General features: G+C 43.2%; 2 protein-coding genes across 8 annotated transcripts; both read right to left on the minus strand.

The window, feature by feature from the left end:
• Positions 1-36760: 36760 nt before the first annotated feature.
• On the minus strand, positions 36761-39031 carry LOC136500752 (uncharacterized). Of its 7 annotated transcripts, none has more exons than XM_066496182.1 (5): positions 38642-39031; positions 38427-38545; positions 37574-37626; positions 37397-37436; positions 36761-36942 (listed from the first exon to the last, which is right to left on the minus strand). In XM_066496182.1, coding segments are annotated over exons 1-4 (300 nt in total). In that variant the 5' UTR covers positions 38769-39031; the 3' UTR covers positions 36761-36942; positions 37397-37435. The 7 variants fall into 7 exon arrangements, 4 of the variants coding, with proteins under 4 accessions (XP_066352279.1, XP_066352280.1, XP_066352278.1 ...); XM_066496183.1 differs by having other exon boundaries at positions 36761-37213; XR_010770102.1 differs by having other exon boundaries at positions 37397-37626.
• A 10786-nt stretch (positions 39032-49817) lies between these two features.
• LOC136501282 (uncharacterized) lies at positions 49818-54347 on the minus strand. The gene is made up of 16 exons (XM_066496785.1): positions 53823-54347; positions 53557-53665; positions 53309-53430; positions 52999-53052; positions 52762-52881; positions 52546-52665; positions 52322-52463; positions 52050-52220; positions 51778-51933; positions 51441-51547; positions 51232-51322; positions 50984-51125; positions 50745-50904; positions 50530-50646; positions 50312-50438; positions 49818-50203 (listed from the first exon to the last, which is right to left on the minus strand). The coding sequence occupies exons 1-16, from the start codon at positions 53834-53836 to the stop codon at positions 49964-49966; spliced, it is 1992 nt and encodes a 663-aa protein (XP_066352882.1). The 5' UTR covers positions 53837-54347; the 3' UTR covers positions 49818-49963.
• Between the last annotated feature and the right edge of the window lie 13407 nt (positions 54348-67754).

Genomic DNA, 67754 nt, shown 5'->3' on the forward strand with positions numbered 1-67754 from the left:
AATAGCGGAAGTCTTATAATAATTTAATTTACAAAACAGTTGTTTCACAAACTAAGTACGATTATTATTACAAACCATAGTAGTGGAGTGGCATAATTAACATAAGCATAACACACAAAGAAAGTGCCCTGCCCAAGGGCCACACATTTACTTATCATCCTCGACCTGAACAACAGTCATGCAGCATGGTCCAAGATAGACCTGCTCATGAGGCTCACCTGCAACAAGGGTTAACAAACCCTAAGTACAAAAGTACTCAACAAGACTTAACCAAAATAAAACTAAGAAGACTCAGGAATGCAGGCTCAGGGATTCAAGGTATGGCTTTAGCAATAAACAAAGTTCTTTTGCGTAAAAGCTCTCTAACAAGATTCTTTATATCAACATTTTTATCATTTAAAAAAGATCATATACAAAGCTGACATGATCTGTGATGAGATCATGAAACTTCATATCCAACACTTTCTCAAACCTTACTCAAGTTCCAGTTATTAAACTACAATGATGAACAGTGAGTTGAGTCTCCATGTCTTGTGGCTCACATACACCGAGTCCGCCTGGTCTAGATTTATTATTCCACATGCTCATATCTCATGATAACATAAGTAACCGAACGTAACCAAAGATCCATTTAAAACTCGCAGGTGACAGGTAATCACCCGACTTTTATCTGTCTAAGCATGGCTAAGCATAACTAGGCATTTACGAAGTAAAACTGGTAACAAGGTAGAAATGGAAAAACAAGGTTGGTAATGCACCAATTAGGTTTTCACTCACTCCTAATCACTTAATGCAGTATTGAAAAGCAAAAGTGATATAAATTTGTAAAACACAAGGTAGGTTTAAATGCATCCGGGGCTTGCCTTGATTGGCGAAAAAGTCAGGTTCCGGAGTCGTCCCACTGATATCAAATCCGACCTCAGCAGACGGATTAACCTCCTCCTCAACTTGATTAACTACCATGTGCTCACTTTCATTCACTACACATAGTAACAATGCCATGTTTTAACATGATGCAAGATACAAAACGTGATGCTTGATAATGGATGCGAAAGTTAAAAACTTGAATACAACTTTCCTTCGTGGTACAGTTACAAGTCAAAACTAACTAAACCTTTTTTGTAACACTTATTTCGATTGCCAAGGATCATTACCAACTAATGACCCAAGTTCATCACTCAATCTAAAAATTCAAACAAAACCTAAATCATTAAAGGTTACTATTTGCTTTTATGAATTAATTCTTTAATTCAAAATTATGAAATAAATCAACTTGTTCCAATTGAGCTCAAAATTTTTTTAAAGGTTCATCACATGATAACTAAGTGGCAAAACAACTTTCATAATTTTTGGATAATTATTTAAGCCTAGAAAAATCATGGAAACTCATTTATTAATTAATGGAGCAATTTTTATCACATTCAAAAAGTACTAAAAACAACATTTCATATTTTTCCTAAATATTATACATCACAGAGAGGTCACACAAAAAATTTCATAATTTTTGGAGCTCTAAATAATTCTACACAAAAAATAACAAAAACATACACTATTCATCCAATTCTAAAAAAGAAAAATTCCATTTCAACTAACGGTCACTGACAGGGTGACCCCACCTGTCATCCCTGACCTCCCGCGCTAACCACGGGGACTACACAAGCTAACTGGCAATTTCTCACCAACGGCGAGATCACCGGCGACGGCCAAAGTACCACCACGTCCCCTCCATCCCTACACGTCGATTGGTGGCACAAGCGATACCTAAAACGGCCTAGACCAAGCATGACACCAGCCATGGTGGCCACAATGGCGTGGCTATGCTACGCCGGTGACGTGAGACCGATAGAGCTTAAACAAATCACAATAGAAGGTTCAGCAGCTCACCCCGAACACGATTGAGCAAAGAACAGGACCGGAAGAGCAACGGAGAGGTGGGTCGACGTGCACAGCAGCCACGGCAGAGCAACGGTCGTCGATGGTGGTGTTCCGGCGACTGCGGTGGACAAAATGGTCAATCAACCAGGCACAAAGCACCACAGCATCATGGCGAAGCTGAAGCAAGACTTCGCAAGGTCAGAGGCTCACCGTAGAGCTACGGCCACGGTGAAGCGCATGCGACGGCGACGCTGCCGGCCGCGAGGAAGACAAGCAATGAACGGTGGTTCCCAACGAAGTCAAGCTATAAGGGCTAGTTGGCTGGGTGCGCAAGGAATAAGCGGAGCTATGAAGGGCTTCGCTGCGACTAGAACGGCGCTACGGCGTCGGTGCGAGCTCGTCGGAGTTAGGCGATGGCGACGGGAAAAGTAGAGGAAGGAGAAAGAACGGCGACGACGGCGTTCTAGCCTTTATAGTGCGGCAAAGAAGCAAGGAGACGACATGCAGTAGCCTGCTCGTGCCAGCGCGAAGCCGGAGAAAGCCACGGGTGCGCTTGGAAGCCAGAGGAAGCTCGCCGGCGGTGACAGCTTCCCGATGGCACTATTTCAACTAATTACCGAATTGCCACTCATTTTAAATTCTTAAATTACTCCCAAATTTGTATGGCAACTCAAAAATCTCCAAAAATACAAGTTGTTCCAAATTCAAAGTTCTACAACTTTGCTTTTGTAACCATACCCAAATTCGGTATACATTTTGAAATGCAAGTTTAAATTCAAAAAGGGGACATTTCAAGAATTTACGCCTTTTCAAATTACTTCAAATTTTACTTAACAACTTTGAAAACTCCAAAAACAAACTTTGTATAACTTGACAAGCTCTACACTTTTGCTTTTAGGCTCAACCCCAAAATGTGCTTAGATTTTGAAATGGTTTTTTCTAGGGTAAAATTAAATGTTGAAATCGGGGTTTTCAGAAATTCAAATCAATACAAAGATTTTTAACTCAATTCAAGCCATACAAGTCAACACATATAACATAAAGGTAAACTTGTTTTAGTGTATGCATATCAAAATTTTCACTAACACATGAATGATGTGCTATGCATATGATGACATGGCATGTTTTAGTATTTAAACACCCGAGGTGTTACACAACAATGCGAAAAAGTTGGGCTTTAGGTCCACGGATGGGTAGAATATAATTTAATTGGACCAGAATTGGTGCAAATTTATCCATCATAAATGGCTCGGCCCATACCAAACTAGACCTATAATTAGATTTATTCCACTAATAGCCTGCCTAGTACATGGGACTTAATAGGTACCAATACATTTAGTGACTTTTTTAGATTAGATAGTGACAAAAATAAAATGTCATAAATTTATGATGAAACAATGATTATCATAACATCTATGACGAAAAATATGTTTTTGTCATAAAGTATTGTTTAACACGCATGATCTATGAACCAATTTTTGTGACACAAGCGACATAGAATTCCCTATTGTGACAAATTTTCTAGGATTTATCATGTAAACATATGCCCATAGATCCACACATGTGTTGTAGCGTAGGAAATGTGGTGGGTTACTCGCTAGAAAAAAAAATACTACATGAAATAGGATCGCTCGCTTGTGGGGATGATCATAAATTATACCTTCTCGATGCACGACACAATAAAGACTCGACGAAATATGCTCATAGTTAATGTTGAGTACAATAAATAATAAAGAGTCAATTTCAAGTACAGATAATAACTAGCCAAAATTAGTGTTAAAGATAAAAGGTATTCATATTCACTACTACATAACGGGTAATCACCCCGCCACTTTCACCGTTGGTTTGCTAAAAACCGGCGGTGATACTCATCACCGCCAGTTCGTATTACGAACCGTTAGAGAAATGATTTTCACCGCTGGTTCGTGTTATGAATCGTTGTTGAAAATTTAGGCGGTTATCACTACCGGCTAGTAACACGAACCGGTGGTGATAAGTTTTCATCACCGTCGGTTTCATAACCGACAGTAATGACAATGGGCGTCACCGCCGACTTACACTGCCGAGGGCCAAAATCGGCAGTGATGGGGGGTCTAGAGCCGGTGGTGAATACCTGTTCTGTAGTAGTGATTCCATTTCTATTACAAAGCAAAAACTAATAAAACCTATTAAAATAATTTTAATTAATGGTTAAAATATTATGTGCCATTGGTTGTGCGGGACAAATGCTAATGGTCTAGATATGATAGGAGCGATGAAAAATAAGCTAAATTGGAATAATACATCAAATTAGTAAAGATGAGATCACAAGCAAATTGATTACAACTCAACGCACTCCCAAGATTATTGATTAAAAGAATTAAAGAAATTAGATCATTATTAGTTGAAGAGTTCGTAAGGGCATAGAAATTATGAGAGTAATAAAAAAAGAGTGTGCATCGTTAGATTTTATGATGATCCAACGATCTATATTTATTGAAAAAATATACCACATACAATCTATATTCAAATATTTTCCTCGTATATGACATATGTTCCAATTAAACAGGGCAAGTCCTATTCTATAAGGCCCACCCAACAAATAAAGAAGGGAAACAAGTTTGATTCCATCCCATTTTGTCGGTTTTATATAGCGCTAAGTACACTACTACAGAGATCTTATTGAAGATGGGCAAAAAGGATTAATGGAGGCGGGCATTGCAACCGCCTCCAATCAAAGGTCATAGTTAATTAGTGACCTATGGAGGCGGTTGCTTTTGCCCACCTCCATAAATTGAATTAGAATAATAAAAAAAATAGCCGAGCCCAAACGTGAGCCCATCTAGGCCTAGCTTCGAGGCCATCCGCCACTGCTCCCACTGTGCCCACACCGTCGCCATGGCACGGCTCTACCACCCCGCACGTAAGGAAGGGCGTCGGATCTGTTGTGGTAGGTGCTCTGGCTGCACCGGTGCCGGATCCACCGCTAGCCAACGAGATCCACACGAAGGAAGAGGCAGAGAGGGTGTTGCTCCTGTAGGGTCACCGAATCCACCTCGTGCCATTGGGATCCAGCTCGCAGCCGCCCAGAGGACCTCGGTCAAGCCAGATCTAAGGGAGAAGAGTGTTGCCGCCGCTGCTTGGGTGAGTGAGGAGCTAGATCTGAGGGAGGAGCGCTACCGCGGCCTTGCTTCAGGCAAATCCGATGCACCACCACCGTCGTGAGGCCACCCCTATACCTACACCTGCCGAGGATGTGCCGCCGCCGCCGGGAGCGCCCCCACACACGTTCATTGCAGGATCCACCGCCGAGAGGATTCCCGTGCATGCCCCCACCATCATAGCCACCGCCACCAATGGAGGAGCTCAGTGGAGGTGGGAGAGGGCGCTAGCTATGGGGAGGGGCACCATCAAGAGGGGGAGGGAGGGGACGCTATTGGGATGGAGCGAGAGGGGCGGCGTCGTAGTGAAGGGGGCATGACGTGCCATCAGGAGGGAGGGACTTGATCGGGAGGGAGAGAGAGAAGTAAAGTGAAGTGAGAAACCCTAAGTCTGCTTTATATAGGAGCCTAGTAGGAGATACATATGGGCTTTGCATGTTGGGCCAGTATTTTCGAAGGCGGGCCTTATAGTGTGCCTGCCTCCAAAAATGGATTTATGGACACGGTCGTCGAAAATAGACCATTTTTTGAGGCGGTTGTCATAAAATGACTGCCTCTAAATTAATTATTGGATGTGGGTATTTTTCAACCACCTCGGTAAATAAAATTGACTACCTCCGTTAATCATCAGCATTTTACAAAGCGGTTGGATTTTGTGACCACCTTCATTAATAAAAGGGCACCGCCTCGCAAAATTATTTGTGTAGTTGTGGTAGTAGTCAAGAGTCATGCTTTGGGTCCGGATAGGTTAGCATTCAGAGACTCAGGGGAATACACTGGTTCGTGCAACTTGCCCTATGTCCAGTGGTGATCAATTTGTGTTCCTACTAAGCACAAGTGCTCTAACTTTGTTGTAGGGATTACAACAAATAGGGACAAAAGGAGATTAAGGATTTGAGGGAAAAGACCACCTAAAGATCATGACTTGACACAACAGAAATGGCATCACCATCAGTTCAGAACCCCATCACCTTCGATATTAGCCTTCGATAATGAAATATTGGTGGTAAAAGCCATGGTTATGAGCGATGATTTTATACCGATGGTGGAATTCGGTTGTCACACTACAACATAAATGATTTTACCAACGTGGGATTTTTTTGTAGGGATAGCTCCATCACCAACCGCCCCTACAGTGGGTGAGCAAGGGTTCCACGATTCTACCCACCCCTACAAATCAAATAGTAGGGGCGACTGGTGAGTGAGCCGCCCCTACAAAGACGGCTCGTATCACCAACCGCCCCTACTGTTCGATTTGTTGGGATGGCTCAATCACCAGCCACCCTACAAATGTTCATTGTATAAATGGCTGTAGCCCCCTTCTTCCTTCTTGGGTCACTCACACCTACATGAAAAAAGGCTTGGGAGGCCTTGATCACCTCCCAAAAATTGCTCTACTAAGGAGGGGAGGTTTTGGTCTCAAATCCTTTGGTGGAGAGGTTGTAGAAGGTAAAAAAATGTTATTCCACACTTTTTTTTTGAAGTTTTAATGGTTGGTTAGTGAGTAATTATAGTTTTGCTTTTCTCTCTCTTCTATGGTGCTTGAGCTACTTATGAAGCAAATTTGACCTTAGTTTTGAAGGTTCTAGGGTAAATTAGTTAGCGGAGTAAGATTATGTCTTTATTTAGTGGATCTTGCTTGGTTTTATTGGACTATATTAGGTAGTTTATGGATGTTTCAAGTAGATCTAGATCTAGAGCTAGGGTTTAGTTTTTTATTATTAATTACATTTTTGCATGAAGGATAGTATGGAAAATATTAATTGTTGCTAATTGTTATCTTTGAAATTGTACATTGTAATTAAGAAATTAAAGTGGAGAATTAAATAATATTTTAATTAGTTTTGGCTAAATAGGTCATTAATTATTCTCTAGAATGGTTTTCCATAAAATTGCTAGTTATATTGTATTCTTGTATATATATATGAATAATTAGTCCTTTAATTTTTTATTTGATTGTTGGCCTAAAAGATGGAGTACAAGAACTCTTGGATGTATGGTTCATTGATGTTTAAGCTAGATTTCTGTGATAAAGTGGATAAATTCATTGAAGCTGCACAGAAGCATGCAATGACCATCACACAGAATAAAGATTTAATTATTTGTCTATGTAGCGATCGCAAGAACCATCTCACATGGAATGATATGACTATCATCAGATCACACCTAATTATGCAAGGATTAGTTAAGGACTACACAATATGGATTCATCATGGTGAAATGGTTGTGGACGTCGATCAACAAGAAGATGCTGAAGCCATAGATTACCTAGATCAATGTGTAGCATAGCTTGATGTAGAAATGGATGATGGTGATATGGGTAACGATGAAGGTGGTGCCAATAATGATGGCAGGGGATGTGTCGGGGATGAAGTTGATGATGATTATATGGGGGAAATGCTTCAGGCTATTGGACCAGAGATTTTACTAAAGAGACTGAAAGGTTTAGAAATTTTGGAAAAGGAGACAAAAGCATCAAAGGATACTATGTATGGTGTTGAAAAGGGTTGTCCGACACACTGGACAGTGCTATGTTTTGTGCTTGAGCTACTCATCCTGAAGCTAAGTACGGCTGGTCAGACTATAGTTTAAATGATCTATTATGTCTCCTGTCATGGTTGCTACCACAGCCAAACTTAGTTCCCACCAACACATACCAAGCAAAGAAGGTTATAAGCCCATTGATAATGGGGGTTAAAAATCCATGCATGCCCTAATCACTGTATCCTTTTTCGTGGTAATACATTCAAGTCACTAGATAAATGTCCCAGGTGTGGGGCTTGTTGGTACAAGAACAATGACTGTTACAACAAGAAAGAAGCCTCCATGGGGAACAAGAGGAAGAAGGGTGGGAAAAGGGTGGTACAAGATTCTCAACCCCTAGATGATGACACTCCATTAGGCAACGATGAAAAGCAGAGAAGAATTCATGCCTTGGTAATGTGGTACCTACCAGTGGTCGACCGCTTGTGGCGTATGTTCCTAAACCCTAAGGAAGCCACACTCATGACATGGTGGGATGATGAGCCCAAGGTGGGTGATGATGAGATTGCACACCCGGCCAATGGCACTCAGTGGCAATGCTTCGATGATAAGCACAAAGAATTCAATATTGATCCAAGGAATGTACGGTTTGGCTTAAGCACCAATGTAATGAATCCGTTAAATGAGAGGATGAGCGACCACAACACATGGCCAATGATCTTGACCATGTACAACATCCCAACATGGTTGTGTTAGAAGAGAAAGTACCTTCTCCTCACTATTCTCATTCAAGGTCTAAAACAACCAGGTATTGACATAGATGTGTTCCTCGAGCCTTTGATTCAAGAAATGGAGAGGCTATGGAGGCATAGGGAGCCGATGTACGATGCATTCAGAAAGGAGGACTTCATATGTAGAGCCATGATCTTTGTTACTACAATGATTACCCTATGTTGTTTGCTTTGTCTGGGCAGATCAAAGGGAAGACATGATGCTTAGTATGCTTGGATGCTACTACTGGGTGTACCTGGATGCATCCAAAAAGCCAGTTTACCTAAGGTACTGACGCTTCTTAAAGACAACTCACAAATACCATAGCAAGATATACTTTAGATTTTAGGACAATATCCCAGAGAAAGAACCCCCTCCGGAGAGACGTCAAAACGGGCAACACGAGTTCGAAATGGTGAAAAACATACGTGTCGTCCTTGGAAAGAAGAATCTAGATGGAACAAAGAAAGATAGAAGCACTCCTCCTATCATCGGTGTACCTTTCAAGAAACAGTCAATCTTCTTTAAGTATCTACCTTATTGGCTAGACTTGGAGGTCCCCCATGGCATTGATGCTATGCATGTGCAGAAGAATGTCTTTGAGAGTCTCATTGTGACCTTGATGGACACAGGCAAGACAAAGGATGGTCTGAAATCATGGGAAGACATGGTGTAGCTAAAGGTGAAGGCAGAACTTCACCCAGTACCTGAGGGTAATGAAAAATACACTCTGCCTGTGGCAAGCTTTAACCCTACCCCGAAAGAGAGGAGGGCGATGTGCACTTTCTTAAGATACTTTTCCCTATGTGCCATTATAAAAGATCGCAATCCTCTATGTGCCCCTAGAAAAATTCAGCGGTCTTCAGCGCCACTACTCCAACTTTTTCATATCCTTCATGCCACTTTCGTCAGTTTGGGCTCTAACGCCGTCAAACTATAGGTGTGAAAAGACGAAAATACCCTTAAGTCTAAATATGTTATTAATTTTTTTAGCATCTTAACGACTTCAAATGAAAAACTCAAAACTAGAAAGTTGTAGATCTCGTCGAGATCTATAATTTTCATATAAAAATCATTTTTATTTAGTTCTACAAAAAAATTATGATTTGATATGATTAATATATCTTAGAAAAATCATATTATTTTTTTGTGAAATTAAATGAAAATAATTTTTATATGAAAAATATAGATCTCGACGAGATCTACAACTTTCTAGTTTTGAGTTTTTTCATTTGAAGTCGTTAAGATGCTCAAAAAAATTAATAACATATTTAGACTTAAGGATATTTTTCGTCTTTTCACACCTGCAGTTTGACGGCGTTAGAGCCCAAACTGACGGAAGTGGCATGGAGGACACAAAAAAGTTGGAGTAGTGGCGCTGAAGATCGCTGAATTTTTCTAGGGGCACATAAGGAATTACGATCTTTTATAATGGCGCACAGGGAAAAGTCTCCTTTCTTAAGGGGGGCAAAGTTTCGACTAGATTTTCAGCAAACTTGAAGAGGCTAGTGTCGATCAAGGACCTATCAATAACATGCTTCAAGGCTCATGATTGTCATGTCATGCTAACATTGTTCCTACCTATTACAATCAGGGTTATAAAGCCAGAGTTTTTAAAAATGGCCATCACCCACATCTGCTACTTCTTTTCGAAGATTTCACAGAAGACGATTGGTAAAAAAGAGCTGAGTGACCTACATTAATTTTATGGTGGAGACCCAAAGCTAGCTTGTGATGTGTTTACCTCCCATTTTTTCGATATAATGCCACATCTCATCATTCACATGGTTCATCAGATAGAGGCATTGGGACCTTGCTACTTGCATGAAATGTGGTCCTACGAGCGGTTCATGTCGGTTCTTAACCGATATGTGCATAATCGAGCATGCCCAGAGGGCTCCATGATAGAGGACTATAGAGTGATGTCAAGAGTACCTAAAAGGGCAGAAAGGGATTAGTAATCCTGATTCTCATCATAAGGATAGGCTGGCTGGCAAGGGCGCTAGGGGGGAAACTGTTCATCAACGAGGATTACAAAGAAGTGAGTCAGGCGCATTACAGTGTCATATAGAGTATAGAACTAATGGAATCATACATTGATGAACACTTGGCTATCATTATGGAGGAGAGTAATGGTCGCACAGATGACTAGGTCATGAAACAGCACAAGAAAAATTTCACTACATGGTTGAAGGACCAAAACCTACCGAATGGAGAAACCATAGATGATATTACCATAAGTAGGTTGGCGAGGGGGCCATCGAGATAAGTCATATCTTGGCAAGCTTACGAGATCAATGGGTACACGTAGTATACCACGCAAAGGATAGTACATGTGTGAACCAAAACAGCGACGTTTGAATAGAAGCTCTCGACGGATTGGGGTGAAAGATCCCATTCTTTGGCATCATTGATGACATATGGGAACTTGACTATGGAAGGGGTATACGAATGGCCCAGTTTCAATGCCGCTAGATCAAACAACACCAAGTCAATGAGATTGGGTTGATAGTCATGGACCTTGACAATCTAGGCTACCAAGATGACCTTTGGGTGCTCACTTCATGTGTCGCACAAGTTTTCTATTTACCTAACCCGCAAACTAACCTCCCCCCAAAGAAGACAAAGCACGTGGTTACCTTTGGGAAACAACATATTATTAGAGTTGATGGCATGGACGATGTTGAAGAGTACAATAACTATGCTAAAATGTAGCTATTCACAGACATTCCTAAGAAGATCATTGCTGTGGAAAAGAACCTGCCTAGAGACATATTGCCATGGGAACGAAAAGTTGTCAAGGGGAAAGTTGTTACGGGCTAAGATGGAGTGGACAATGATTGTGTAAGTGCGCGACTACATTTATTTATGTGTGTGAGACTACATTTATGTATGTGTGTGAGACTATATTTATGTATGTGTTTGAGACTACATTTATGTATATGTGTGAGACTATATTTATGTATGTGTGTGAGACTATATTTATGAATTGTCCAAATTTAGTCACATGAAAAGATAACCAGAATAAAAGTTGTAAATCTCGATAAGTTCTACAACTTTTATGTTCACAACTTTTTGAGTTGAAATCATATGCTCTTTCAATATGTTGTTTCAAGTTTCCACATTTTTCAAATTCAAAATTTAAATATTTGAAAAAAAAGTCACATGAGAAGATGACCTAACTAAAATGATATAGCATGATTTTAGAAAATTGTAGGGAAAAATTCATCACATTTGGAGTTAGTATGAGGGAGAAAGAATAGTTTTAAGTTTTAGCAACAGATTAAAAAACACACTTGTTCATGACACATGTGATGAACAAGTGTGATTTCTCTTTTTAATCTATGGCCAAAACTTGTAACTAGTCTTTCTCCCTCGTACTAACTCCAAATGTGATGATTTTTTTTCAAAAATTTTCTAAAAACATTCTCTATGAAGGTATTGTGTTCTTGCTGCTATTGTTTTGGCTATATTTTCATGTGACTTCGTTTGAACAATTCAAAATTTGAATTTCATAAAATGACAACATCAATCATGATTTTCAAACACTAAAAGAATTCAACTAAAAAGTTATGAATATAAAAATTGTAGAACTCACCAATATCTACAACTTTTATTTTGGTCATTCCTTCATCCGATAAAGTGGTAGTATACATTGGTCACAAATTCATAAATCTCTCACATAGTTTATGAAACTATATGAGAGATATGTTGATTTATGAACAATGTGTACTAACACTTTATCAGATGAAGAAATGACCAAAATAAAAGTTGTAGATCTTGATGAGTATTATAACTTTTATATTCATGACTTTTTCAGTTCAAATCATTTGGTTTCTCAAAATTTTGTTTGAATTTGTCATTTTTTGAAATTCAAAATTTGATTTGTCCAAATTTAGTCACATGAAAAGATGACCAAAATAAAAGTTATACATCTTGATGAGTTCTACAACTTTAATGTTTACAAAATTTTCATTTGAGGTCATTTAGTGTCCGAAAATTCTATTAGTTCTTTTGAAATTTAAATTTTCAATTTTTAAAAAATTGTTTTTGTTAAGAAGAAATTATAGAATTATATCTATATGTATATCTTGAAATTGTTTATATATATATATTTATACATATATAGAATAATCAAAAAACTATTATATAAATTTGCATTATGTTCTTTATATATAAATTATAGAATTATTAATTAAAATAAATTGAAAAATATTTGTAGGGGCGACTTACTCAGGAATCGCTCCTACAAATCAATTTGTACGGCCGGCTGGTGTTTTAAGTTGCCCCTATAAATGTCTCTAGGTACTAATATAGGAGGGCGCGGGTGACGAAAATTTTTCTAAGTCTGTGTGCTATTCTTCCTCTACGACGACGATAAGCTACCAAAATTTTCTTCAACGCCGTTGGTTCCCCCTCCTCCCTGACCTCTCCGCCCCTAACGTAGTCCATGAAGCAGCCGCACCAATGCTGCCGCCCCATCTCCATGCCCCTAGGCCCCATCCTCGGTAATCCTAGGGCTGCCACACGACTAGGGTTTGAGAGCGAAGACCGGCCGACCGACCTGCCACCGCCCCATCTCCGACCTCGACCTCCCCAGCCTACTTTGACTGTTCGCTCGTCGATCTATGACCTCGAGCTCCCCCACCCCCCTACGGCTATGGTTAGAGGGCCCTAGCCCACTGTGCCACCACCGCCATCCCTTGGTGGCCGTGTGCTCCAGCGTCAGTGCGCACTCCCCATCTCCGACCTCTGCTTCCGACATGGGGGTCTTCTCTGACCTCGACATCCCTGCCCTATGCCCGCTGCCGCCACCATCCCTTTCTTATCCGGGTCTTCTATAGGTATGCGCCCCCCAACACCGCCTTCTCCTCCATTCCTGTTGCATTGAGTTGATGCCGTGCTCATGCTACCCATTGGAATATTCAGTTAGATCAAGCCTGTGACCACTGCGATTTTTCTAAATGTGCTATTTTTTGAATGTGTGCAGTGTGAATTGAGTTACATACTGCTCCCCTTCTGGCTAATGTTCTGTTTTGAATGTGTGAATAGAGTATTAACTGTTGTTGCCCTTGGATTATATTGAAAATTTGATTAATTTGACATTTCTAAATTAGCTTGAGTAATTAGATTGCAACATTGGTCTACCCATTTGTAAACTACTACAGGAAACATTGGTCTACTCATTTACCTTGAGTACTAACTGATGCTGCCCTTGGATGCAACATTGGTCTATTTTGAACAACTACACATTGTTTTAGTTATGGTTCAGTTATCCTATAGTTATGTTCAACTGTATAGTTTCAGCTTAGGTTCTATCCATGTATGTGTAGCAATGCTTCCTTATGCTTTTGGGCCCTGTGAACTTAGATATATTTAAATAACTATAATGCTATTGTCTAGTGTTTGTCCAGAACATGATTTTTGGATGTTTAAGTATTGTATTTAAATATCCTAACTATTATTTCCTAAGTATCTAAAGCAGTGTGCTAACCATTGCTTTTCTCTCCTCTCCTCTCCTCTCTTATCTATTGCTGACCATAGTAGCAGTGTGCTCTCCTCTCTTATCTGTTGCTGACCATATATGCAATTCCCTCTCTATTTTTTCGGCAAGCAGCAGCTGACCATAGATGATGTTGATGACTTGCATATGTATAACTAAGCACAAGCCTTTTGTCGATGATGATTTTCTTACTAAGTTGAGAGCACCTCCCAAAAATGCTTCTACTACTACTTCTACTTTGGCCAATGTGTTGTGTTTTAATTTGTTTTAGTTTGGGGGAGGACCTAGTAGTTCTGGGCCAACTGAGATTTTTCTCCTGTCTTTTAATTTGCTATATGAGTTTTTTCTAGAACCTTCCTCCCTCTCTCTCATCTCTATCTTTCTTTCTGCTCATGAGATGAATAATGTGACTTGAAAACTGAGGTAAAGGGCTTTTGTGCAATGATGATTTGTTGAATGTCATGAATTTGTTGTTGCTTTTGTTGTTGCTATATTGGTGCTACTGCTCTATTCTCTCTTCTAGTGCTACTCCTACTACTTGTTGGTGCTCTCTTCTCTCTTCTCTCTTCTCTATTTCTGCTGCTGCTACTACTACAACAACAACTATGATTGATGGCTATTTTCTTCACTTCCACTAGGAAATGGGCCCTTGCTATTTTGGTTTCTATGAGAAGAAACCTAGGATTTACATGTCTTGGCATGAGGCTAGTGAACATGTGCTTGGGTTCAAAAATGTTATACGCAAGAAGTACAACAACTATGACCATGCACTTAGAGATTTTAATGCCTATGTTGGAGCAGCAACTACCTCCCCTAAACTAGTCCTAGCTGATTATGGTGAAAGCATCCCCCCTTGGGGTGGTAAGAGTGGTTCTTAGAAGAATGTGATGATTATCAGTCTGTTGGTGATGGTGTTTGGACTTTGGATGAGGCTTTCCATGAGCTGCCAATGCAACTACAATACTTAGGCCTATGATGACACAATTAGATGGTCAATGAGCAGCCAATGCAACTGCAATATTCTATTGATGTTGTTGTTCTTCCTTGCTTCATTGTTAGCTAGTTAATTGGGGACAACTCTTATTGTATGATGATTTAATTATGGTGTCTGAGACAATGTGGCTTCCTTTCTTTGTCCTATCTACTCTTGAAATGAATAATGTGGCTTCAAAACTGATGCAAAGGGCTTTCGTGCAATGATGATTTCCTAGTTTTGTCCTACTACTTCTACTACTATTCCTACTACTCTCTTCTCTCTTCCCTACTTCTACTTCTACTACTACTACTGTCCTACTACTACTACTACCACCATTCTCACTACTACTACTGTTGTTGTCCTACTACTACTATTGTTGTCCTACTACTACCACTAATGTCCTAATTCTACTACTCTCCTCTCCTCTCCTACTAATTCTACTTCTCATACTCCTCTCCTCTACTACTACTCTACTACTACTACAGTCCTACTACTACTACTACTACTACTGCTGCTTTTTTTGGGCAAGCAGCAGCTGCTTTGTTTAGCCTCCTACTACTTCTACTACTACTTTTTTGGCAAGCACCAGTTGCTTTTTTTCCAACTCTCCTCTCCTCTCCTCTATTTTTGCCTATGATGAAATTGTCCAACTCGATACATTATCTAGAATATGAGCGGATGATCAAGAACTCGTGAGGAACATGACATCATTACTAGCCACCCCTATAGTACCTTCTCTCACTTCTCTATTATGATACCTTTATGCTACAAGTTCTTGATCAAATGATGATTAACATGTTTCTGAGGCCTCTACTATTACTCGTTTTGTGATCAAATGATGATTTGAGTGGCTATATGCTGTTGTCCATGGGCTTTTTTGTTTATCTTGCTTACCATGGTGTTTTTGTTTACATGTGGATAGTGCTATTTTTGACTGTGTGCTCACTAGTCTATTTGTTACTAGTGTAAAAAATGGACCCTAGGCCCATTTACTTTGGATTTTGGAGTTTGATGACCAACACAACCAAATTGGACTAATGAATTTGCAAGTGTTTGTTTTATAGTTCAATAGGGTGCAAGACGTGACTTGGACAAAGGAGACAAGATGATCCAATGATCAACACCTTAAGCTAGACCCTAGGAGCACAAGAGAAGACCCAAGATATCAAGCATAGTCCAAGCATGAAGATGGGAACCAAGCTGGACGCAAGATCACGAAGAAACAAGCTTGGCAGAGGTGACCGAACGCGGCCCTTATAGTGACCGAACGCGTCTGATCGGTAGTCCAAGACTACAGCAAGCATTAGTAGACGACCGGACGCTGAAGAAAACATGTGACCGGACGCACTGATGGCACTATTCATCATCACGACAATGTTTTCAGCATGACCGGATGCAATGGCACTGGATGACCAAACACAGGAACTATAGCATCTGATCGAGTCCAGAGAGGTTCTAGAGCGGTGCCAGCACGACCGGATGCGTTCGATCAACACTGACTAGACTCAGCGCATAGTCCGATCAACATGCACGCTCCAACGGTCAGGATGACTGGCACATTCGGTCAGGACGAAAGCAGCATCCGGTCAGTAGCAAAAAGCTGGGTTTTGCCCCCAATGGCTACTTTCTTAGTAGGGCTTATAAATAGACCCCCCAACTGGCCATTTGAGATGAGGAGAGCTGAGGAAACATATCAAGGGTGTTGATACACCATTTTAGTGATCTCCACTTGCATAGTGCTTAGTGATTCATTAGGTGATTAGCGTAGGTGCTTTGCAAAGTGCTTAGGTTGATTAGGCCACCGCTTATGCGCTTACTCTAGGTTTAGGCCTAGTGTTTAGTGAGGTTTGCACACCTCTTATCACTTGGTGCTTGCGCGCACCATTGTTGTACATCGGAGAGGCTTGTAGTCTTGTGAGATCACACCAACCGCGTTTATGGTGTGGCCACCACCGTGTATCGAAGGGAACAAGGCCCACGGTGGTTCGGCCGAAAGCTTGATAGTGAAGACGACAGGGAGCGATCTGAGAGAGGCTTGCTGGAAGGCACACCAGAGACCCACTTGCGCATGGGGAAGGCCCAGAGCTATCCATAGAGTTACTCGATAGGGAGCTTGGCCCTTGCGAGGGATTCCTTACGAGGGGCTCCAACGAGGACTAGGGGGAAGCTTGTGTGCTTCTCGATACCTTGGTAAAAATACTAGAGTCATCGACGGGAGTTTGCATATCTCTACCTTACTCTTTAGCTTCCGCATTTACATTGCTTGCATAACTCCTTTTGTGGTAGAGATAGCAACACACTAGCAAAACTGTAGTTGCACATTTAGATAGTTTATCTTTTCCATAGGTTTTGCTAAGGTTAGAAAAAGATGTCATAATTTAAAGTTAGAGTTTTAAGTTGCCTAATTCACCCTGCCCCCTCTTAGACGTCATGGTCCCCTACAACTAGTACTACTACTCCTACTTGCTAATGCTACTGCACATATCTCCTCTCCTCTCCTCTACTCTTCTCCCCTCTACTACTACTACTGCTGCTATACATATCTCCTCTCCTCTCATCTACTACTTCTACTACTAATATCCTACTACTACTTCTCCTACTCCTCTCCTCTTGTCCTACTACTACTTCTCCTACTCATCTCCTCTCCTCTCCTCTACTACTACTACTGCTATTGTACATATCTCCTCTCCTCTACTACTACTACTGCTATTGTACATATCTCCTCTCCTCTCCTCTACTACTCCTCTCCTCTCCTCTACTTCTACTACTGTTGTCCAACTCGCCTCTCCTATCCTCTACTACTTCTACTACTTCTACTACTCGTCTTCTAGCCTACTACTACTATTGTCCAACTCTCCTTGGTGCTCTAAGTTCATGAGCAAATGATGATTTACATGTTTCTAGTGCCTCTACTTTAATTTATGGCTCGATGATAAAAAAAGGGTGTAGTGAGACTGCATGACAGTCAAGTATTTTTTCGAAATTTGAATTGACCCTATGCTTCTCCTAGGCCAAAAGCTTCTAGAGGAAGCTCGTGTCGAATGGAGTACCATTGGATACTAGTCGCCTCCAGGAGTTTTTGGTCCAGTTGTGCCATTGGGTTTTCTTTTGTTTCCACCTCTCCTATTAATGGTTGTCATATTAGTCTATGATCCGTGATCACCAACGGGCGATGGATGGTTGTATATTGCAGCAACCTGCTAAATTGAGAGCTATATATGAATATCTATATGCTTTCGTAGCCTTTCTCACATCTCTAAAGTCAATTTTTTGCATGTATTAGAACATAACACAAAATGACACAGACAATGGGTGATGCAACCTAAAGTCCTAGGCATGGGCCCACCTTTGAAGAGGCAAAACTAGACATGTTTACTTAGGAGCAATTCAATGAGGAGCAAGACAATGATCTAGCAGTGATGCTTACTCAGGAGCCGTGCGATGAGGAGGCTGATGAGAGGCAAAGAGAGGAAGGGGGAGCAGAGAGAAGAGTAGGAAAGGCTACTAAAGGCGATGAAGAAGATGATGATAACAAAGATGACGATGATGAGGATGAAGAAGAGGGATATGAAAGACCCGAGGATCCTTTTCCATGTGAACCCAGATGGAGGCTAACAAAGGAGGAGTTGGACAAGGACTTTGACCCAAACAAGGAGATAGGGATTTATCCTTAGTTTGTAAATTGTGCTAACACTTTGATCATGTTAGAATTACTAACACTTTGACCTCCCGAATTGGCCCCTCCTCAAACCCAAAGAAGACATCGGCAACATCTCACTAGACAAGACAGAATAGAGGAAGGGGGTGCAAATGCAAGAACCATAGAGTTGGACACTAATGACTCTGCTCCACAACCCAAAGCCACAGACTTAGGTAGCAAGCCAAAGAGGAAATGGGGGGATAGAAACACCAACTGATATCTAGAAAAGGCACTCTATGTGATAACAGAGGTTGGGACAGCAAGGGAGATCCTCGAGCTAATAGAAATGAGAGCAAGATGGCATAATGCAATCAGGGCGTTAGTAAGAGATGAGCTAAACCTAGCAGTCAAAACTTGGAAACTGGTATAAAAAGAAACAAAGATATTCTTAGTCGATAAGTTGTTCACCAATTTCAGGTTCCCAGAGGGAACCCATGCAAAGGTACGACATCAAGCTCTTTAACAACTTGGGGAGTCATTCCAACATTAGAAGTTGAAACTCAACATTAAATACATCCAAAAGGGGTTAACTCCCTTCTATGAGTACGGCAAGATAATTCCTGGAATGTGGGTAGATCTTGTGGCTCAGAAGACTTCACCAGAAGCATTGGCCATCAGTGCTCATAACAGGGAGCTAGCAAAGAGGAACATGCACCACCATCATCTAGGTCCCGGTGGTTACTATAGGAAGGAAGCTGAGTTTAGGAAGATGGAGGAAGAGGCCACCGAATCCAGGGCATACAACTTGAAGGGGGTTTCAAAGCGTGCAAAGCACTGGATCCTAGGAAGGAATCTAGAAGCATCCAACGCGCTTAAGTTTGATAACCCAGAGACCGAAGAGGCTGTATTGAAGATACTAAAATATGGTGAAGAGAAACTATAGGGCTCATTCAAGCCTTCTAGAGAGAGGGACGAGCTTAGCCATGCCTTGGGAAACCCCAAGCACATAGGTCGCGTCAGGGGGATAGGGAAAAGAATGACATGGAAGTATGGATTTGAAGAGGACAGAGACATGTACAAGAAACATGGCAGAGACCGAGAGTCTAATCTGGAGCTCCAAGTGAAGGCTCTAGTTGCGAAGGTGCTAGAAGAGCAAGGACTGTCTATGGAGCCATGAACAGTAATGGCGCCACCAGGACAACTAGCAATAGTTGGTAGCCCTCTAGAAGTTCCCAGCAGCCAATGTTCCACTACAGCCACAGCCCTCGTCGATCGCATATGGGAACCAACTAGTTGCACCTTGGCGGTTCTCATTGGCAGGCAAAACACTATGATGGAGGTGGCAATGGGTGTGGCACATCCTCCTAGTAGCTTGCATCACAATAATAGGACCCTGCTAGACTACACTAGGATCGAGGTAAATACCGTGAAGCCTAAATTCATGTAGTGGAAGATAGACCACGCAACTCCTGAGGGACTAGAGTTACTTAGAGAAGTAATGAATCAGTTCATCCTCTAGCACAAATGGGACATCATATTGACTGCTTGTACGCCGCCTGTGTAAACATAGGTACATTTTGAGGGAGTTGTTGAGGAGGGGGAGATACATGACCACCACTTGCCTAAGATGCCATGGTCTTCACCGCCTCATAGCGAGCATGTGTATGAGATGCCATAGTCCTCACCGCCTCGTAGCGAGCATGTGCATGACATGCCACAATCCTCACCACCTTGTTGCGAGCACATGCATGATGAGGTGGCACAGTCTTCACTACAAACAGAAACGACACATGCACAACAAAAGGCCACACAACAACAAAAAGTGCCTACAGAAGTTCATGCACAAGAAGGTGCCCGCAAGGAGCCAGAAATTCAAAAATTGCATCCAATGTACATAAGGTGACCCTATGTGCCAATCCTAGACGTCACGAGTGTGGCCAAGTGGTTTGCCCATGACTAGTTCAAGCCTGAGAACCAAATCACTCAAGTCACAGGATCTGAGAAGGCCATCACCAGCAAACGGCAACTAATCCAAGCCAAGGCACCAAGCAAAGTCAAGTATGTAAATGTTGATTGCATCAAATGGTCAAAGGATTGCTCAAAACAATATGAAAGAGGCAAACATTTCCTACCCAACCGGTTGATCATGTACCTACCACTTGGAATGAGAAGGTTTCATGATTGGTACTTACATGCTCTCTCGACGGACATAGAAGTCATTGAAGCAAGGTACCCTAGCAAGACATTTGGAGGCCCAAAACAAAAAAAATGCCTTTACATTTGATGACGTCCAGACAATGTTTCACCTCAAAGAAATGGAAACCAATCTCATCAAAACATGGTGCCTGTAAGTCCTTGTCATCTTGATTTGATTTGTAGAATGCAAGTCCTTGTTATCTTTATAACTAACCCACAACTTGATTCATAGAATGCAAGTGCAGATTTCAAATCAAATGCCAAGTGCGCAATCAGGGTACTTAGACCCTCAATTAATAGCCCAGACATTGTTTACTTACCCCGACAAGTGGAAACTAGATGACAAAAACCTAGCCGCTGGAGAGACCATTGAGGAGAAAGAGAAAATCTAGCAAAAAAAGAATAAGGGACGAGTCCTATAAGGTGGTGGCATACATTTCAAGAGCTTTGTCCAGAATGCAAGACAAAAGTCCTATATATCTTCCCTACAACTTTGAGTAAGTTCCACTATATCCTTTAAATTAAAAAATACACATTATTTTGATAGATGCAAAAGAGCTTATCTATTTCTATGATTAAATATGTCCAGCAACCATTAGATTTGTATAGGCGTCAATCTCAAGCTAGGCATGGCATGGGTCATGGATCCATTGGATGTCGATGAGGCAAGATATAAAGATTTCATAAGCATTCTCTAGACATACACATTCAACCATCCTCTTTACCTTATATATTTGTATATATAATTGTAATGTTGACCTTTGGATACTAACAACTTGCATCTATTAAATTCATTCGAATAGGGCATACAAGTACTACGTTAACACTCTCGGAGGCATGCATCATCCAGATAGGAAGAGTAACCTATACATCAAAATAAAGTGGTCGATAAGTGTAACTTTAGTATTTCCATTACGTTGCTAACACAAGCATTACTTAACAATTTCATATGCTAACAGTGCCACAAGCAGGAGTTTGGGAGTGTACGCTATGGATATTACGTGTGCACTACCATGAGTAACACCGGTGCGTACAGGAGACACCCCTATAAGGTAAGTTAGAACTACTTCACTCGCAGTGTCCTAACATATGTTATGAAATTCAAAACGTAACATAGTTTTCTTATAGTGGCTTGAAGAAAAAGGAATTAGAGCGACACCACTTGACCCTGATAACCTCCTAGAGCTCATTGGGGACCTTTGTAGCTTCATAATGGACCAAATTGTACATGTCAAAGGTTTGTACCATGAACTAGAGTATCTATTTGGATGACAACCTTGGTACCAGGCTCTTCATGAGTGGGAAAGACTAAGCAAAGGTCAATGAAAACAATGTGTATGTAATGTTATTGGACTTTGTGGACTAGACTTGTGAATCATGTGTATGTAATGTCATTATTGGACTCTCCGAACCAGACCAGACCAGACTGCACTCATGATTAATTATTTGTTTTGAATTGTCGTTTGTGGACTTTGAATATATGCATTATGTCATTTGTGGACATTATGGATCTGAATATATGCATTATGTTGTTTGTGACTTATGAATATAATGTTTTCAACTATATGAATTATGTGGTCAAATTTGAAATTGTGAATTTGAATTTGAATTTGAATTTTTTGGTGGGAAAATGGGTTATAGGGGCAGCTGGTAACTCAAGCCGCCCTTACAAAAAACTTAATAGGGGCAGCTGGTAATACAAGCCACCCCTACAAATCCTATTTGTAGAGGCGGCTTGTATTACCAGACGCCCTTACAAAAACATTTGTAGGGGCGGCTTAGGAACCGCCCCTACAAATCCATGATTTATAGAGTCGGTAGCATAGGGGCGGCTGGCCGAGACACCCCTATAGAGGCTCACCAGCTGCCCCTATAGTGCTTTTCTATAGTAGTGTCACAGCCGGTTCAAAGGATCTAGATGGCTAGAGGCCGGAGGTGAATAGCCTATATATAAAAATTGCTCTATAAATTGTATAGCACTGTAGCTAAGTAGTTGGCACTACTATGATCACGGTTTTCTAGGATGACCAAAAAAGATTTCTGAAGGCGAACATCCTCCAACCTATTCACTATTTGGGATCAACCCATGATAGTTTGTTGAGGGATCAACTCATTCTTATCATTCTTAACGAATATCATACTTCCTTTCTTTGGAACTACTTGCACGGGACTAACCCATTCACTATTTGAGACATGATAGATTATGCCCACGTGTAAGAGGTTCAAGACTTCTTTCTTAACAAAATCTCTCGTCACATTGTTTATCCTCCTTTGAGAATGCGATGTGTACAGAGGGAAAGACATACTAATTCACTTGGGATCTTATAGAGAGTATCCAAGAATAGATCGATGTCTTTCTAAGATGGTGGTGAGTCAAAAAGACTCCTAGGAAAGTTTGCCACTAACGATCACGAGGAATTCTTGACCCACCATTTGGAAAAGCATATTTGAGAAGAGGCTTAAGCTCAATGGGAGGTCAAGATGGCTTTAGTGTTTCATCTAGCCTGAGGGGTCATTCTTGTGGTTCCTCTGCTTCCACTTTGAGTGGATAGATTGAGTTAGCGAAATAGAAAGATTGATACTTTTTTGAGCTTCAAAATTAGGCTCCCTTGTTTTTGTCTTTGAAGAAGTCTTTCTAAGGGTTGTCCTATCAAGAGATCAAACTCTCAGATTTCAAAGATGAAGAAATTTAAGAGAATCTTGATTCCCTCAATCTCAAGGGGAATTGGTCGAACAATCCTAGAACATTGAAGGACTTTTTGGAAGGACTTTTCAATAATTTATCAGTTGGGGGTAGAGGGTATGTCGCCAAAGAATTTATCAGTTGGGTTGATTCTTCCTCCTCCTTATGAAACTCATCATGAATGCTAGTATGGGGAGTGTTTTCAAGAATTTTGTCAAGAACGATCCTCCCTTAAATGGCAGAAACGTGTAAAAACTCATCCTAGGGCTATATCAAGGAATTTTGTAGAACCTTTGCTAAGACCCATATCAAAATGTTGCAAAAGTGTAAAATCAAGTATAGCAAGATCGGGGCCAGATATAGATAAATATGTAATATGGGCCCACACTACACCTAAAGGTTCTTTGGGTTTTTGTTCAAAGTTGAGCACCTCCTTACAAAGATGGTTTGCAACTCTTCCCACTCTCCTTGTACACTACCTATAGATCTAGTGTACCCGTGTTTAGCTACTCCCATCAAAGAGAACAGAAATAGCTTCCACTTCAAGGTTTCTTGTTACATGCTATCCATTTGAAGGCATGAACACATTTGCTCGAGTGCCCAATGAGTATACATGTTCTTGTCCTCTTCCCATCAAAGGATTGTGTCGGGTACCATAAAACAGGGTCCCCTAAGCAAAAACTAAAAAAATCACTTAGACCTCGTCAAAATCAAAGCCAAGAGACAAACTATTGGCTAACCCCTGGCTTTGTCCAAGGCCACCGACTCTCCGCCTCGCTCGAGGCCTCGCACGAAAGGCCTTGGATGGCCTACTGAACCTCTGCCTCACTCGAGGCCTCGCACAAAAGGCCTTGGACATGGTATCAATTCTCCATCTCGCTTGAGGCTGGCTCGGCAACGGCCTCGTCGCCTCTGCCTCGACCGATCTCCCTGATAGAATGTCATGCCCAATTAATGCGACCAACCACTCTTGTGACATTAGCCAGATGACGGCTCGACACAGCAGAGCGGCCAACAAGACGGGAAGTCACATCAACATTATACCATCTGGGGCAGGATGGGGCAGGGGTTACCAGCCGCTATGCTCGGTACTATGCCCATGACCGATGCCCACACTGCACTGTGCTACCTAACCCCTGCTTCAGGAACAACATGGCATGGGGAGTCAAGTCTAGGTCACTATAGCCTTGGAATCAGTGTACAAGACTAACTGCTCCCACCGAGCCTCGGCAATCCACTTCAGGGTCTCAGCAGCCTCGGGATTCACACCCACCAAGCCCCCCATGATGGCTCAGCCTTGGCACCCATCGAGCCTCAACTCTTTACACCGTCGACACATAGCAACCGGCATGTCGTCCGCCATACCCTACGTCAAGCTATCACTAGAGCTCCCACGTCGCACAGGATTAGGTGTGACCGGTGCGTTGCTCCAGCACCTCAAGGATAGGACCACTCTGTCGACCATGCCGCCACAGTGATAAGCTACAGGGCTCAGAAATGTCACCTTCGCTCATAGGACGCTGCGTAGCAAACACATGTACCACCCCTGTCCCCCTTCAACTATAAAAGGGGGAAACAGGGGCCGATTCTAGGGACGGGCTCACGAGATAGACAAACACAAACATAGATAGACTGACTCACTCACTCGCGCAAGCGACACTCTATAACACGCATGCTTCCTCGCTGCCCAAGGTCAACATCTCAAGCCATTCACACCACTCCACGCAGAGACCTAGGACTCGCTCCCTCTCTCGCCTTGCTTGTAACCCCCTACTACAAGCACTTCGGTGCAAGGAATACAAGTTCGATCTCTTAGACTGGACATAGGGCACCTATTGCCTAAACCAGTATAAACCTTGTGTCTCTTTGCATCACCATCTAGGATTAGGGGCATGCAGTACATTTTCACTAGTTGGTTGCGGGCCCACCGATCCAAAACACCGATAGATTGTTCCCAAACCATGTTTATGAAGCAAGTCCAAAGCTCATAGCCAAGTGTAAGAATAAGTTTTGAAGATTTAGGAGGCTCCAAACATGTGCTCTTTGGAGCAGCGATTTGATATAAAGGAATTGGGCCCATGGTATAAAAAGGAAAAGATAAAAAGATGCAAGGGTGAACTTGGTTCGAAGATAAAAACAATTATCGTTCCCTAGTGATAGCGCCAGAAAGCTTGGCAACTTTATGTGGCAAATAGGTAAAACTACAAGCGCACAGTTATCAATGTAGCTTTCACCTGTGAGTATTCCAAGGTATCAATTTTCATGAGGAAAGTGAGTGTTCTACTAATAAGGATCAAGTAGACCTATGATGACAAAGGTGTTTAGGATATTTTAGGTAGAGAGGAGCTTTATGGTATTGGTACTAGATCAAAGAAGAGATTACTAATAAGATTGTTCACTTCAGAGCTATGTATCAATTAAGCGCCACAAAAGAAAACTTTCCATTACACCTTCGGGCTATATGGTTTAAGGACTTGGCCAAACACATAGTGGACTATAGACTAGATGAGGCTATCACCACCCACTAGCTAACATACATCCAAGGAGGAAGCTACAAACATTGGCAAACGATAGTCTAAGCACCATGCTTACACTAACAAAAACTACTCTAATCTAGGCACCAAAGGTTGACTAAAGCATTTAAAGAGAAAGAATAGTCTACTAGTGAACAATAAAGTAAGCACTTACATGATCAAGTACCTCACACCAATAAGAATAATAGATGTAGCTCATAAGAAGCAAATCCCCATCTGCTAAGATACAAGTGGGAGATGGTGCCAATAGGCCTGCACTCCTCTAGACTCTCTCCCTATTTTCTACACTTCTATAGAGGTAGGGCTTCACCTTGAGCTTCACTTGTGTATCCACCTTTTGTGTCTCAAGGGTAATCTAAGAACCACTATTTATAGCCATAGGATATCAGGGGGTGTGATGGTGTCGGTGTTTTGAGAACCAATGAGTAAATTTAGCGCTGCGCTACTCAAGGGAGTCGATGGCTAGCACTTGAGACACAAAGGAATTATACTAGTTCACAATGAATCCCTACATCTAGTGCTAGAGACTACGATATGTGTTCCTCGGTTCAAGTGCTCCAAACGGCTTATAATAAGGGGATGCAAGCTAGGATTCTACGAATAGAAAGCTAGAGGTAGGGAAATCGATCTTCCTAAGAAGAAGGCCTGACTCCCCTTATATAGCCATGGGGGTCGGGATACATGCAGAAGTGAAGGGTTCTCCCAACTCGAGGGATCGAGAGCCCGAGGGAGGGAGAAGCTAGTAAGCTTGGTCAGCAATCCATCTGTCTTGTCCTCACTTCTGTACGCAAGTACGGGTATGGTCATCGAGGTCTTTCTCCCACGCCAAGGCATGGCATGCCATGGTGGCACTGTGCTAGTCGTGGTAGTACTGTGGGAATGGTGGTTGCACCTGCTCCCTTGTATAGCATGGGCTCATTGTTGACATCGTGGCCTTTGTCCTGGTGCCCATTTCTTCATGGAGAAGTCATGGTGCCACTATATGGAGGAGTGGCTATCCACCATGGGCTACCTGCTCCCTAGGTCATGGCCCTATTGTCCTGACCTCTCATGGTTAGGTCAGGAGCATCGAATTTGGTCGGTTCATGGAGAATTGACTCCTAGTCATGTGCCCCACTCCACAGTGGGTATGATCGTACGCCTATCTATCGAGTTAGGTGAGATTTGGACAGCGCCGAGCCACCTGTGATGACATAGCTAAGCCCTAGTGTTGTCATGTCTGTCAGTGGAGTGCTGCCCAAGATGACGCTCTGCCCTAGGCTAGACCTAACGGTCAGCGGGGTGGTCATCCTTCTCGTACCCGATGGAGTGCACTAGCGTCCTATCCAGGTAGGCACATTGAATGCGTCCACCCACCTCCTATCCTTCTCTAGTGGCTAAGGCTGGAGGTGGTCGAGGGCACCACGCGGTGCATGATCGGGAGAAGGGAAAGGTCAAGACGGGCCTCGTACGGCTCGGGTGGTGAGAGGTCAAGGCAGGCCATGGTCTGGCTCGGTCATGGCCAACTGGGCTATTCCTGAGTATCTATCTAACCATATCTTAGGGTTACCCTAGTTATGTAACCATGACAGATGGCTATTTAGGCCACCTGTCCTTGCCTAGCATAGGCCCGACAAAAGCATAGCCCACCATGCTCGGTCTAGGCATGGCACACCAGGCCACGGGGCCGTGTCGAGCTGGGCACCGTGCCTCACTGATGGCTTAGGCACAACATGTCAAGCCACCATGTCGAGCCTTACTAAAAAATAATAAGATTGGCTATATGGAAATGACACTATATTGCTAGCTAGAAGTTCGTAAAAAGTTTTACTTTTTGTAACTTCCCCTCATCACAATCTTTATTCTTGAACTTTGACTTGAATTCCTAATTTGAAAAATATGGCATTAAAAATAAAAAGGATTGTATACTACAAAGTACTTTTTTGGTGAATAAACTAGTAGCATGAATTTTATAATGCCATTATCTTTTTCATGTACAATGATTGTTAGAGGTTGAGAAAGTTATTGAGTGGCAAAAATCTTAAAAGGGCCTATAATTACAATTTGCTAAATTAAAACATATTGATATATTGATTTATAAAAGTAGTAGTAAATGAAGAGTTGAAGTTATTTCTCAAAGATAGAGAAAAGTTAATAAGCACTAATTCACAAACAAAAAGTAGGCAAAGCAAAAACATGCACTAAACACATTCCAAAATTGCTCTACCTTTTTGTACTCACTTTTGAAAAGATAAGGAAGATACAAATGTGAGCTAAAAATATTTAGCTGTGCAATAGAAGTCTTCAATTTGAGAATATATAAAATTGATAAATGTAAGAAACTATAAATGTTGAGCTAAACATATGTGAGGGCCAATAAAAGCATTCCACTAATTTAATGGATTTCTGCATACATGCCTTATTTATAAACTAGGCTCGACTATATATATACATTGGTCCAAACTTCCATCCACCACAATACACTCCATGCACAAAGATCCACAAAAAGTGAAGAAGAAAAAACCACAAAATAGCCATGACTAGTAGCAAGAACAACATCGCCGAGGCCGGCACACCATCAATTGTGGTCGTGGTGGCACTAACACTACTGATGGCAACAGTTGTAGATGCACGACCATACTCGGCAATGCCACCTGCTGTGGTTGGGCATTTGTTGCCATAGGGGAGAGTATTTGTAACGACCTGAGTTATGATACACCATAGACTCCCATTTTGGTCACCCGAGTTCCTATCGGATGGAATTCCCTAACCAATCTCAAGCAACCCAAAACGAAGGAAAGCATCAACATCACTGCAAACTAATCAACAACATCTCAAGTCAACTACTAGTCAACTAAAGTCAACCGATCGGTCACCATAGAAGGATATCACTTCAAGGAATCAGCTCGTGATGTTTTATCTATTAAGAAAGACAAGTAGGTCACCATAAGATCCATGGTGCATCCAAGAGTCACGAGATCAGGTTTCTAAGCATGGTTAAGCAAATTCAGAAACTACCGGATGATCCGTTACGTATATTGGAACCTCCGATAAACATGCAGACACAGCAAATGGAATGGGAAGTGAGTTGTCATCCACTATGGGACAAGGCCCACATGTCAGCATGAATGGGAGATATTTCCCAACACCAGACCATCAGCTCCACTCATCCTCTCCTCATTTCCCCCACACTCTCTCTAGAAGGAAGAATAAGGGAAGGAAAGGATGAACTAGAGTGAGAAAGAGAAGAAGAAGATGGAGAAGAAAATCAAGGTGCTAGAAGGCAACAAGATCAGCCCTAGGTCAAGCACTTGAGCTTCAACAACCTCTCATCCCATGGTTAGCTCAAGAGCCCTCTCTTCTCATTATCTTGAGATCAATCCTTCAACCCTAATCTAAGCATTCTCTTTTGCATGGATGGATCATGAAAGGGGCATGTATCGGATCCTCAATCCTGGTGACAAGGAACTCACCATGAACCCAAGCTAAGTTGCCATGCCCAATCTCTCTTTATATCTAGGATTTCTCTTAATTAAGGAACCACTAGTTACACTAGTTAACCCAAGCCTAGCTATCCTAAGCCTAGCAAATCACCTAAGTCACCATAGAAATACCTTGCACATGCATGAAGGCCGTTACCCAAGATATAGACATGAATCCCCAAGTCTTTACCCAAGAACCCAAGAACATAGTTTCTGTCGCCTGATTGATGGAGCCTTTGTCAATAGGATAGAGTGTCTGCCAAACTTGAAGCCTAGTTGCCAATAGACTAAGTCCCTTGCTGAGTGAGAATATCAGAGCATCTATCGTCATGCCGGAGCGTCCGATGAATTATACTGAACCATAACCTGAGAACCCAAAAGCACCTAGTTCCTACCAGAGTCTCTGTGATTCCCATAGAGCATCCGCCAGAGCCAACAGAGGCAACTCACCTCAACACCCGGCACAATGGAGTATCCGTCAATAGCACGGAGTGTCCAATAGTCATAGTGAATGTGAGATTGGTCAGCAAGTGCACTCAATGGGTCACCAATACTAGATCCTATCCCATAGCAATAGTTTGATAGTAGATGTCTCTTCCTAAGTCCCAAGTAGAGATCCTAGTTTCCTTATCTATGTGCGATCATCTCTAATCCTCGGATCCTCTCCTTTCTAGTTTGGATATCTCGTTTCATGAGGATCATGTGTGAGTCTTCACCGCTAGCTTGGAATCATCATGATCGCCAGCACTAACAGGTAGGCACCTCACTATTATGAACCCTACTTTGGATACTTATCAAGTCACATTATGAGTTATGCATTGCATGTAGAGTAGGATAATGAACTCTTTCACATAACACCTCTTTAAACTATTAGAAGCCTCTCAACTTAACAATGGGAATGGAAACGCTTAATGCTTATTGCTTAGTTGCTTGGGCAACGGTAGAAGTCGAGCATGAGAAGGGAACTCATACTCGCGTGTGTAGGATGCTACACCTGGATAATTAACTATTAAAACCAATGATGGTACAACTTGACCCATCTTACTAATCTAGCTAAGGAATGATTTTCCAAATATAATAATCTTGATGACAACATGGAAATCTTTCTCATGCAAGGGGTAGGTCATCGTGAGTGTGGGATCTCAGATGACATAGCTCGTGGAGCAGTAAGGACCTTGTATTGGGATACATAAGTCCAAGTAACCACTCGTACAGACCACATGTCATGGATAGGGTCGACAAGCCAAGTAACTAGTTGCGACCTGTTTATCCATGAAACTAGCAAGGGGGTGGCATTGGTCTAGAATGTCTGGGACATTGACCGGGAACCCAGTTGAGCCTTTCATGTGACACCCAGGCTAGATTAGAGAAAGGTTGGAAAATATGAGGCAACCCTTACCTGGGCATGGGTATGGTGGTTAGTCCCAACTTCTATGTGGGTACAGTTGTACACCTTTGTAGAGTCTTGAAAGCCTAGAGTCCTTTGGGATGGAACTATTCGGTTGTTCTTTCTTTCTATACATATGGTAGCATGAATGATGGACTATGAGCACCTTTGTTATAATAATAAATGCCTTAATTCTAACATTGAGCATAGCATGTCATACTCTTAATGAACATCATTGCTTTCCGCACTTATACAAATACCTGATAATTACCCTATGCATCCACCAAATACTATATGTTGAAATTAAGTCCTGTGAGTACGCAATGTACTCATGGTGTAGCCATTAAGTTGTTTTATAGGTAAGTAGTAGACCGCGTCGAACAATCGCTTAACCACCGCTATATAGTAGCACTTGGAATGGGCGTGACTCCAAGCATGTTACAAGTTAACTCTGGTTTCCTTGGAGGAGCAACTATGAGTATGAACATTAGTTGGGTGGAGTGGCTGTGTCCATTGGGTGGATCAGGATGTAAAACTTGTGTAAGGGAGTCTAATTTATTTGAATATAATTGTATTAGCTAAGTTCCATCTACTGGTCTGGTGATGGGTTAATAACTAGAATACCATGTGCCACTCAACCTGATCCTAAAGAGGAGTTGCTAGTGCGCTCCTAGGGGCCTCAAAGTTGTTAATTCGACATCCCCCATCGACTTCGGTATCGATCCCTGATAGGGCAGGTATCGGGGTGCGACCGACGGGTATCAGAGCAATGGTTGGCTTGCACATGTAATCCATTTACTAAACCACCATTGACTAGCGCATGACACTCAAAAAATAGAAATAAAATCTAGATTTCTATTTCATAGGACCAAACCCTAAAGGTTAAAGGTAACCCTTCTCTAACTAGTTGCTCTAGCCCTGCTCCTACGTTCAATGGAAGTTGAGTACCGAAGAAAGTTTTTGAATGAAAATAATAAAACATGACAACTTTGCGAGCGCTGACATGGGGCAGGGGTCATAGGATAACCTAAGTGAGGAGTTGTCTTTTGTAATCGCCCTATGCGTAGTATGTTACAATGGTAGAATAGCCAAAGGCGGTAGCAATCCTAATCTTTCATCTCCAAAGGTAGCCCTTATCCCTTATCTCGTCTGGAAATTTTGGCAGAGTCTCCCCTGTATCTTGGCCTTATCTCCCCATCATAGAACAAGCAGACAAGTATGTATTTATGCAAGACTATTGGCCAACATCATAGCCGACATAAGAAGATCCATAGACATGGTTTACCAATATGACATGAAAGTTTCATCAACTTCTCTATTGTTCAACTACAACCATTGTAGCAACTTGGTCACCTCGATGGATAACAACACAACCGATCAAGTATCAAGAGTACCAAAACAAGTATCATGCCTGATGTGGCTGGGTGACAAGCAGACTTCAAATGACCGACATCAAAGTTCTAAACCATCACGAGAGGATGACTAGGACACCATGACGAGCTTCACTGCTATGGCGGCGGTGGCTGCTGCTACTACAAGGAGTGTGGTAGTGGAGGCACCTGTTGATGTGCCTAAGGAAAGGTGGCAGTGGTAAGCATGGTCAGCGACACTCCTACAGTGATAAAGAAGCAAGTGTTAGGACTAGGTAGCTCATAAAATCTAGGAAAGTGAAGAAAAACCAAAGTCAATACCAGTTAGAACTGAGCCTGATGTAGCGTATCCCTAACAGTACGATGCTGGATAGGACGTTGGAGCTACACCTACAAGAAAGGCGAAGTTTGAGTTAGAAAAGCATAATAAGGAAATTTGAGGTGTGAAACACGCAAGGGACGCAACTTGAGCAATAAATAACAAAGGAGTACCTAGAGTCACCAGCTGAAAGATCTAGTAGAGGTGTACGGCAAGGCTGACCTATGACTGCCTGATCTGCTCAATGTTCTGAGCATTAGCCACCATGCCACTATGGACTCCTTGCAATTCTTCCCTGGTGGCAAGCGAGCCCATCCTCTCGGTCACGGTGCTCACTGAATTCTATAGCAGATTGATGGGGCCCTCCTACAAGAATCTCCACTCATGCTCGAATCACTGGTAAAAGTTTCCCACCAGTGATGCTATTGTCTCTTGGGCCTGAGCACGGATGCCTTCGAAGAACGGCTCAAAGTAACCAACTGGAGGCCCCCAACCCTAAACAGCAGCATCTGCACTTCTCCTGCGACCACGAGCACCACCTCGAGCTGAAGACTCACCTCCCTCGGCTACCAGAGCCTAGGGTTGAGGCATGTCCTCAATGGAGAAGTCTGGGTCATTGGAGTGAGGATGAAAGGACTTGTGTTTGACTCCCTCAATACCCTCTAGAGCTGCCGCATGCTTAACCAATGCCATGATGTAGGGCTGGTAACCCAAGGAACCCTTAACCTCATGCTTACACCACATCAGCTCCCCAGCAAGGAAATCAACCTAGTTCACCTTGGTACCGTCTAGAATGCTTTTGATGGCCACGTAGTACTTCTCCCGAATAGCGTCAGTGTTACCCATCTTGGGCAACAAGGTACTACGAAGCAAGCTATTTAGCAACCTTGGTTCCCATGTTAGATACTTGAACTTGCTATAGTCGAAGTTTGGATTTGTATAGAACTAAGCCACCTCACTCTTCTTGTTCACCTTGGGAAGACTTTCCATTAGCTCTCCCTGCTTGCAGGCATGGTAATCAAGCTAGACCACATCTGCAAACTGTGCGAAGGAAGCCCAGAACTTGCCCTTCCTAGTCATCCACTTGATAGTCTCCTTCTCATGGTTCACCTCAAGCGTGGTGTAGAACTATTAGACCATGGCTTCATTCCAGTTGTGGTAGAATCTCATGATGTTATTCAACCCAGCACCTTTAACCTTGGACAGCAACCCTTAAAGAGAAACTTGTTGACTCATGATATCCCACATAATCCACTTCTGGTTGGTACACATTGGAGCTTGCTCGAATCTGCCTCAAAAGAGATCATACTAATCCTGAGTGTGAAAGAATGCATTTGGAGAAGACCATGCGGCTGGCTGAACTGCTTTAGCTCACAAGCTTCATGGAAGGCCTTGAAGCGATCCTCTTTCCACCACTTTTGATTGGTGGGTGTGTTGGTCATGTCGATGGGGTACACAACCATCCTCGGATTGTACTCCAACCCCTCATCTTCGGACTCTACCTCCTCTCCCTTCTCCTCATTGTCCTCCTCTTCCTCATCTTTGTCATCACTTTCATCCCTTTCTTGTTCCTCCTCATTCTCGTCGCTATCATCACCACCACCACCTCTAGAAGAAGATGGAGACTGTGAAGTCGAATTCGAGGATGGCGGCGAAGGTGAAGGCTCACGATGACGTTTCTGCGAGGCTAGCTGATGGCATATTGGAGCATTTGAGGCATTCTTGGACCTCCTCTTGTACATGACTGCTTTCTTGCTCCCCCATCTCCTCCTCAACGTCAAAGTCGTTGTCCAAAGGATCATCACCGTCAGGAATAGGATGGCAGCTGCTGCTGCTAATATCCCTCTTTGGCCTCTTCTTCTCCTGGCCACCACCATGAAGACGAAGAACTGGACGCTTGCAACAGAAGGGGAACAACAAAAAAAATTAGTAAAGACTTGGATAGGAGCAAACAAGCAAGGATTGACAGAGATATTAGATAAAAGAGACTAGACTTAAAGAATTAGAGCAAATACAAACACGGATATAAGAACCAGTGACAATGTCATCTATAGTATGTACATAAGCTCCCTAGTATATATGAAAGGCACCTACAAAGTTGGAGCAACAGGTTGGCTCAAATTAAACTAAGTCAGTACTGCACAGATACTAACGGAGTGTCCGTCGAGCCTATGGACCATTCGTCAGCATGACAGAGAGTAGAAATAGTTGTAACAGAGAGTACGCAGACGCTATCGGAACCTTCCGTTAGGACACCGAAACCTTCCAACGGTGTACAGTTTTGACACAGAGCAACCACAAGCTACAGATAGACCAACGGAGCGACCGTGAAGTTCATGGACCATCCGTCATTCTAGCTAATAGTGCAGAGTAGACAGCAAGGGAAAGTTCTAAGTTCCTCAAGAGTGGCGGAAGTATCCGACAGAGATGCGGACCATCCGATAAGATTTCGATGGCACAATAGCCTACCAATACTCAATCGACAAAATATGAAGATTAAACCAGCGTCATCGCTTACAGACTTGCGTAGAAGTACTCCGAATCGTGCTCTACAAGATCCCCAAGGAGGATTTAAAAGAACCCTAGCCATTGCCTAAATCGGGCAAACCCTAGCTTTTGAATCATGGTAAAAAGGGTAAACACAAAGGGGAAAGAAACGTACTCGGCACCCTGCATCTTGAAAAGGCACTTGGGTGGGCACGTGACCGAAGGAATCGACGAAGAAGCATCCAAGGACTGTCGTCGTGGAGTGGGCGGCGGCGCGGGTGCATGTGTATGGGGGACCGGCGGATGGAGGAAAGAAAAGGACTTGTCCAGGGGCTATTGGCTTATATATAGCCTTATCCTATCGGACCGTCCGCGAAAACGGCGGAGCGTCCACCAAGCCATTAAGCCCGACAGTTGGAGTTAGATTTAATGGTACACCGGAGAGTCCGTAACGGCGATCGGATCATCCACTACTAATTTTTGACCCTGTTGCACTGACACATTTTTTATGTAATTGGACCAAAATTGATGTGATTGCTTGGTATCGCATCAATTCCACGTTTGATGCGAGCTGATGCAATAGCTCTAGATGCAATAGCCTTATCGCATCAGTTTGTTATGACCGATGCGAGAGTTCGCTATTGCATTGGTCATTTGTTGTCTCTTGCATCAAAATAGAGAGATGCAAAAGGGCTATTACATCAAAATCGTTTTGATGCGAGCTCGCTATTGCATCGGGCCATGAATGTCTATTGCATCAAGATAGAGAGATGCAAAAAAGGTTATAACATCAAAATCATATAGATGTAATACATCTAATAAATTTAATACAATAAGAATTTCTATTGCAACAACTAACTTTTGGTGCAATATGCCATATTGCATCGACATTAAGTTCGGTGCAATACAACCTATTGCATCAACATTTAGGTTCGATGCAATTCAATTTATTGCATCGACATTAGGTTCGATGCAATTCAACTTATTGCATCGACATTAGGTTCGATGCAACATAAACTATTGCATCGACATTAAGCTTGATGCAACGAAATCTATTCACTACCATTTTATATTGCATCCATTTTTATTTGCTAAATAATAAAGATTTGCGGCATAGAGATTGACAAAATTACAAAATCGAATGGCATAAAAGGACAATAATATTAATAATAACTTTGATCATCTATATTCAATACTCCCTCTGTCCCAGAATTCTTAGGGCCTGTTTAGTTCCACCAAAATCCTAAATTTTACACTATGCAAAAAGAAGATTCCCCGTCACATCAAACTTGCGGTACATGCATGGAGTACTAAATGTTGACGAAATCAAAAACTAATTGTACAGTTTGGTTGTACTTTGCGAGACGAACGTTTTAAGCCTAATTAGTCAACGTTTTGGACAATTATTATCAAATAAAAACAAAACGACACTGTAGCTACAGTGTCGCTACAGTGTTCCTGCCGGCGCCAATTCGGCGGAACTAAACGAGCGCTTAGATGGTCTGGGATTGGAACCGGTAACCAAGGTAGAAGGTAAAAGACGCTTATATCCCTACAAAGTAATCATGACAGCTGATGGAAATTTTAAATTACGTCTGCATTAATAGCTCTCCTTGCTCTACTTCCGTGCCTGGCCACCCCTCCAGCGCTTCTGCAGAGCTCCACCATCCAATGCTGGATTTTTTTATCAATTTTCTATTAGCATCTAGGCTACCAATGGACGGAAAGTGATAGGACGACCGATGATTGATGTCTGATTGGCCTAGAATAGGAGCTACAATGTCAAGCATTTAAGGACAAGTTTTGAGTCCTAGAACGTCAGTCGGAAGTTTCAGCCAGAACAGTATTTTTTCCTGCACACAAACCAACAACAATACGAACCAGCCAACCGAACAGGCTGTTCTGGGACTGTGGGAGTAGTTTGTACAATATAATGAAGTCAAAGGGCTTCCTATTTCAAAAAAGTAATTACAAAGTTGGAACTGCAAAATAGACCACTAACTTATAGAATTAAACAAATATAGATGACACTTAGCACAAATCAGCATATGATCTTTGTCATTGCAGAATCTTTGATTCAGTTCATCTTGCCAAGAGTCCCTCAAGGTTCATCTTCCTGCTCAATGGAAAAAGTCCAAATGACATGCATCAGTAATATATAATGGATCACAGACTAGGCATCACATAATCTTCCAGATGACTGCATGAGCAGAATCATTTGCAAAGTAGGCATCATAGAATCAGGTATGGCTGAATCAGGAAAATGGAAGTCCTGAACTGAACCAATGTCACAGTAAAAACAGTCTACAATTAGCCTGAGAATGTCTTCTCTTCTTCATGCAAGCGTTGCTTGCTAGTTTCTATCAAGTATGTAGTACAGGTATTTGCTGAAATTAGAAAAACATTCAGTCAATACTGTAATCTCCAGTAAACATACATACAGGATGTATACAAACTTCTAGTTAGAAGATATACTCTGATTCAATCTCCATTGCTGCAGATCAGATATGAATTAACTGAAGCTACATCAACAATTACTGAAGATTTGTATGCTTGTTTAAATAGCTCACCATTTATGGCATCCATCTCTCATACTTGAGCTTGTCCAGTCTGCACAATATATCTATGATCACTAGTTATCAATCATTGTTATACTATGCTACTAGGAATTGCACTATTACAGTTGAATTGCTAAACAATAGACAGTAATCAAGAGGCAAAGAAAGATGAATTTCGCAACTCTTTACCATCCAGTCATGAAATTCTTTGAAGCCCAGCAGCAGACAACCTTATGGAAAGCCTGCATTTTGAGAAAAAAAAAAGGGATGAAAAAATCAACATGAGCTGTTCTAGCTTGAACTTAGAACATGCTATATCATTTTGTTCAACTGGTAATATAAAGGTGTGTCATGGCAGAAGAACAAGTGGGTCACGGTCTTCTCAGCTTTCTATTTTTAAGCGGATCACATAAGCAAAACCGACACTACGCACCATCCAATACTAATATTGAAGCATTTATTAATACATAAACTGCTCTCGGTTCATACTGTTAACATCACATTAATTTAGTTCTCGCTAAAACGAATAGTCACCCATCTAGCATTATTAGTTATGTCAACAGACAACAATTAGATTCAGACTGAACAAGCTGTAAACAGGTGTTGTGTATGCATGGTCTGGGACCAGCAGTGCCTGAAACAAAGTAGAGAGAAGATTTGACAAGTGCTTCTTACATATAATGCCATTTGCTAGCTAAAGAATTAATATTTTGTGACATGTACGCAATTTCTTGTATCTTTTTTTAAATCTAAATCTAAATGCTAATAATAGTTGTCATGATCTGCAATTCAACAAACGTTCATGATAAAATGTGTGAGGTTATTTTTCTACTCTTTCTAGAACTCTTGCAGCTTCCTTAGTCAAATCACAGTCAGCAACAATTAGCTTTGTCAATGGACCGTGTAGGAGGCAAAGTCATACAATCCAGCACTAATCCCATCCCACAACAGGCCACAGATGGGTGTTCGAGTTAACTGCTAGGAAACATATCGATACACACAGGAAGAAAACAAAGTGCCAAGAAAGGGGAGAGGCGCTCACCTGCCACTGGAGCTGCAGGTATGGCACGAACAGCCAAAAGCCCAAAACACGGCGGCGGCGCCACTGATTCCATTGGTCCCGCCACAGGACACGATGGCGCCCCCTTCTAGCCCGCAGACCTGCAACCAGAGGCCACAAGTCAAGCACAACCACTCACCTGTGCGCCGTGGCACGGGGCGGCAGCGACGACGGGGTGAGCTGCCAGCCGGCCACACCTTGGCCTCGCCGTCGAGGATGCCAAAGTTGTGCTACGAGCTCCTCCACGCCGGCAGCGGCCTCGTGCGGAGGCTCGGTGATGACTGCCGCCTCAGAGTGGATGTCCTCCAGCTCCAGTACTCGCATAGGTCCTCCACCACCCGCTTCCCCTTTCTAGATCTAGATCCGAGAGCCAAAGGAGAGGAGGGGATCTCCACGCTGCCACTTGAATCACCGTGGTCTCAACTGGATCTGCCCCTTGTCGATGGGAAGGTGGAGGGGGAAACGGTGGGGAGGTGAGGTCAGAGGTGGAGGGCCGACGGTGGTGGGGAGGAGGTTGCGGTAGGGGTGGTGGGAAGGAGGCTGCGGGAGGGGTCATGGATAAAGATGGCAACGGACCCTGTATCTGATACCCGGGTATTTGATCGAACTGGGATGGAATCGTATCTTTGCTTACCGGTATCTTAAGTAGACAGGAATCCATCCCGACGGATATAGCGGGTACGGGAATGTTTTATATTTACCTGTTCCTGTTACCCGTTGAAAAACCCAACTATTTAAGCTGTTATACGAGTATTAAGCCCAAAAAAGCTTAATATAGGTATTTTGGCCCAAATCTAAACAATCATATATATAGTTTATGTGTTTTAGGAATCCTAATTCAATTTTTTCTCACAATCTTCGCCAGCAGCATAAGCACGCCTGCCTCCTTGGCATCTCGAGACTCTGACACTTATACTCGGGTGAAGAAGAAACGTCTCCGATTGCAAAGCTACGACCACAAGTGTCATTGTTTATCGGGTATCTGTTACCCGACCGATGCCCGACGGGTACGGGGATGGGCAAGAATCTATACCCGAGAGAGTTAATGGGGATAGAGACGGGATGAATTCTCCATAGCGGGGAAGAGAACGTTCCGGCGATACCGATAGGTACATCCGTTGCCATCCTTAGTCGTGGAGACGTGAGGGACCAGAGGGCTCTGTTTGCTAGGATCATTCGACGACTTGGCTGGCGGGAGTGTATATACGCGGATTAAAATTTGAAGTTTAATAGGCTGGCGGGAGATCGACGCGGATTAAAATTTCATTCACAAAAAACGGTGTGAGATATCCGAATCGATTTTGATTTATTTTGGTGACTTCGATAGAAAAAAATAATAGTATCGTAAAGTGGTCAGAAATTTCTAAAAAATAGCATGAAGACATAAGATTGATGTATAAGGTTCTCATAAATATTTCAAATGATTTAACAATGTAAAACTATCCATACATTATTTGTAAATAGATAGTACATCTCTCAATAGTTTCGTATAACTCTACGAGGGACCTATCTCTTTGTGAAGAATGTATAGTAGCGGTTTCTTAAAATCATTTGCAATTTTGGTGGAAAGATTATACGCCAAAAATATGTTGTCACGCAAGTTCGTAGAATTTTCTTACCAAATTTAGATATTATTACAATTATTCTATGTTAATTCTAAAAATAATTGTAATACTATATAAATTTAGTCAGGAAATTCTACAAACTAACATGAAAGCATATTTTGGACCCATAAGGTTTCCATAAAAAATAATTCTTTTAAATAAGGTGAGACTATACATTGTTCACAAAATAGATGTATCTCTCAAATAGTTTCATATAACTACGTGAGAGATGTATCTATTTGTAAACAACGTGCGGTACCGCTTGTTAAAACCATTTAAATTTTTTATGTAATGATTATACACCTAAAATATACTATCATGCAAGTTTTTAGAAATTTCAAACCAAATTTGCATATTATTATAATTATTCTATAAGGTGTCCCTCAGATAATGCAAAATTAAAGTTATTTGATATTTAGCTCGGGTAGTAATAGGACTCAATAGAGGTGTGCTATTGTAACTTCAGTGTAGTATACTACTAGGGGTAGGACTCCAACTTGCATGTATCCACCATATAAACAACTAAAGAGAAACAAAAGGTAGAGACCAATGCATTCACCAAGCCAACTAAAGGGCATCATTCATGCCTTGTAAGGAGTAATTACGAGTGCTCAAGAGGATTATGCTAGATAGCTCCACTTCATTAGATTCTTGTATAGGCAAGAACTAGTGGGTCGTAGACAGTCAAGTAGGATTGTGAGAGCGATAATTACTTGTACTCTTTTGGAGTTGTGTTTTATTGAATTTGAGGTCGGATACGCCAAAATCCTAATATTTTGTCGTGGTTGCTTTAACACCGTCATCTAGAGTTTTCTACATGACTCGACAACATCCTTCTTAATACGGTGCAAGCTTGGTTCATACTCACAATATACTTTAAAACATTTGAGAGCTACTGCATATAACTGCTTTGTTGGTCATAAAAACATGTATAGAATGTATTAAGATATACTACCTCGTTTTTTATTTACATAGGGTACTAGGTTTTTCGTAAATGAAATATTTATCTCCGACGATTGATTTTCAAAAGAAATATATAGCTTCATAATATCAGATTTAGGCTTTTTATATTTGTTATATGAAAAACACTATCATAATATATAATTCATATGTTGTAAAACTATAAAGATTTTTTTTTGGAAATAGCTGGTTATAGATACTCCCTCCGTTTTTTACAAAGTTAATACGACATCTAATAAAGAGGGAGCAGTAATGTTTGACTTAGAAAAAAATTGATATGATACGTAAAAAAGAATTAGGGAGTATAAGATAATATTGTTTAAGATCCTTCACAAAGTTGCCTTAGTTTTTTGAAAATTAGGAGGGCACTCTGGAATGTAGAAAAAGACAGGAAGAAAGAATCGCTTCGCTCTTCAATATTAGATATATTTTAATGCTCAAATATCCTAAAAAGATTTAAAATTTTGTCACGAGTCCAAAAGAGTTTCTTATAACATCATTAAAAGTGACCATTAGTTTACTTGTACCTTTTTTAATGAAAACTTAATAAAATTTTGATTCCATATGTTTGTCTATGAACGATTTAATTATATTTTTTCATTTTTGGTATTAAAAATATTTCATAATAACGACATGTGGTATTTGAATATCAAAAAATATTATGTATTGAAAATTTGGCTAGGGACTAAAATAAAATTTTACAACCTTCTCTAAAAAATTCCATAAAGAAAATCAAAGTTAAGTACAAGTTTGTTCCATTTTGTGTTAAGTCCAAGTTGTTGTTTCTAGTCAACTCTCTCATCTTTAGTGAGATTCAAGGTGATTAATAATTAACACATTTTTTAATAAAAAATAATATAATCTTGATTTTAGATGCTTGTCTGCATAAATGTTTTTTTTGGAATACTATGCATTTTAGAATATAAATGTGTCTGTATCAATTTATTGGAATTTTACTTCAAATTTAAAACTACATGTGTTCTACATAAATTTATAGATGCCGATCACTGGAAAATCTTCTTAGAAAAAAATTAAAATTTGGCTAGGCACCAAAAGTTATAACTTCTGCAGAAGTTTTGGCGGCCTAACTCTCACGTTCTGGGTTCTGTTCGCTTGAACTTATCAGCCAATTTATCAACTATAATCTATAGTATTTTTCTCTTACAACAGTCGGTTTATCAGCTGACTTATGTATCAGCCGAACAGAGCCATGATCTGTGAAATTGAAACAAATCTTATCTACTCATCTCCGCACCCTCTCATCTACAGTACAACCAGCGCATCTTCTTTGGCTTGACCGCTCAATCTTTCTCAACTCCCCAATCCTTCAGCGCCGCCACCGCTCCCTCACAGTATGTGATGCTGATCAACGATCCCTGCCCCTCCGTTCCCCCAAGCGAATGCATCGAGGTGCTGGAGCAGCCCGTGGGGAGATGAACCCTCTCCCACAAGATTCGCGGTGGCGTGGACCCTCCCTTTTGTGGATCCGCTCGTGGCCATCAAAGACGGCAAAGTTCACCCTGGCTCGCACCCCGACCGATCAGCATCTGTGTTGAATGCACTTTAATGATACCCCACCCCCCCCCCCCCCCCCCCCCCCCCCCCCGCCTCCAATTATTGTTTTATTTGTTCGTCATGCAAATCTTAGAACATTGGGGATACTATAATTTTGCAATTTTTTTGTGTCTTATGATCTCAAATTATTAGCATAATCAGCATGTTTGTTGTGTGAACTGAACTAAAACGATCTAGCTTGTATCGTTTTTATAGAACCAATTTATACTTTATCAATTACTTGCGAATTTACTATTTCTGTAGGAACTAAGTCAAATGGCTCAGGAGGCTCAATTTTTATACTTCAGCCTTGAGCATTGCTCTGCTTAGCTATTGTGAGAATAAATGAACTAGGGCACTTTGCTTAGTTGGACAAGGTTACTATGACTAATTTTTCACGTAAAAAATTCTCTCTATACATGGTTCAGTAGATTGAAAACATTGCATATTATCTTTGTATCAGATAACTATGTATACTATGACCAATCTTTGCTAATATGTCTTATCATCTTGCAACATAAAACTTTCGATGCAACAGTGACCATGTATTGCATTGAAACATGCCTAAATCGTTGCAATAGCACTATCAATCCGATGCAATAGTACTTTCTAATTGCACCGATATTTGAAACCAATGCAATACCACCTACATATTGCATCAAAAATCAATGCTAACGCAACAAAAATTGTTCGATGCAATAATTTCTACCTATTGCATCTTGGCACGAAATCGGTGCGATATGCCATACCTATTGCATCGACATGAATTACTATCGCATCAAATTCATTCTCGATGCAACAATGCCCACCTATTGCATTAGATTTTCAAAATTGATGCAATAACAGCGACCTATTGCATCAGATTTGTGTTTGATGCAAGGTGAAGCGATGCAATAGGGTAAAAAATTAGTAGTGATCCATCAGACTAAGCAAAACAGAGAAAACCCCCAAAGGTTGAGGACTACTAGAAGAAAAGGAAAGAATTTTTGGAGAAAGGATTTCAAGGAAAATTTCGCGCAACCCCTTGACAAGCTCGGGGACGAGCTTGAATTCAAACGGGGGAGAGTTGTAACGACCCGAGTTACGATACACCATAGACTCTCATTTTGGTCACCTGAGTTCCTGTCGGATGGAATTCCCTAACCAATCTCAAGCAACCTGAATCGAAGGAAAGCATCGACATCACCACAAACTAATCGACAACATCTCAAGTCAACTACTGGTCAACTAGAGTCAATTGATCGGTCACCGTAGAAGGATATCACTTCAAGGAATCAGCTCGCGATGTTTTATCTATTAAGAAAGACAAGTAGGTCACTGTAAGATCTAAGGTGGATCCAAGAGTCACGAGATCAGGTTTTAAAGCTTGGTTAAGCAAATTCAGAAACTACTAGACGATCCATTACGTATATTGGACCCTCCGATAAACATGCAGAGACAACAAATGGAATGGGAAGTGAGTTGTCATCCACTATGGAACATGGCCCACATGTCAGCACGAATGGGAGATATTTCCCAACACTAGACGATGGTGAACGTGAGGCTGTTCGGCGTAGCCATGGAACCGGGGATGATGACCATCTTGTTCGTCTGAAGAGCAGTACGCACACCCCCTACCTGGCACGCCACTGTCGATGAAATATGATCGGTAGTCTACCTAGGGGTATGCCCAAGGTAGTAGATTATCGGTAGACAGATGCGCAAGCTACAAACAAGATGGTGACGCAAGATAGACATGAGGTTTTATCTAAGTTCGGCCGCCGTAAAGGCGTAATACCTATGTCCTACGTCTGATTGTATTGTTGTATGTCAATGAAAGATGTTTTTTTAGAGGGGTCCCCTGCCCACCTTATATAGTCTGGGGAGCAGGGTTACAGATCTGGAAATTAATCCTAACCAGTTACAATTGCCATAGGTGGCCGGATAAGGATTCCTATTCTAACTGACTAGGATCTTACTTGATCTCCAAGTCTACCTTAATTCCTTGCGTGGGACTCTGAGCAGATTGGTCGGGCCACGCGTCGTCTTCTAGTGGGCCAGACCCCCTAGTCTGGGCCGGCCCAAGCCTAGCCGTAAGGATATAGGGGTTAATACCCCCACAATCCTCTCCTCATTTCCCTCCCCCCCCCCACACTCTCTCTAGAAGGAAGAACAAGGGAAGGAAAGGATGAACTAGAGTGAGAAAGAGAAGAAGAAGATGGAGAAGAGAATCAAGGTGCTAGAAGGCAACAAGATCAGCCCTTGGTCAAGCACTTGAGCTTCAACAACCTCTCATCCCATGGTTAGCTCAAGAGCCCTCTCTTCTCATTATCTTGAGATCAATCCTTCAACTCTAATCTAAGCATTCTCTTTTGCATAGATGGATCATGAAAGGGGCATGTATCGGATCCTCAATCCTGGTGACAAGGAACTCATCATGAACCCAACCTAAGTTGCCATGCCCAATCTCTCTTTATATCTAGGATTTCTCTTAATTAAGGAACCACTAGTTACACTAGTTAACCCAAGCCTAGCTATCCTAAGCCTAGCAAATTACCTAAGTCACCATAAAATACCTTGCACATGCATGAAGGCTGTTACCCAAGATATAGACATGAATCCCTAAGTCTTCACCCAAGAACCCAAGAGCATAGATTCTGTCGCCCGATTGACGTAGTGTCCGTCAATAGGATGGAGTGTCCACCAAACCTGAAGCCTAATCACCAATAGCCTAAGTCCCTTGCTGAGTGAGAATATCGGAGCATCCATCGTCATGCTGGAGCATTCGATGAATTATACCGAACCATAACCTAAGAACCTGAGAGCACCCAGTTCCTATTGGAGTCTCCGTGATTCCCACGGAGCATCCGCCAGAGCCAACTCACCTCGGCACCCGGCACAGCAGAGTATCCATTAGCAGGACGGAGTGTTCGATAGTCATAGTGAATGCGAGGTTGGTCAGCAAGTGCACTCAATGGGTCACCAATACTAGATCCTATCCCATAGCAATGTTCAACAGTAGATGTCTCTTCCTAAGTCCCAAGTAGAGATCCTAGTTTCCTTATCTATCGTGTGATTGTCTCCGATCCTTGGATCCTCTCCTTTTAGGTTTGGATATTTCATTTCATGAGGATCATGTGCGAGTCGTCACCGCTAGCTTGGAATCATCAGGATCGGCAGCACTAACAGGTAGGCACCCCACTATTATGAACCCTACTTTGGGTACTTATCAAGTCACATTATGAGTTATGCATTGCATGTAGAGTTGGATAATGAACTCTTTCACATAACACTTAGAGTTGCTCTTTAATCTGTTAGAAGCCTCTCATCTTAACAATGGAAATGGGAATGCTTAATGCTTATTGCTTAGTTGCTTGAGCAACGGTAGAAGTCAAGCATGAGAAGGGAACTCATACTCACGCGTGTAGGATGCTACAACTAGATAATTAACTATCAAAACCAATGAGGGTACAACTTGACTCGTCTTACTAATCTAGATAAGGAATGATATTCCTAATATAATAATCTTGACGACAACTTGGATATCTTGCTCATGCGAGGGGTAGGTCATCGTGAGTGTGGGATCTCATATGACATAGCTCGTGGAGCAGTAAGGACCGTGTATTGGGATACGTAAGTTTGAGTAACCACTCATACAGACCACATGTCGTGGATGGGGTCAATAAGCCAAGTAACTAGCTATGACCTTTTTATTTGTGAAATTGGCAAGGGCGGTGGCGTCGGTTGGGAATGTCTGGGACATTGACTAGGAACCCAGTCGAACCTTTTATGTGACACTCGGGCCGGATTAGAGAAAGGTTGGAAAACATGAGGCAACCCTTACCCGGGCACGGGTATGGTGGTTAGTCCCAATTTCTGTGTGGGTACAGTTGTACACATCTGCAGAGTCTTGAAAACCTGAAGTCCTTCAAGACAGAACTATTCGGTTGTTCTTTCTTTCTATACCCATGGTAGCATGAATGATGGACTTGAGCACCTTTGTTATAATAATAAATGCCTTAATTCTAACGTTGAGCATATAATGTCATACTCTTAGTGAACATCATTGCTTTTCGCACTTATACAAATACCTGATAATTACCCTATGCATCCACCAAATACTATATGTTGGAATTAAGTCCTGCGAGTATGCAATGTACTCAAGGTGTAGTCGTTAAGTTGTTTTGCATGTACGTAGTAGACCATGTCGAGCAATCGCTTGACCACCGCTGCATAGTAGCACTTGGAATGGGTGTGACTCCAAGCGTGTTACAAGTTAACTCATGTTTCCTTGGAGGACCAACTATGAGTATGAACATTAGTTGGGTGAAGTGACTGTGTCCACTAGGTGGACCGAGATGTAAAACTTGTGTAAAGCAGTCTGATTTATTTGAATATAATTGTATTAGCTGCGTTCCATCTACTGGTCTGGTGATGGGTTAATAACTGGAATACCATGTGCCACTCAACCTGATCCTGAAGAGGAGTTGCTAGTGCACTCCTAGGGGCCTCAAAGTTGTTAATTCGACATCCCCCGTCGGAAGCCGCTTTCCATGGTGGCGACGCCCCCTGATGTGGCTGGGTATTTGCTACCACATGGGCCTAGCAAGCTGCCGCCCATGGTGGCAATGCCACCTGAAATGGTTAGGGATTTGCTACCATGGGGTAGAGTACCACCTTCTGCGCCTAGCCGCACTGGAAATCATCAGCCTCCACGGAAGAGAATACTGCCCTCTGGAGCTAGCAAGCAGCCATCCATGGAGGAAATGGTCGACCAGGGTAACCGTGCACTCAGGTGTGAACGAAACACTTGTCGACAATGTAGGGATGAATACACAAGGATAACGAGATTTAACTTGTAGGAAATAATACAAATAATGAGAACATTCTGGATTGCTTAATAATTTCGCTTGAGTTCATGCTTATGATCTAGGAAAGATCCTGTTCTGAACTCGAATGTCACCTTTGCTTTAAAGATGAAGTGGCCTACAATGCCCTCCAAACAACCTCTGCTTTGACCTTGTGTTGGAATTGTTCGTAATTAGTTGGGTGACTAAAAAACATCGTTGGTACCCACTTGCATCCTTATAGTTAACAAAGATCAGGACAACTGCACAGCTAAATGCAAAAAATTTTGAAACATTGGCAGGAGCTCTGCCTCTCAATTTAAGATGAAAGAATTTTTGTACAAGAAGGGTAATCAAATGAGATGTCTACCACAGGACACCTAAAAGACTAACCTACCCACGCTACGCGAGTACAAACACTACCATGAGTCATCATTGCCGAGCATGGTTGCATAGCAGCCAGCAGCTCTGACTTCCCATGGTAGACCACACACAACCCACCCTCCAACAGGCCCAAAGCAAGAGGCCGCTACAGGTCATCGTTGCCAACCTCAAGCACATCACATAGAGCAGCTCCAACTTCCTATCATGATCCCACACCTTGCCCCTAGTGGTTGCAGACCTCCCAAGCAGAACCCTAATCTTCGAAGAAGGGGGGATCGCCTCATGTCATCGTTGCCGAGCCACGTCCCCGATGCAGCAGCTCTAACATCACACTACAAGCCCCGCCTCCACACGTCAGCCAGATGCTGAGAAACGGAGAGCAACCACCGAGGGTGACATGAAATCCACGATGAATTTCCGACCGCGACGCCAATGGCTCCACTGTCGCTTATCCAAGAAATAGACCAGCTTTTCACCCTTGGAAGACTATGCTAGAGAGGGACACAATGCCCCCAATAGGGAAAGCGGCACCCACAGGCGTCACCGTCACCAAGGCTTTCGTCCAAGTAGCCCCCTAGCACAAACACCGGACCAAGATTCCCCAAGGCTTTCCTTGCCTGCCACTACCATTGTTGTCGCTGTCCTGTCGCTCCACGGAAGCCCCTTCAGAGGGGCATCGATCAGGCTAGGCACTTTTCCATGGGAAACTGCAGACCAAACCGAATTGTCAGTCTATTCCATTTTTGGTTGCAGGTTTGGTTCCTGTGTTTGGAAAAAAACGGTGTTCGGCTTCGGTTGTGGTTTTCTACGCAAACCAAATTGAGCAACCGAAGTCATCACGAGGCCAACATGATCCTGTGATCCACACTGAAGTCCATAGAGGGAAGAAGCCCACCAGACCACCATGGCCCAAGACCCCAGCCTCAGCCCTGAGCCCTCAAGTCCCTGACCCCAAGACCCTGACTCCTCACTCGCTTGGTCGCTCCTCACCCCCGTGTGACCACACCCCCATGGAAACCTAACCCTAGCTGTGTGAGCGCAGCGGCGACACAAGCGCGAGTAGGCGTGGCCATGTGGCCGGCGGGCGTGACCCGCGAGAGGCTATGGGCGTGGCGAGGCGGCACTGCGATGACATGGATGTATCACAGGGACGCGGCGGCGACCAACGAGCGACGTTAGGAGCCGTCGCGCGAGGCATAAGCAGTGCGACGCAAGGAGCCGGCATTGCGACTCATGAGCAGGGAGGATGGATGGTGTTTTTTTCTTGCTGTACTACACTTCGGTCGGTTCGGTTTTAACCGAAAAAAACAAAGTAAGAAACTAAAACCGAAGTTGTCAGTTTTTAGTTTAGAAATAAACTGACGGCCTCTTGCTTCTTCAAAACCGATTTTTAAAAACCAAAAAAACCAAACCGATGTTGCAGTTTGAACCAAATGCCCAGCTCGAGACATCGATGTGCACAGCTGCGTCGCCCGCCACCCCCTCCCACCGAGCAACGCACAGAGTTGGACCTGACTCTCCCGCACACGTAACACCACCGCACGCCCAAAGCCCTTGCCATCTACCGTCGCCAACTCTGGCACCCGTTGTTGTTGGGCGCTTGCCCCACCACCACGGGTGCCGCCCCTTGCCCTAGGGGCGTCGGATCCGGGCTCCAGAGCACTGGTCCTGGCACCCCTGACCAGCGTCGCCGCCTCCGCCATGGCCGTAGAGGAAGGGACAAGCGGAGGAGGAGCCCCACCGCCACCCCCTTGCGCCTGCACAGGCCCGCTCGGCGCCACTGCAGCAGCGGCAGTCGCCCCCGCTGAGCTCCACGCAACTCGCACGGGAGGATCCGCTGGCCCGCTACCGCCAACGCCGCCAAACATGAGGCAAAGCCCCACCGGCAAACATTTCGGCATTCCATATGACCATGCCGACAAACCTACTCCGGCGGCGGCGCAACGGGAGAGGGGGAGAGAAGGGGGCAGCGGCTGGGGTTTGGGGTGCCGCCCATGTCGCCGACGTGGGAGTGACGCAGGGGCTGGGCTCTCCGGAAGGTAGTGACTGACAAGGCCACTAAATGCGAAAATTAAACTAACATTACCTACATACTATTGCAACATTTTTTCCCATAATATTGCAACATTTTTTCCCCAATCGTATGCAGTTCTAATTTCACATCTAGCAACGCAATTCCACACACAAAAGATTAGCAGCCACACGGCCCCTCCAAACGCAAGTAGTCGTACATCAATCCTTGAAATGGGCTCAGGCTCCTGGGCTGCTTCAGGTAGATGGTGTTCACCCCTTGCAGAAGCCAAGCACTAGCCACATCGATGTTGAACAGCCAGTAGAGCCCATGGATCCCGTGCCTTGCTATCGCGTTGTCCCTGCCGATCAGCCCGGTGGCGAAGTGAGGAAGAGCCTTGTCCTGATCGTTGAAGAAAATCTGAGCAAGAAGATTCATCATGCAGGAGTGTTTCAGTGATGACATCTGACGAAAGAAGACAGGAATGCAGATAGGAAATAAAGAGCAAAGTCTTCTTTCTGAAATAACCTGCAGCTCAGCGAGTGCAGAAGACGCGAGAGCGACTCTGAACTTGTAGGTGCTGCTTGGACTGACACTGTCAAGGTTGAACTTTATTTGCCATGTTGTTGGCTGGTAAGTGTTGTCATCAACTTTTCTGATGTGGAGACAGCCACAGATGTTAGTTCTAGGCAGAAGCAATAATTCATATCTATGTTTGTTTTCACAAAAGAAACAGGAAACATCACCTGTTAACTTGAGCATAGAACCAATTGGTGCTATAGTCACTTTGGCCAACTGTGTATACCAGGTCACTGTTAGGGTATAGTTCCGCATATCGTTCCCAAAGTCCATATTGTCTAAATCTGCAATGGCCAACCAAGAACACAATATGATAGGAACTAATGATGACTTGATGCTTAACAAACATAAGTCAGCATGTAGCTTTACAGTTTCAGTTTACCTATCTGCAGGATGGTTGATGTACAATCTATTGACATAGTTGGGGTTAGGATCAGGAACATAAAACTCAGCGGCAGATCGATCAGGTACTCCAATCTCCCACATCGTCGGCCCGTCTCTTGGCGGTTCATACACAAGGTCACCCAAATAAATATCATTCCCTGCATATCCATATCGAATATCTCAGGAAAAAACTAAAAGCTGCAAGAGGAGTGCATAGAGCTAACTGAAGATGCTTACCTGAAGCAATGGTCAGTGTAGCATCTAATCTGTAGTCCCCTATAAAACCCGGAACCCACGCATACAGGTTGTAGTTCCCAGTTACAATGTTCCTTATGTAGAAGCTCCCATCTACATCTGCTCTACACCAGAATTGGTATCCCTGAGGCAATGCAGTATGTGAGAATAAAGTTTTTTATTCTAATAGTACAATGCAACTCATTCTGTGAACATAAACTGGGAATGATGTACATGGCATGCTGATCTACCTTGCACTCTCTTTGCCAGGATCCAGCTTCTCCTGGTAGCGCCAAGCCTACATAGGCTCCTGAGGCATAAAGGTCTTGATCATCTATATACCTAAATGACATCGTGGTTAAGTCAGAAAAGTCTATGGTTTTATCTATATACCAGGGTAATGTAAAAATTCCTAAACTTGTTGCTGTGAAGACTGGAAAGTGGTAGTCCTTGAATATACCTGTCTCGGACTAGTAATCTACCAGAGACGCAACCCCTTTGCTCTGTCTTCTGAAAGTCCTCTGAAAGTGCAAAACAGTATGGCCAGTTTTCTTTCTCAATCACCATCTGATTACACAAGGCAAAACATAAAGAAAACAAAAGTGACTTCCACAGTTTGGTAATACTCATAACATGCAGAATAGATAATTAGGCAGCCACTGCAGTAGTTACTCCTTTGTAATTGAGAATCTTAGAGTTTTCCCACCCAGTACATTATGAGTGTCCCTATTCTGAATTTCTGAGTGAAAATAAACCTGTACTATCCTCAAGCCCTTATATGTCTGACATATTATCACCTGAACTTTTGCATCTTCCCATAGCATAGTTGGGTCACTTCCATCCCAACTGGAATTAAGATACATGAATACCGGTCCATGGACCTTTTTCCAGTATTCTCCATTCGTAAACTTTGGTGAGAGGTCATCCCCCGCATAATGTGCACTAAGAAACATCTGCAATCATATGAAGGAAAACATTCAGAAGAATAAATGTCATATCATCGAATGATCTGAACGCTAGTTCAGATTCCAGACTCTGGATTCCAGATCATGATGATGATTGAACTTACAGCCAGCATTGTGGGGCCAACATGAGAAGTCAAATTTTTCTTCAGGGGTCCTCCTGTCCTGAACTCATCACTTGGAGTGATCTGCCAGAAGCCAATTGGAGGATCAAATGACATCCACCCATGGACATTGTTGTACTGGTCTTCCAAAGAGTACTGGTACTTGTCGTCAACCTTGACAAACATTATCAGCGACGTTCAGATCCAGAATGCAGTCAGATACTTACCATGGATAACCAGCATGTATCATCTTTATCTCTGTCAGGTCATCTTACCTCCCCTCTGAGATCAGGATTTATAGGGTCCACAAGGAGCACAGCCTCAGGGTATGCTAATGGCTGGCCTCGGGGAGGCAATCTGTCGTCGGGCATTGGCATAATTCTCTGCCTGTCGTCAGCCAATGCCATGTAATGAAACCTGCAATGCATAGATGGCTTCAATGGATAGCAACATTCAAACATTCAGTGAACAAGGAAAAAAAATCAGTAACTAGGCTTACTTGTCTTTCCGCAGTTTGAAAGCCACCCTCGTCTCTCCCAAGCCGAAATCAGGCCATCCTTCCTTATGCTCATAGATTCCATAGGTGTAGAATCCGGATGAACCACGGAGGACGATGAACCTGCACAGAAACACTTGATCTGTTGAACATGCTTTCCTTGGCCTCTTGAAATGAACTGGTGAGATAGCTAAATCGCTATATTTGTGCATCAGTCACCTCTTATCGATGTTCAAGGGGACGGCTTTTCCTTCAAGGGAAGGATCCCAATTTCTGGTGAAGGATACCTCAGCCTGGTTTTCATCTTGGTATATGATGCGGAATTCGGTGCCTTTGATCCTGCATGAGAGTGCTCCATTTGAGATTCATGTCTTTTTTTTTGTCTGAATCAGAAGCAAAATGCATTCATAGGGAGGAAGTAGACAAGTCTGAACTTTGAATCCAGAGAGCTCTTACACATCAAAGATGCCAGTTTTCTGTCCTGGTGGGTTCCAAACAAGGTCCCAGTACCTGACACAACATGCAGCAACGATACACTTTGTGAGCTCTGTAACAACATCAATTTTGCATTTTTAGTTTATAAATAACAGAAATGTTAATAAAGTGAAGAAGAATATTTTTAACTGTGCCAAGATCCAATTATCAGCAGTCTCTTGAACTAACCAAAACTAGAGACCGAAAAAAAAGTCATAGTAATGAAAAGATACTAATAAAGTAATCAAAGGACAGGGCAGAGGAAGCAAATTAAAATATTCAGAAACGGTACCCTCTGTTGTCCTCCTTGTTAAGAATCTCCATGAGATTGTCCACACCATTGTAGCGCACGCCGGTGATGATCCCGTCCGGGTTGGACAGCGTCAGCTCAAAGATGCCATTTTTTATCTCAACCTGTGCGTGCAATTTGCACCCGGCTCAGAATATCCCCATCCACGTGGCAGAACGGCGCGGGTGAGACGTCAACCCCACAACAAGAAAAATGCGGGCAGAGTCGCAAAGATGGGGATGGATACTCACATATCTGTCGCTGACCTTGACCGTGACGCCGGCGGTGGCGTCGACGGCGCCGGCCGCCGGCGAGGCCGCCCGCGGAGGGCCCATGCAACAGGCACAGAGGCTCCTGCAGCTTGAGACCAGACAGACAGATGCGTATGGCACCACGAGAGATGAGGCATGTGAGCGTGTGTATATATAGAGAGAAACTGGCTGATAAATCTAGGAGAAGTAATGGCGGCATTGCCCAAGCACATGGATGCGATTAGCAGCAGGAGCAGGAGTAGTACCTAAGCTTCCCCATGGATGATGGACGGAGCAAGTCCTTTCGTCTTCCACTACCTGTTGCCGGGTGCAGTTGGGATGGGCGTACGTGGAGGCGCTTAGATGGGCGGCGGTTATGTTATCTGTTATCCCTTGGTTTGGAAAGCAAGCATGCGAGGAGGAGTGGAGTTGAAGCCAAGGAGGAGGAGGCGGAGGAGATGGAGCGAGTAGGAGGCGGGGCGGCAATGGTGTCCGAGCTCCGGCCCTCGTCCGCGTCTTCAATTCTTGGTGGTTGGTCGGCAGTGCACTGCACACCTGTGGGTGTTTGCTGTCAGCTGCAGGAATAGCGAAGATGGAAGTGGCTCACTGGCTTGTGGCTGCACCGAAAGCGGTTTGACGCTAGCTCCGATCCTGCCTTCAAGGAGCCTTGTTCATCTGTGAGTATACGACTATATACGTACCTAAAGTTCGGCTGATCAAAGTGTTAGCAATGACTCATAGCCCAGATTTACATCACGACTTTGATTTTAGCACCGACATACGGTGTTAGGCTCTCTTTGACAAGGATTGGACTTCTCCAGAAAGGTAAAGCCAAGCCAGAGAAAAAACATGTTTTGGCGATTCAGGCTTGTAGTAAAAAATGATTTTAGCTTTAGAAACCGTTCTCATACGTACATGTACATATTTACAGAGCTTTTAATTAACTTTTTAATTAAATTAGTGAACAACTTCCAACAAAATTCTTGCCAAAGACAACCTCAAAAGATCTGGTAACCATTTCAATGAGTGCGTGTCAAAGACTGAAAGAAAAGGAACATCTGAATGAGTCGGCCATCCGATCCTTTCGGAAGTTTGGTTTAAGCAGGGAACGACGAATCTTTTTCCTTTCTTTTCTTTTTTGGCAGTTGGATAGATTTGATTTGACAATGATTGTTAAGCCCACTGCGAGGTGTTGTTGGAATTCTTGATTAAAGTAGTACTGGTAGACTAGTAGGTGCCCTTGCAAACATCATGATTCAGCAATGACTGGCAATCGATGTTGCCACTGTTAAGCCGTGCCTAATCAGAATATCAGATACTAATCCGAGCTCAGCTCTACATTAAGTATGGCAAGGCAAATTTCGGTGGTGCGCGGCCGTCCATAACCAGGGGCATGGACACGTGGAAGCCGGTAGCTGCCGCGCCTAGAGCGTGTCGCCATCGTCTCGTCTTGAGGCCCGATGACAATTGGCAATTGGGGAAAGTGTTTTGGCCTCGTCTTCCTGGGTCACCTCTTCTCCGCCGAGATCTCTCTCTCATCCGCCTTGGCCGATCATGCAGACATCGAGGACTGCAAAGAACAGTCGTCACGCATGTGATCCATGGAATTTTCTACCTTCTCATGTCGTCCGCTGCTGCTCCGGTAGGCAGAGCATGACAGCTGCCATGCTCACGGGCTGCTACTGCCTGGGCGCCTGGCTAGAGAACGGTCGATCACTCTGAGTATTGAAGTACGATCGAGCTCATGGATGTATTAGGGTGGAAGCTTCACAGGTCCAGGACAAGAGGTCGAGCTAGGCAAGTGAAATGAGCAAGGATCGCCTAGGAATTTATACTCACAATAATAAGCAGACAAGCAGTGGAGGGGGATCACAAGAGCATAGTAGCGGTATGGTACCTTAGAGCTTGCAGTTGCAGAGAGGCTGACCAGCACGCAAACAGAGTAGCAGACACGGGGAAAAAGAGGAACCCAACAAGGATTTACAACTGTGACAAGCTTCGGGCCCCTTTGATTTGACTTACTTGCCCTTGCCAAGCAATGAAGAAAATATATACAGTACGTATAGTAGTATTTTGCAACTACTTGGCTGGGTTATGGAGGTAAAAGAAAACGGTTTGCTACTTGTTTATTGGATTGAAGTATTCAACTGAAGTCAAATTTGAGAGGATGAACAGAACAGGGAGTGAGGCCCATTGTTAGGAGCAGCAGCCCCAATGTTTTGAAACTCACTGACCGAATCTACCGAGGACCGTTAAGAGTCTCGATTCAGCATTTCAGTGCTACGACCACCCATGTCCCAACCAAAAAGCCTGCGTTGGCCCTCCACGCTGTCACAGTTCCCGGCAGTGTTATCCTAGACACTAATCGCTAATTAAACGGCATTTTTTAGGATGTCAAGGACAAGGGAGGCGGGAGAGGGAGGTCATTGTTTTGTAAAACCACCGCCTCATCATAAGCTAAAGATTAGTACTTAAGAAAACTAATGCACTATTGTTCGAGTTGTTGCCATACAACTCACAACATTTATTTTAGTCTATGCACAAATTAAGAAATGGTTAGTTACTACTCCCTTCATTCCAAATTATAAGACGTTTTGGCTTTTCTAGATATGTTACTTTATTATATATCTAGACATGGTGTATATCTAAGTATATAGCAAAAATATCTAGAAAACGCAAAACATCTTATAATTTGGAATAGGAGTACAAACAACTCAAAAGATAATAGGTGGACTTAAGATTATATGGCTCTACCGTCTATGAGACAACACCGATGTATCTTAATCAATTTTAAAAAACTTGAACCATGAACAACTTTTTGGGCATATTTGGTTGGAAACCTTGAAGTTGAAGGTCCACTAAATCAGAGTTATCATGGAGGGTTGAAGGGTCGAGATGGCGACTAGAGGGGGGGGTGAATAGTCTTTTCTAAAACTTAATCGCATCGGCTAACCGATATAAATGCGGAATTAAAACAATCGGTCTAGCCAAGACTATACCCCACTATATGTGTTCACTAGCACCTTGCAAAGATAACAAATATGCAACAAAGGTGCCGGGCTAGCTAGAGCTCTCCTAAACAATTCTAGGAGCAAGGTTACACAAACCTATGCCACTAGTACTTTAAGCGACAAGGGAGCTCCTACACATGCTAGTAAGCAAAAGCACAAAGCTAACGATGCTCACTAGCAATGCTCAATAACAAGGCAACCAATGCCTAATTAGAGAGCGCAAAAACTTAGCTACACAAACTAAGCAATGTGACTAACAAGGTTACTAAAACCAAATTAGCCACGCAAGGGAGCTACTTCTATGCTACACAAGCAAGAAGGTAATTAGCAAGCTACACAAGCTATCTAATTACAAGAGCAACTACACAAGCTTAATATGTATAAAAGTAATTGCAAGCTTGTGTAATGGGAATGCAAACCAACAGGAAGAACAAGGTTGACACGATGATTTTTCTCCCGAGGTTCACGTGTTTGCCAACACGCTAGTCCCCGTTGTGTCGACCGCTCACTTGGTGGTTCGGCGGCTAATTAGCATCACCCGCTAAGCCCGCACGTCGGGCGCCGCAAGAACCTACCCCTTGAGTGAGGGTAGCTCAACGACACGCTTTACTAGAGTTGCTCTTCGCGGCTCCCGCGGGGCGAGCACAATGCCCCTCACAAGCACTTCTCCGGAGCGCCGCACAAGCTTCTTGCGCGCTTCGACGGAGAACACCACCAAGCCATCTAGGAGGTGGCAACCTCCAAGAGTAACAAGCACCACTGGCTTGCAACTCGATCACCTAGTGCCACTCGATGCAACCTCACGATGCAATCGCACTAGAATCGCTCACTCACACAATCGAATGATCACTATCAAGTATATGTGTGATGGAGGGCTCCCAAGCACTCACAAGCATGGACACTAAGTCCCTTGAGGCACTCTGCTCCAGCCATGGCCGAGGGCCACTTCTATTTATAGCCCCAAGGGCTAAACTAGCCGTTACCCCTTCACTGGGCAACGGTCGGGCCGACCGGACGCTCCGGTCGTGTTGACCGGACGCTGGACCTCAGCGTCCGGTCGCTCGCAGACGACCACGTGTCCCGGTTCCAACGGTCACTTGACCTGACCGGACGCTCCAGCTTCTACTGACCGGACGCTGAACCACCAGCGTCCGGTCGTTTCCAGTAAGCTCCCGAGCATGACCGGACGCGTCTGGTCGAACGCGGTCGGACGCAGCCAGCGTCCGGTCACTCTCCAGCTGCTGCTACACTCCACGTCAGTGCGACCGGACGCAGCCTGCCAGCGTCCGGTGCATTCAGATCCAGCGTCTGGTCAGTTGACCGACGCCAGCATCTTCTCCATTCTCTTCACCCTTGCTCAAGTGTGCTAACCACAAGAATTTGCATCCGGCACAATAGAAAATAGGCATTCCATTTTCCCGAAAGCGCCGAATCCCGCCTCGCAAGCTCGGCGGGAGGGAGAGAGGGACCCAAACCCATCTCAACCCTGCAAACACCACCTCCTTTGTAAATGTGCCAACACCACCAAGTGTACACCACCATGTGTATGTGTGTTAGCATTTTCACAATCATTTCCCAAAGGATGTTAGCCACTCAACTTGCCACGCCACTCGATCCTAGCGACAATGCAAAGTTAGATCACTCGAGTGGCACTAGATGACCGATATGCAAACAAGTTTGCCCCTCTTGATAGTACGGCCATCTATCCTAAACCCGGTCATAAACTTCTCTACACACCTATGACCGGTGAAATGAAATGCCCTAGGTTATACCTTTGCCTTGCGCATTCCATTCCATCTCCTCCAATGTCGATGCAACACATGCACCAACACGATCAACAATGATATGATCCACTTCATATCATCACATGATCATATTGGTTCATCGATCTTGACTCTACTTGCTCTTCACCGTTGCCATCGTCCATCGGCGCCAAGTCTTGCTCAAGCTTCACCGCCACGCGGTCCATCACTCCAAAGCCTTTGACTTGCCCTTCACGCTTGCAACCGGTCCATCAAGCCAAGTCTTGTCTTGATCTTCTCCACCTTGATCACATGACTCAATGTCATGTCTCATGTGCATTTAAGCTCCTTCATCATCACATGTGTGAGCTTTACAACATCTCCAAGCCATTTTCATCTTCATGGCATATGTTGCTCACACACATGTACCTGTGGACTAATCACCTGTGTATCTCACATAAACACAATTAGTCCACCTAAGTTGTCACTTCAATTACCAAAACCAAACAAGGACCTTTCAAGGGTACCATTGCAATTATACCTTGAAGTTGAAGGCATACCTATGCTCATATCTAAACTCTTACTAACTTATCTAGGTAGTGTATGGGTTAACTTCTTATCCATTATAAATGGGTAGGGTAGATAGAGTGGGTTATCCATGGATGAGTCTTTAGCTCAATTCATCACCTATTAGTAGAAATAGGTGGATCTGCATAGTACAAAGTTCATTTTATTAGCTATGGTTTCTAGTGTGGGACTCACATGCTGATCTTACTACACTAATCTGTACAAAATGTCGACTACTATATTGCGTAATCAGCAAGAAATTTTAATTATTTTCATTGAAATTTTAATGTATGAACTTGAGATTTTTAATTCTATGGTCTATCTTTACCGTGGGACCACATAATATCTAGCCACACCAATATGTACGAAGGTAGCCGCACGTTAGAGTCAGTCATATATAATAATTTGAGTGAACTTTTTTTGCTAAAATTTAAGGCATGAAGTCTGTGAACGCGAGGTTTTAAATTTTGGGATCAGTCTTTTGATGTCAGATTTTTAATTATAGGGTCTGGCTTTTAATCGGAGTATGCATAAAGATCTAGTCACATCAATATATACAAAAGTAGCAAGTTTTTCTTGTAATGAGAAACTTTCAATAAATTTTAGTCAATTTCACTAAAACTGAAGATGTGAATATGAGGTTTTCATTAGGGGTCCAACTTGACTTGGAGCCCCCACATATATGTATAGCAAACATATTTGCACAGAATAGTGATAGAAGCTAGTAGTTGAACTCAAAGCACACATCATTCGTTAACTTGATCATTTTCCAAGGGGTATGAATAAGATTAGGGAGAATGAGAAATGAATAACGATGATATGGATTATGTGTGGATAAGCACGAATATGTTCATATCCTCCCGTGGAGGTATAGTTGTAAATTTTATGAATATCCCATAGAAAATATTACTTAAAATCACACATCTGAGATCATAAGCTTTCTACTTTGAGCCACGAATATTTTAATGGGTTATTAGGTCCGTACATAGATTTGGAGCAGGTTGTCAAACTTGGGGGTGTTTGGTACGACTCCTTGAGGGGCTCCTTCGGAGGAGCCAAACCCGTTTTGAAGGAGCCACAATGGTTCTGGCTCCTCTGTTTTTCACTGAAAAAACAGCTTCTTCGGGCAAAACGTTTGGCAGAACTCCTCCGAAGGAGCCGGAGCTGGAGCCGTGCCAAATAGGCCCTTGGGTGGCATTGGAGTTAGATAATAATGATGACGGAGACTCAGGGTCACACAAAATTGTCACTATCAATCTGCTCATCTATACATTATGTTAAAAAATCGCCCTCCAAACCAACAATGTTGTTCAAAAAGTTTTTTTAGAAGCAGTTGTTCAGAAAAATGACAAACATACTACCACAGTGGGCCAAATTGGATTCAATTCTGCTACCACGGCCCACACTTCTTTTGCACTTCTGTTCGGCCCATCGTAAAAACCAGTAGTTTGTCGCTCGCACTGGGATGGTTCAGGAGAAGACGAACATGGCATTAACCCTAAGGTGGCGTTTGGATTGTGGGTTATGGGGGTGGGATAGGGAAATAGGACTATCTAGAAATCTGATCACATGTTTGGATTTAGGGAAAGGGAAATATGGAGGGTGTGGGTTAGGGAAATGAGGTGCTTATTTCCCACCGATCCTATCCCACCGTGAGGGGTGGGTTATGGCTGGATAGAAGCTCCGAGCGCCGGCGCCGAGTCATCATCTGCCACCCCCGCGCCATGGACCGCGTGTCCTCCCTATCATACCGACTGGCGAGGAGGAGCCGCACGAGGAGATTTGAAGCTGTGCCTCTCGCCTCGCACGGCGGCGCAAGAAACATCCAGCGGAGGAGGGAAGCTGGGGCAGCACCAGGTGGCGTGGCGCGGAACTCAGCTAGCGCGAACCTGCTGGATCGAGGAAGTCGCTCCGCGCGACGAGCGGAAGTATCGCTGGAGCTGTTCTAGTATCGGGCGGAGAAAGGAGCCTCACGTCTCTCGACGTGTACTGGAGCGGAGATAGTGCTGGTGCAGGACAGCAGGAAGATAAGGAAGTTTTTGTTTTGATTTTTTATTTACAGTGGGGCCCATGGCCTAACCCTATCCCAATCCCAAGACTAATAACCCAAACATGGGTTGAGGGAAAAAAAACAGCAACCCTTTCACTAACCCACCTCATGCTATGCATCGTCGTATCCCTATCCCATACCTCATGAGTGTCCAAACGCCACCTAAGAAAACGAGCAGCCTACCTCGAACCCTCGATCAATCTCTTACAAGACGAAATCTGCACCAAGGATCCGCTTATTATTCTACCACGTGTCCTACAGGACGCTGCAACTCAAGTGGAACTGGGACCTCGCATGCGCCTCTAGATCGAGCCATCAGTCCCGAGCAGTGCTGGCTCTAGGGGTAGGACACAAGGTGCGACGACCGAGGGCTCAAACGGAGGAGGGTCCTAAGCCTAGGTATATAAATCCCCAGGTCTTATAGTCCATTAGGTATTAGCAAACTAATGATAAGAGAGACATAGAACTGGTTAGGTGGCCTAAAAATACAACATCGGTATTTTTTTTTCTAATTTTCTTTCCCCACGGCTCTCGGGTAGAGAGGAGGCGATGAGTCACGCTGCACACAGCACACTCTGATCGTGAGTTCGCGACGTGCGCCTTACACACGCGGAGCTGACGAGCCGCGCTGTTGTGAACAGCTAGACTACCGGAGACACGAACACAGCGCACGAGGACGATTAGGTAGGGCTCCAGACGACGACATCTTGATTCTTGGCTTCTTATGAATTACGATTACCGATCAGCTGTTTAGGCTCAAGGGCCCCGTTCGGCTTGCTGAATCTTAGTTGAAACTGATTGAAAACACTGTTCTGGCTGAATTGTTGTGAGAGAAAAATATTGTTCCAGCTGAAAAACAAACCGAATACGGGGTAAGCCGAACGGAGCCAATGTATTTTTTTTCTTTTTATTTTTAATTTAAATTAATTATTTGTATAATATTTCAGACTTCTAGTACTTTGTACCCATGTAGTCATATTTTTCTTCTCATTTAGGTGTTAGAATTTTAGGATGAGAAAAGAAAACGAATGTATTGTTTTTTTTAATCTATATTGTTTCTCGATAATTATCATACATCTATAAATATATTGTTTAATCTATATTGTTTCTCGATAATTATTAGACATATTAAATTAAAAATATATTATTGAATTTGTTTTTGTTTTATAAGTAAAATTAGTACATATATATTATAAGATTTTATACCTAGTTAAGAAGGACTGTTAGCCTGTTATCCTACGACCGGCACTGGTCCCGAGGCCTCCGGCAGTCCAGCTCTAGCACTATCCCGAACATTCGCGACCACGCTCACGCTCATTGATTCCCCTATACAGCTGGCCCTCCTGTCGACGACGGCGAATCCGTACACGACGACGCTCGGCCTCATGCCAGACCCGGTGGCTTGCTTGCATGATCTCCGCAGCAGCCAGCTCCGTGGTCGCCGACTCGCCGTCATGCACCATGGTCTCCGCCATCCACCACCCAGGGCTACCGCCAAAGCCGCGGCCCAGCACCCGCTCGCCTCCTTCCTCGGCGCGCTCCCCTCTCCATCTCGGCCTTGAGCACACTCTCGACGCCCAAGTTCCGGCCCCATGTCCTGTCCTGTGCAATACATGTGTTCGACAAAATGCCCAAAAGAGGCAACAACGCAAGCCAGTACTCCCGTCAGATGAAGACTGATGTTGCTGTAGGTCGCCTTGCCTATAAACAGTGTGGATGATGAAAGCAAGATACTTTAGATACAAACTCCAACTGCTACACGATGGATCATGGTAAGTACAATAAATTACTTATTCCCTGCTCGGCTGCTCTCCTTTTCATTTGATTGTAATCATTATCAAATATCATGCCTAAGAGAATGCTCATACCAAAGTCATGAAGCCAGCAAAGGTTGTAATTAAGTGCCAAAAAAGACAGTGAGAGCATGCTTCACGTAAATTGTCGTATGGTACTGTATTTTAAAATTTTAACTGACATTTGCAACATCTATAAGTGAGATCATGACTCTGATGTACTCTTGTGATTCTGGTAGGTACTACATGGAATAATTTGGAATTGATATACAATATATTCGTTGATGCGCCAAAATTTTAAACCCAATAAGAAAGTTAGCAGTGCATATGTTTCTCTCTTCATATAAACTAGCCAACTAATTTTATGTGAAAGCATTTACATTTGAGGCTAGCAAACATTGGTTCACCAATCGATAAAACTATTACGTTAACTAAGCAGTCATTTCTTTGGGGAATTGTAAAGCAGAGCAAACTTAAAACACACACTTTTAATCATGCAGTGTTTTCTATCTTCGTTCTTGCCAGTTCATAGCGTTTCAATATAAATTCAGTTACAAATTCAGTTTTGAGTCCTGCTATATATGGGTTCCGTAGCTAATAGGAGCAGATTTACAAGGCAACATGAAGTTAGTATTGATCCTACTAATTAGTATACTTTATCTAGCCTTTTCTTAACAATGAATAATATATTCGATACCTCCTCTGATCACAAGCTAAACATAGGTCAAGTCTCTTCTACAGATATCTGCATGATTCTCCTAAATATGTCAATTGGTCAATATGCTCTATTCATGTATTCATTCTTTGATTAATATTATGCCATGTCTCCATTGTTGGTAAAGGTTACAGAAAGAAACATTTTTATATTTTTTATAATTTCTTTCATTTCAAAGATTACTACTCTGGAATAATTTAATGAAATCTACAACTTGATATAATCACGCTGCATGAATAATCCAAGCGGTACTTTACATTCAGGAGTCTTGCCTTCTTTTTCTGTATGTTTTTCATACAAGCAGTGTTGTTCTTGGATTATGTGCTGAATGTTTGAGCTTGCTGCATAACATAAACTCAAGTAAGAATGACACATTACCTGCTGGATCTTGGGAGTATAGTTTCACTCGCCGTCTTGCTCCAATTTATGGTTTGTACCGCTATCAACTATGAGAGAATACTTTCCTGTGCTTTATAAAATGGCAAAACTTTATTTTGGACCTCAGCACCTGGTGTGGCTGGAGCAAATTACAAGGGCACGCTCATTAGTTGTGTGTGTCATGAATCATCTTAGAATTACCTATTCTAATAGTCTTTGCCTTAGACCATGAGACATGAAGACTCAGTTTGGTAATTGTTTTCAATCACCTCAATCACCTCCAATTATAATTTTATCTCCTCAATTTTGACTGAACAAAACATTTTCAACAGTGACAAAAGAGAAGTGGTAGATTATCCTGGAGATACTAAGACTGTTGAAAATGTGTTGATGCTTCCATACTCTTCGACAAGACAGGTAAATTTTAGCATACACGAAGACATGGAGTTGCTGCTGAAGAAACAACACAACGTCGAACCCTTGCATCAGAGATCTTCCTGGCCACATTGGCTGCGTTGCCTTCAGATTCAAATATACGTTTATTGTCTACTGAAAAACAACATAGCCTATTAGAAATCTACTAGCTAGAACTGAATCCTGAAAAACATCACATATATCATACTGTGCATTTGTCCAAGGAGCACTGCCTTGCATACACTAGGACCATTGCAAGAGATATCTACAGAGATAATCTTCTCCAAACTTGTATGCTTACTCTGCCTTCAAATAATTTACAAGACTACTTGCTTGTGATCTTGAAGCTGTCATAGTTTGTTTCCAGAATGAGTGATAACAAGGGGATTGAATTCAGAAATTTCTAGAGACATATAAGTAATATATATAGAGGGGCTAGTTGCCTACTGCAAGGGCGCGGCTCTGTCTTTCTAGTGCTTCTTAGAAAGCGCCATCTTCTCGAGCAGCTCCGCTAGCCCAGCATGCTCCGACGACGGGGCCGCAGCCGAGACAGCGGCGGCGTCATCTCCACGCCCCGACGCCGACTCCAGCGTCGTCGTCAGGCGGGCCATCATCGCCGAGATGCCTCGCTCGCTCGCGCGGTCCTCGTGGACAGCAAAGAGCCTGCCGACGCATCGCCGGACAAGCTCCCGCCTGCGGCTCCGGTCGCGGCTCTCCTGCCCGGCGCGCAGGTAGTCCGTGGGCACCCGGATGAGGCGGAACCTCGTGCGCCGCCGCGCCCGGCGCTCGGCGCGGCTGCCCTCTGGCTTCGCCGCCGCCGCTGGCGTGTCTGGGATCGCCCGGACAGGAGGCGACGCGGACACGCCGGGCGCCGCCTTATTCGCCACGGCGGCGGCCGTCTCGAGAGTTGCAGTGGCAAATGCTTTGGTTAGGGTTAGAGTAAGGTCGTCGTCGCCATCGGGCGCTACTCCCGGACAGTGGCCGGCCGTGGCAGAAACGGACGCCCCGGCCGCCGCCGCCGCCGCCTGGGGTTGATGATCGATGTAATTCGGCGCGGCCATCGGCGTCCCAAGGGCCGTGCCGGCTAGCCTTTCGACTAGGAGTCGAGTTGGATCATCACGATCTGGCTACTGTAGTATTTCGTTTGTATTTGGTAATAATTGTCCAAACGTTGACTAATTAGGTTCAAAACGTTCGTCTCGCAAAGTACAACCAAACTGTGCAATTAGTTTTTGATTTCGTCAACATTTAGTACTCCATGCATGTACCGCAAATTTGATGTGACGGGGAATCTTCTTTTTGCATAGTGCCAAAATTTGGAATTTGGGGTAACTAAACACCCCCCAAAGTTTTCCGCAACCCCCCCCCCCACCCCCCCCCCCCCCACCACACGAAGAGATCCAGTGCAAGTTAGAGCATCATATACACGTCCGGACGTCTAGCGTCTGTTCCTTTCCCGTGCCTCTGTCGCTTTGACCGTGCAAGCTTGGGGTGGGGGGATCATCACGCCCGGGGCCATCAGGAGCAGCAGCGACGGGCCACGCCTAGCCGCGTCGTCCTGCTGTCCGCATACGGCGTACTGCTGTTGGCGCGTGATGCTGCTCCTGCTGATCGGCCGCATTCAGCTGGAATAAGGAGAGAGAGAGAGAGCTGAGCATGGATATAGTTTCATGCTCCACGCCTGTCACGTTCATGGATATAGCTTTGTGCTCCATGCCTGCTGTTGTGCCCGCTTGTAGGGCTGGATATCGAGCCAGCTCGGCTTGGCTCGATCCAGCTCGAGCTGGCTCGTTAGGCTCGGCTCGGCTCATTAATATTAGAGGGGTAGCTCGGCTCGGCTCGTTACCGAGCTCGAGCTGGCTTATTTAGCTCACGAGCTACTCAAAAAATAGGACACACATATTTATAATGTTTATGCTACCCTAATTTCAGAAGGTGATGTTCACTATTATGCAACCATACATGATTAATACATATCAGGTTCATCAAAAGTATCAACCATACAGCATAGCTGGTCCATCTATGATCATGCAGTTTCAGCATACTAACTAGTTGCTTGTCAATACAAACTTAGGAAAGTCCATAGATTCAATGTCAGCATCATCATCTTCTCTCTAAAAAACAATCCATCGACATTTAAGTATCACAACAATTATAAAATTAAAATTCAAATGAAACAACTGAAAATAAGAATTACATACCAATAGAATAGATGTAAACTTCTAGATCAGCATCATCATCTTCTGGATTCATGGTCGTGGCCTGATAGGCCTCAGCTCGTTTCAGCTCGTGAGCAGCTTGTGAGCTGGCTCGTTAAAATAGCGAGCTAGACTTGCAACTCAACTCGTGAAAAAATTTAAACGAGCCGAGTTGAGCCGGCCACGAGTCGAGCGAGTTGGCGAGCCGCGAGTATTTTGTCCAGCCCTACCCGCTTGGCTTCCCACACGCACGCGGGGACAACTACGTCGGAGAGGACCACCTCTGCTTGCGCCTCTAGCCGCGTCTGCTGATGAAACACTTGCACCAAAAAGCATTTGTTGCAACATATGTCCGAAATAGATGAAAACATTAACAACAAACGCTTGCAACATATGTGTATGGGCACTGCAACATAGGCAAAATCTAGATAAAAACATTTGTAACATACGTTTGAAACAGCTGAAACATACACTTGCAATATACGTATATAACCAGTGCACCATATGCAACATCTAGAAAAACACTTGCAATATACGTTTAAAACAGCTGAAACATTTGAAACATATATTTACAACATACGTGTATAATCATTGCAACATATACAACACCAGATCTACTTTTTTACAACATCAAGATGAAACACATGTAACATACATCTAAAACGCATGAAACATACGATTGCAACATGTGCTCATCTACTTGCTGCACCACAATAGAGGCTCGTTCACGCGGAGCTTGACGCCGACGCGGAGCTTAAGGTCACCCATGGTCGACAGACGGATAGATCGCGGCACGGCGGGAGGCACGAGGAGCGGGCGAGGGTGCGCGGAACGTGTGATTGTGTGTGGTGACTCACAATATTATTGTGAAAAATGAATGATAATAATTTGAGATGTGTGATGATTCACAAAATTATAGCTAAAACTGAAATAGGTAGAAATCTCGCATTACCGGTACACACAAGTCAGTCACGCATCTAGAGCATCTATTACGTAACGAATTTTTTGATAGTCTCTCAGATGCATACTACTATATAATACACTCACCCGGTCTCTATTTGTTCATCATCCTATTATTGTTACTAAAGAAGATAATGGGAGGCAAAATAGCTTTTAGAAAAAAACCACCTTCACATTCGAAGTTGAGCGAGAGACGACTGGAGGAAGACAAACCACATATGTACAGATTTTGTATTGATTAAGTGAAATTCTTTGCTTTGTACAGGATCATCAATGCACAATGCTTCATTTGAATTTAGATTGATTCAATTAGTTTATATTATGACATCCACCGTTCGTCAATCTGATGACTTCTCATAATGCAATTTCA

This window comes from Miscanthus floridulus, chromosome 13 (genome assembly GCF_019320115.1).
Source record: "Miscanthus floridulus cultivar M001 chromosome 13, ASM1932011v1, whole genome shotgun sequence".
In the NCBI taxonomy this organism is placed as follows: Eukaryota; Viridiplantae; Streptophyta; class Magnoliopsida; order Poales; family Poaceae; genus Miscanthus; species Miscanthus floridulus.

Bases quoted from the DNA above. Each gene is read 5' to 3' on its own strand.
- LOC136500752 (XM_066496180.1), bottom strand. From the start codon at position 38,768: ATGCGAGTACTGGAGCTGGAGGACATCCACTCTGAGGCGGCAGTCATC. The intron at 38,546-38,641 runs GTGTGGCCGGCT...CTCTGGTTGCAG, and splicing joins TCCTCGACGGCGAGGCCAAG to GTCTGCGGGCTAGAAGGGGG. The intron at 37,627-38,426 runs GTGAGCGCCTCT...CTCAAAATGCAG, and splicing joins ACCTGCAGCTCCAGTGGCAG to GCTTTCCATAAGGTTGTCTG.
- LOC136501282 (XM_066496785.1), bottom strand. The intron at 52,666-52,761 runs GTGACTGATGCA...GTTTCTGTGCAG, and splicing joins CCCTTGAACATCGATAAGAG to GTTCATCGTCCTCCGTGGTT. The intron at 51,126-51,231 runs GTAGATCAGCAT...GCATTGCCTCAG, and splicing joins CCTGGCAAAGAGAGTGCAAG to GGATACCAATTCTGGTGTAG.